The 72,089-nt window shown below is 39.8% G+C and overlaps 2 protein-coding genes, 1 non-coding gene and 1 pseudogene across 3 annotated transcripts; 3 read left to right on the top strand and 1 right to left on the bottom strand.

Annotated features, from left to right (window-relative positions):
* Positions 1–20,916: 20,916 nt before the first annotated feature.
* On the bottom strand, positions 20,917–21,569 carry LOC145060378 (uncharacterized). The gene is made up of 2 exons (XM_079008059.1): positions 21,228–21,569; positions 20,917–21,138 (listed from the first exon to the last, which is right to left on the bottom strand). Exons 1-2 carry the CDS (start codon positions 21,567–21,569, stop codon positions 20,917–20,919), a joined length of 564 nt encoding a protein of 187 aa, XP_078864185.1.
* Positions 21,570–22,482: 913 nt separating this feature from the next.
* LOC145060792 (small nucleolar RNA R71) lies at positions 22,483–22,589 on the top strand. The gene has a single exon (XR_013686975.1). It is a non-coding gene; the product is annotated as a small nucleolar RNA R71 (small nucleolar RNA).
* A 34,260-nt stretch (positions 22,590–56,849) lies between these two features.
* LOC145060379 (uncharacterized) lies at positions 56,850–58,136 on the top strand. Its single transcript, XM_079008060.1, has 3 exons — positions 56,850–57,345; positions 57,457–57,732; positions 57,871–58,136. Exons 1-3 carry the CDS (start codon positions 56,850–56,852, stop codon positions 58,134–58,136), a joined length of 1,038 nt encoding a protein of 345 aa, XP_078864186.1.
* Positions 58,137–61,973: 3,837 nt separating this feature from the next.
* Positions 61,974–64,366, top strand: LOC145057312 (L-type lectin-domain containing receptor kinase S.6 pseudogene; annotated as a pseudogene).
* Positions 64,367–72,089: the final 7,723 nt, after the last annotated feature.

The following is a 72,089-nucleotide window of genomic DNA, read 5'->3' on the forward strand; positions in this document are numbered from 1 at the left end:
TTCTTCAAAACCCGGCATTTGTGATGGAAATTGGAGATATTATCCGGTCATTTAACAAGCAAGTCGACAATACGACCAACAACAACGGGGAAAATGATGATGGGGACGACGATTAGTATATATTGTTTTATATTATCGATGATGTTATTATGGATTTAGATTATGTTAATGTGATATATTTTATGTAATGTTATTTGATGTTTTATGTAATGCAGATTTTTAAATTATAAGTGTTATAATTTTATAAATTTTTTATTTTTATAATATAAAATAATATAAAATAAAAAATTTATCTAAAAAAACAAGCATTGGTGGTGACACCTTTAGGGATGATCTTAAGTTGTCACACCCCCGGACCAGACGGCGGAAACGTCCGGTGGCGGGTGACTTCATTGTGCAGTATCATAACAATTGAATATAAATGAAACAGAGCAATCCAAACATCATACATTGAGATGACAAACTTACATTGTTTACAAATTGTATTTGTTCTTGGAGTTACACAAAAGATACATAAGTAGAAAAGAATCCAAGCTACAACGAAATGGTCTTGCATCAGCGTCCCTTGTTACATGCTTACTAGATCCCTAAGAATACAAGTCGTTTTGAAAAGCATCAACTGATGTGCACAAAAGTGCCCACTAATTTTAATATTTATAACCTAACAAACTTAGACTATCTATGCACTTATAGGCAGTGTACCTAGTCAGATTACAGTATAGCTTAGGTAAGTCGGTGTCGATCACAGGGAACGGTGGATTAATTTAATATATTTGATTATAGGTTACAGGTCACACGAAAAGAATTAAGAAATAGTTTAATAAATCTCAAACTAACAATTAATTAACAACTCTCGATAAACTAACAGGAAAGCACATCTCTTCAGGTACTTTGGTTTAAATAAATTACACCTTAAAAACATAGACAATTGCATACACAAATTCATTTATTCATGTTCACCGATTCCTAAAATGATTAGATTCGCGTTCACTATAACTAATCCTTTAGCAAACAAGTCAATTCAAACAGTGATCAGTTGATTAAACTAACATGCTTCCTAGTGTTCAGTTCGTATCGAGCAAGACTTGTAAATATAGTTAATCAATTTAGACATTTAATTAACCTATTGTTGATCGTCATCAAACAAGGCTCACACATTAACTTTCTTATTCTCAAGTTAATCCTAGTTTCACATTCGTTATTTCTAGTCTTATAATCTCGATGGTCATCAAAAAATCATAAGAGACAAGCAAATCAAGCAGATGTTCAAGCAACTCAATTCACTTAACAATTAACAGAAAATAATCATCATTAACACATGAGGATCTTTAAACAAGCTTGGCAAGATAAATTAAACACAAATAAACTATTTAATATAGCAATTAGTCTAATAATCAAAGCTTCATTCAATCATAAACACAAAGTAAAAGGTTTTTACACCCAAATCAAAAACTAAATACAGAAAAGTACCACAATGGAATGCTAAACATGGTCACGTTAGCAATCCATATGATAACCGACATGTATCCGCTCTCCAATCCTTCCGATCTCCGCTCCCGTTAGCTTAACGGCCTTCCGGCCGCCTTCTAGACCCTCAAAACGGCTTAACAGAAGTTAATTGTCGACTAAATTAGGTTAGAAGTCGAATCCCCCTTCCTGGTTAGCTAAAAATCGACATTTATAGTCTTTGTGGCCGACCTAAGTACGCTGGGCGTACTTAGGATTACGCAGCGCGTACTCAAGATAATCACGCGATCAAGTCTATCCGGTGCAAAGGTGTACGCGGCGCGTACCATTTCATTACGCGGGGCGTACTCGCTTCCTCAGCATTCTTTTCTTTCTTTTAGCTTCTAAGCCCGGTTTCCGCTTCAATCTTTTCTTTTGTGCTTTATCGACAACAAATAGCTGCAAAACATAATTCAAAGTATTATGAGTACTTTTTAGTTCTAAAATAGAATAAATAAGGCCAAAATATTAAGATAAAGTCTATAAATATATATATATATATATATATATATATATATATATATAAATACACATATCAAAATACCCCACACTTAGCCTTTGCTTGTCCCCAAGCAAATTTGCTTTTATTTTACCAATATCGCACTAAACAATCCATTTAAAACTCAGCCATTATGCCAAGACCTCAACGCGTACATTTGTGTCTAATATTTTCCTAAAGTACCCCCCCCCCCATATTTTAAATACTCACAATCTTCATAAACACTCGCCCACTTTTTCCGAACAATGCTCATTTTATGCAACCCTCCGAATCCATCCGCAGAAAACCTCCTAACCTCAAGGTATTTTTAGTTGAGCAACCTAAGCATACATAAACTAGAATTACAATTTTTCGATACCACTATGGAGCTTTATTTGAATTCTTCATTTCTTTGACATTTTGATCTTTGATTTCTTTGAATTCAACACCTTATTTGAATTGATTTCTGGTATCTTCAACTTTTTGGATTTCTTCAGAATTTTGATCTTTTGATCTACACTTTAATTGCTCCAAAATTCTTCAAACTTTTTCGTAATTCTCTTTTTTTTTTTCACATGTAACTCACTTATTTTTTCACTCAAAACCTACATGCTTAAGCAGAGGCGCTCAACCTCAACCTTTATTGGTTAATGATAATAATTTTCCTGGATACATTTCAGGTTTACGCTGCTAAACATATTGCATCCCTCAAACCAAGCGGGGTTGTGTTTTTGTTCCTTGATTTCACTAAAATAAGGGAGGCCACAAATGCACTATAACATGTATTGGCTCAACTAAACATTTGAGTTCTCATCGGATCATTTCATACAATATTAGCAAAATTTAAATTATCACTAGATTTTTCTAAATTAAACTATTATTTCAAGTTTTTTAAAAATTTTAAATTTTCCAAATTCTAGCAATTTCATTTTTTTTCTTAATTTTACTTTTACTTTTACCGACCCCCTACCCCACACTTATTTCATACAATGTCCTCATTGTATGCTAAAACAAATTAAGAACATAAAAAGGGAGAAAAAGGAACAGACTCTCCTGGGTAGTTGTGGCGAGATCGAATGGGGCTGCTACAAGCTGCTCTGAATATCGCCGAAAGACTGAAAACTGGAACTGCTGCTTATGAATTTGCCGAAAATAAAATCAAGACCGCCATCTTCGAAAATGTGGTGCAAAATATTGCAAATAAATGCAAAGCATAGTAACCATGACGTGGGAAAGTGTCGACCACGTCGTCTCGTCAAGAATGACATCCTCTACTCGCGATGAAAAATCCCCCACAACATAGGAAAGTGTCAACCATGTTGTGGCAGCCAGGACGATACTTCTTCCTCGCGGCGAAATAAAACTCTATGGTGTGGGAACTGCTCATCCATATCATAAGAGTCAAAACATCATAACAATGCCAATCTTCAAAACGATCGCTCACGAAATAAATATGCACCCCACACTTATGACAAATCGTGGGTCTCGACTATAATCTTCAACTCTCATACCGCTCTCTCTAGCAACAGTCGGACCTAGCTGCTGAACTTACTGCCAGCTTCCTAAGGGCGAAAATTCTGCAGAAATCTAAACAACCAAAGAGCATCAACATGGAAAACAAAAGTAAAACAAACTAAATCAAAGTTTAATTACATACCAAATAATAAAAACTAAACTAAACTAAAAATAACACAAAACAAATAAAAAAAAAATCACTCGTCATCTCCATCATCATGTGGCTGTGTCCCAGAAGTACCGGCCCCATCAAATCGTGACTGGAATGATGGTGGAAAGGGAACCGAATACTGAAACCCCTGGTGGGCAAAGAATGCGTTCAACGCATTCCCATACCACTGCTGTTGCATGTCCACATGTGCAACATACTCACTAAGACGGTCAATGCCCTGAGCCAGGTAGCGCATATCAATCTCCCGCTCAGGTCCCTGCTGCGCTCCCCGAGGAGTAGGTCGACGCCGCTGGACCCGTCTCGGCTGTGGCTCGGCAGCACCCTCCTCTTCTGCCTCATCATCTGCTCGAACCCTCAAAACACCATCTCCACCCCGCTCTAATACACGCATCGACTCTAATAGTTGAAGACTCATCGGCCTCATGTCGTGAAACACCATCGATCTCGTGATCTCACGTGTCATCAACTGGTATGATCAAGCTAACCGTGTGATAAAATGCCCTCCGCATATCGGGCTATCTCCCCTAAGTCCCCTGGCCCTCCGTCCCAAGTATGCAGCTAAAGCAACTGGAAGGTTCAGGTGCCTCCCTGGAGTAACTAGTGCCCATAGGAAATACAGGTCTGTCGAAGGCACTCTCTCACTATTCTTGTGATGCGTGAGAGACATAGAAATCAACCGGTGCAACATTCGGTAAGTAGTAGACCGAATCATCCCCCCTCGAGCGGTAGATGGTGTATACACTCCTCCCGTAATCTCGGCCCAAAAGGTGTTCTCGTTATAGTCTTCTGGCCGGTCCGTGAGACAGTCAGCAAGGAACGTCAGGAAGTGGACACTCCTCATCTCATCGGCTGTGTAAATACCCACCCGAGTCGCAAGCTCTATCACGCTGCATTCCCGGCTCACTCCTCCCAGTCTGAAAGCAAAGGCTGTCCTGTCATCGAGTGCCTTCCTAGGATCATAGGAAATTGTAGCGTAGAACTCCAGCAAAAACTCCCGATACACAGGCTCCTGGATCCTGAACAAACGCACCCATCCCTGACATACAAACAATTCCACACCACTCGCGTCCGAGTGTGTGTATTGCAAAAATTCCTGGATCAATGCAACAAGTCCAGTCCTGGTAGCCAATTCCCAATCGAATGAGGGTGCAATGTCAATCTCCTTGGTGAGAAGCAAGCTTAAGTTGGTGACATAACGCGCCCGGGTAGCATCGTTCAGCGTTTGCGGAAATTGTAAAAAACGATGATCGGTTACATCCTCGGGTGGGTTGGTTCTTTGTGTCCTTCGAGCCATAATCTGCACATATAAACAAAAACACAAAATCAAACAAAATATGGTAGCATTAATAAATTTTAAACCAACAAAATTGAAGCTGGATAGGGACATTACGCTGGGCGTACGTCCAGCGTACGTTGGGCGTACGTCCAGATGCACGTATCTGTGTTGGTTCCTTTTACTTGTGCAAAAATCATAACCCACATTCAAACAAACACAGCAGGGCATGCAAACTGTTAACATTTCGTGGTCCAAATGCAGTAGGAACAAAAAACGTGACCACCTTTAAAAATCAATCCCCATTATCTGGTGTCTAGTGACAATACTCGACAGGGAATCATGTGTAGCAGTCAAGAACTCGAAGTCAGCAGGTTACGCATGGCGTCGTCCCTGAGGTCAAATCGATGGGTGTGGGACGGGATTAAGACGAAATTAGGTCCGAGGGTTTAGTGTATTAACCGAAACTGGTCCATTCAAGCCCTAATCCACACCTACATTTGCGAAATCGGTCCTAATCCAAGAAACATATAAACCCTAGAATTCAAACAAAGGCTAAATGCAACTTATTCCTTCGATTGAAACACAAATACATGACACTGAGTAATCAAAAAGCTTACTTGTGTGTTGAATTTGACAAGAAAAGAAGCAAAATCGTAGATCTTGGAATGAAATCGCCGTCACAGTTCGTGTTTGAGAGAAGAGTTGTGAACAGAATAAAGAAGAAGTCAATGGGTCAAGAGATATACCTGGTCGCCGTGTTACGCGGGGCGTAACTCAAGGTTACGCGGGGCGTACCTCAACCCCCTGAAATGTTCATCCGCGATCAGATGTTGAATTACGCTGGGCGTAATATAACTTACGCGGGGCGTAAGTTTAATTGAAAATTTCCTTTTTCTTTAATTTAACTTCCTTTTCTTTTTTATTATTTAATCTTGGGACTTAAAACTTATTTATTTTTTCCTTTTTAATTTCTTTAGCTAATGATGACTTCACGATGAGTGATAAAAAATAAAAAAAATATATGAGACGTCATAACCACTTATCTTTGTCGAGATCAAACAACAATGGTTGATCAAAAAAACTTTTGCATGCAAGAATTGGTTTGCGAAAACACCCACTTTCGGGACCCGTTAGAATATTTCCTTTGTTTTCCTTGAACCTTTAACTAAAAGCGGAACAAGAAGTGACCTAACTAGTCAAGAACAGCAAGAGCTCGGTCTTCCACTTAACCACCACAATACGCCTTGCTATACTATGCCTCATGGATTGAGTTGGACAAATCAACAAAGTAGTAGGCTAAGCAGGTCAAGAATTCCCTAATCGCTTTCATTCCCGAAACCCATGCAAAAAGTAACGTCAAGCAATGTGTACAATCCCAAATTCCTGCAAAATAAAAACAAGAACCTTCCCGACAAGTGAAATGATATCATCGAAAATCAAACTAAAAAATAAAAACTAACTAAAAACAAATAACGAATAATCAAATAAAATAAATTAATGACAAGCCGTTCCCCGGCAACGACGCCAAAAACTTGATGTGCACAAAAGTACCCACTAATTTTAATATTTATAACCTAACAAACTTAGACTATCTATGCACTTATAGGCAGTGTACCTAGTCAGATTACAGTATAGCTTAGGTAAGTCGGGTGTCGATCACAGGGAACGGTGGATTAATTTAATATATTTGATTATAGGTTACAGGTCACACGAAAAGAATTAAGAAATAGTTTAATAAATCTCAAACTAACAATTAATTAACAACTCTCGATAAACTAACAGGAAAGCACATCTCTTCAGGTACTTTGGTTTAAATAAATTACACCTTAAAAACATAGACAATTGCATACACAAATTCATTTATTCATGTTCACCGATTCCTAAAATGATTAGATTCGCGTTCACTATAACTAATCCTTTAGCAAACAAGTCAATTCAAACAGTGATCAGTTGATTAAACTAACATGCTTCCTAGTGTTCAGTTCGTATCGAGCAAGACTTGTAAATATAGTTAATCAATTTAGACATTTAATTAACCTCTTGTTGATCGTCATCAAACAAGGCTCACACATTAACTTTCTTATTCTCAAGTTAATCCTAGTTTCACATTCGTTATTTCTAGTCTTATAATCTCGATGGTCATCAAAAAATCATAAGAGACAAGCAAATCAAGCAGATGTTCAAGCAACTCAATTCACTTAACAATTAACAGAAAATAATCATCATTAACACATGAGGATCTTTAAACAAGCTTGGCAAGATAAATTAAACACAAATAAACTATTTAATATAGCAATTAGTCTAATAATCAAAGCTTCATTCAATCATAAACACAAAGTAAAAGGTTTTTACACCCAAATCAAAAACTAAATACAGAAAAGTACCACAATGGAATGCTAAACATGGTCACGTTAGCAATCCATATGATAACCGACATGTATCCGCTCTCCAATCCTTCCGATCTCCGCTCCCGTTAGCTTAACGGCCTTCCGGCCGCCTTCTAGACCCTCAAAACGGCTTAACAGAAGTTAATTGTCGACTAAATTAGGTTAGAAGTCGAATCCCCCTTCCTGGTTAGCTAAAAATCGACATTTATAGTCTTTGTGGCCGACCTAAGTACGCTGGGCGTACTTAGGATTACGCAGCGCGTACTCAAGATAATCACGCGATCAAGTCTATCTGGTGCAAAGGTGTACGCGGGGCGTACTCGCTTCCTCAGCATTCTTTTCTTTCTTTTAGCTTCTAAGCCCGGTTTCCGCTTCAGTCTTTTCTTTTGTGCTTTATCGACAACAAATAACTGCAAAACATAATTCAAAGTATTATGAGTACTTTTTAGTTCTAAAATAGAATAAATAAGGCCAAAATATTAAGATAAAGTGTATAAAAATATATATAAAAATACACATATCATCAACTAAAAAGTTGGTGAGTTCATAAACATTTTTGTATAAAATCGTTTACACTTTATTAGAATCGTTCTCATTGTACTTTCAGAAAATCCGATATTTTCTATGAAATTGTTTGAAGTCATGCCTTGAAAATCATGGACACATGTGTGTATGTCATCACTTTCGTTCATCCTTATAAGGAGTGATTTTGAAAGTAGTGTGATTTGTAAAAGCGAGTTGTGTATAAGAATAGTTCTTTTGAATAGGAATAGTCAACCGTATCAATAAAAATCTCTTATTTTCAAAAGAAAAATATGGTTGAAAATCTTGTTCCTCTTATCGAGTAAATTTGGGTATGCGTTCTAGTTTATCGTTATCGAAATCGTAGAAAAAACCGTTTTCTCCATAAAATCCTATATTTTCTGCTATAAAATATTCGAAATTCTAGTTCCAACTATGTATATGTGTAGGTTAGTTTATCGTTTTCAAAATCGTTTACAAACGTTTCCCGTAGAGTCCTACGCTTTTTAATTTGTAAAATAGCAGTAATTCGACTCTATACTTGTTAGGAGAAAGAATCAACATGGCAATTGTGGACATTCTACGTGATGAAAAGAGACAGTCAACACAACAAATGCGGACCATCACCTATCACGTGTATGACAGTCAACACAACGTGCCAAAAGTTATTTATGAGGTTTCCCTTACATAAATTTCTAGTTAATATAACATATTCTAATGAGTCGTTATAACCATACTAATCTAACGAAGTGCCTGTTTTGGCGTTTCTCAGGCGCCCTCGGTTTGGAAAAGCCATTTGTCACCCAAGACTAGCATGTCTAGTTGTAGCGAACAACGAAGGTGCGAGGTGTCAACCCTGTATAGATCTATACACAAATTCTCACTCTCCCTCCAGGAGACTTTGGCTATAACTCCTTACAGGACTTAGACGTACACTAATATTTTCATATTCAGGTACTTTTGAGATTTGTCTGACTAGAATATTAACAACCTTTTGAGAAATCGTTAGAGTTCCATTATTTGTTAGATAAATAATGAAATTCGTACTCATTGAATAGAAATATTATTCTCGTTCCATATCGTTGATTGTGCTCGTTAACTGGGTGCTCGTCTTCGTTCCTTTTCATTTATTGAAAAATGAGTCATTTTAGTCAAGAGAAAAAGTGTCAAGTTATAATTTGAATAAATTTATAACAGACGGTTATGACAAGCATTTTCTGTTTATGACATATAGAACATTACTTATGTTCTTGGAGGTTTTACGACTCCAGCTTATGACATGCAAATATTTCTGTCATAAAGGCTCTTTTTGTGTATTTTCTTGATGTAAACTTTTATATCAAATATTTATAATATACCCCCTGATAGTTTGCAATTAGTCACAAAGTTTTCATTTTTGAAAATTTCTAGAATTGGTGTCCACATATCATGATCCCTTTTATAACTTTTATCTCTAGACATGAAAGCATAGATAAAGGGTTTAAGTTGGACACACCCAATAGTTGGGAGGCTCTTTTGTACAAAGTATACTCTGTTCTTTATGAAATTGAGAATTCTTACGTTCATGAGTATATTACTAAAATATTAATTTAATAATATTTCACACATACGCACAAACATACGTATATAAGCAATCATTTAAGAATTTAGGCAAGATTTGACTTGTACTCTCCCCCAAAAACATTAAAACGTTGAAAAAGGTGGGGTATGAAGCTCACCTTGAGTTAGTTGAGGAGTTGTTTGGAGTTATGGAGTGAAGATCTCAAGCTTAAACTCTTGGCTGGGATGAGGAACTTCTATGGGGAAAAAATTTTCTTTAAGGTGATTATCACAGATTATTATGAATAAAATAATATGGATTCATCTTGAAATATTATAAAATATTAGATGAGTGCAGAACTTACTTTAAAATTTCCAGGAAGAATTTGAGAATTTTTCTTCCAGGAAGATCCTTATTTTGCTCTTGGGGATAAGCTTTTGAGAGGATATAAGAGGAGTGAGAGGAAATGGATAGCCCAATCTTTCTTCTACTGTCGTCCTTAAGAGTAAGAAAAAGGGAGGGAATCTTTGGTGCATGGGGATTTGTTGGTCCATGCATGGATATTTGGTGGGTAAAGCATGGGATACTGTGATTTGCATGGGAAATGAGGATTTCATCAAATCACAAAGTCAACTTCTTTGTCCTTATCTTGATTTAGGATAAGGTTTTCCTAAATCCCAAACATTTAATTTTATGAAAATATGTTTAAAATAATTAATTATAGCATAAAATAGGGGTTTAGGATAGTAAAAATATGAGTTTGGTGTGATTCCCGGTGTCAAAATGCCTTAAAATGGTGAAAAAGTCCGAAAATGACCAAAATCCGGAGTGGAGGGTTGTTCATGTGAGGGTCCGAACGGTCTAGGAGAAGTTACGGGGTCAGCTTCTAATTTCCGGAGCATTTCTCAAAGTTCCAGAGCCTCTTAGCAAAAATCTGGAGTCAATAGGCGAGGTTCTGAAGCTGCTGGGTGAGTTCCGAAGGCGCTGGACGTGTTCCGAAGGGAGTTCTAAAGTTCCGGATCAGGTGCGAAATTGGCGGGTCCGGACCGAGGATGTGAAGGTTGGCTAGGAAATTCCAAAATCAGGCTTAAGCTAAGCATTCCGGAGCTTTCACCTTCTAGAGTCACACCTTCCGGAGTAATAAGGAGGTCCGAAGTAGGGGTGTTACGAAGGTGAGAACCTTCTTGGTTCCTTAGGAGGTGTCCGAACTAAGAGGATTCAGGAGCAAGAGGGTTCCGAACCAAGAGGGTCCTTTTGGGGTTTCCTCTTCCGGTTTTGAGCTGATTTCGACTGAGGAAGGTGCTTAGAGATATTTGGGAGAGATTTGAGATACATGGAGAGATTTGGGAGAGATTTCACATACTTGGAGAGATTTGGGAGAGATTCACTATACTTGGAGAGATTTAGGAGAGATTCACTATACTTGGAGAGATTTTGCATACTAACACTATATGGCTCCTTAGGAACTCATATTGTACACTTCGGTGTGCTAGCACAAGTCTCACAATAGTCCTTGCTTACTTGAGGATGGAATTTCCATATTCAAAAAGGCTAGTTGTGACATCATACCCCCGTTAGACCGAATTTCATCTCCAAATTATTTCGAAAGATAGGGTTACGAATGCGGAAATAGGTGAGGGTAATTTTGAGTTATTTGGTCTTTGTGTTCCCAGGTGAGTACCGGCTCACGCCTAGCGTTCCCTTGAACCTTCACCATCAGAATGCGGGTTTGTTTGGTGTGCTTAACCTTTCTATCCATAGTTTTCGATAGACTGATCAACAATTAGGAGGTTCTAGTTCACTTAATCTTGTCTAGTGAGACTAGGAGGGTTTTTCCTGACAAACCCTTTCTAGGTTCGACATATGGAACACAGGATGTACGTTACTAAGATTGGAGGGTAATTAGAGTTTGTAGGCTACCGGACCAATCCATGCAAGGATCTCGAATGGTCTGGTGCATCGGGGAGCTAATTTACCTTTGCTTTCAAATCGAGTCATCCTTCCCTGAGGGAAGATCTTTAAGAATACCCTGATCCCTTACTTGGTATTTTGAGGCTTTAACTTGCTATCTGTATAGTTCTATTGTTGACTTATACGATGTTTGGGTCGTGTTCAGGTTTTGACTATCCTTTTTGTGATTTCTCGAATAATCTTGGGTCTAAGGAGTGTGCTATTGAGTGTTTGTCCCCTTGTTAGCTGGGTGTTTCTCAACTCAGTCCATCAGAGGATGATCTACATTTCCGGCCACACGGGGCCTCGAAGGATACAACTCCCATGCTCGGGTGGCGGTTGTTGGTATATGAGTACTCGAGTAGAGGAAAGTGGGTATCCTAACTTTTCAATGCCCATTACACATGTTTCTCTTCGGGGTGCAGATTCTTGTTTACTTCGTTCTTGTCAAGTGGGATTTCTAGAGCTTTGGTGGTCCAAAACTTATGAGTGTTGAATTCATGGAATGTAAAATGTCTAAACTGAGCTCTTGGGTTAATCGGGGACTATGGCTTATCGGACCTTTCTCTGCGAGGCCTTTGGAATGGTCTTCTAGGGATCGGAATCTTGGTGTCCTAGAAGTAGAGTTTTCTGGGCCTTAAGAGTTGGTACTATGGTCACTAAGATTGAGTTTGTGTGATATAGTTGATCTTATGAGCCTTAGGTTATCTTGGGAGTTTTCTCCCTAGGATTTTTTTCCCAAGCTAATGGTAAGTCAGCCTTTGTCAGTTCCATGTTGTGGGTTGATCATGTCTCCGATTCGGGGTAGGGAGTATCGATCCTTGATGATGGGTTTTGTTTGGCTTAGTCGTAGTCGGTGGTACCTATGAAAATTTTATCTTTCTCCCCTTATGAGTTAGACAGGTGCTTCCTGTGGTTAGGGACTAGGTATGATGTTTCCTCTACATAATATGTCGATCTTATGATCAGAAACTATTTGTTCTTATGCCCGTGCTAAGTGGTATCAGGTGGTTGGTCATTGAGGTGTTTCCAGGAGTCGAGGTGATTCTATCTCTGCTTAGCACATGATTGAGGTGTTTTAAGAGATTTTGGGAATCTCTAGAGGAATGTTGGAAGCCTTTTGGATTCCATATGCCCTTTGCTCCTTGATTTTAAATCTTTGATGGGGCTAGGGAAGGGCGTGGTATTCCTTACGCCAGGACTTAGGCGTCTGGTTGATAGGGATTTCGTCGTTATCGACTGAAAGAGTTTTGTTATTCGGTTGAGTAAGACGAAAGTCTATTTGCAGGGCTCGAGGTTTGTAAGTTGAGAATCAAGCCTATCCATGTCAATTGATGACATTAGACTCCTTATTGTTACATCGATTTGAGGAGTATTGGTTGTTAGGAATGACAGGGTGTTTTATGTTCATGCTCCTATTGTTACTAGTTTTGTTTTCGTTGTTACTATTCGGTCTATATCGTTTCTACTTGTTATGTGTTCTAGTGTTCGTGTTCTCTTGCTAGTTTCATTTTCGTTGTCACCATTGGGTCTATCTCGTTTCTGCTTGTTAGGTGTTCTAGTGTTTGTGTTCTTATCGTTACTAGTTTCATTTTCATTGTCACCATTGGGTCTATCTCGTTTCTGCTTGTTAGATGTTCTAGTTTTCGTGTTCTTATCGTTACTAGTTTCGTTTTCGTTGTCACCATTGGGTCTATCTCGTTTCTGCTTGTTAGATTTTCTAGTGTTCGTGTTCTTATCGTTTCTAGTTTAGTTTTCGTTGTCACCATTGGGTCTATCTCGTTTCTGCTTGTTAGATGTTCTAGTGTTCGTATTCTTACTGTTACTAGTTTCGTTTTCGTTGTCACCATTGCGTCTATTTCGTTTCTGCTTGTTAGGTGTTTTAGCGACACAAAGGTGCTGCTATAAGTCAAGGGAATTCATAATCCGACTTCTACCGGGTTTTTCCACTATAGATGGATGTGAACCGACCGCACATACTTAGGATTTTTAAAAGGTAATTGACTTAGGATTCTGTCCTAATCAACATTCAGACCAGGGACAGGAAGATGATGTAGGATCGTACGTTCTTAGTTTCTGGAATCCCAACTATATACGATCCTAACGTTCATAAGGAACCATCATGGTCCATTAGTGAGGATCCCTAGCTTCCCGTGATTTACAGGATTGGCTGTAACATACACGTTTTGAAATCGTGTTTTGTAATGAATGATATTATGAAATATTATGTAAATTTGAATGCAATTATGGTAGAGAGTGGGAACATATATTGTCTGACGTAAAATTCGTCAAAATATCACATAGCTAGCAATATGGTGTCATTTCTAACACCCGAAACACACCCCGAAGTGCCCGTGAAGCCCAAAAAATTTATCTTTTCGGTTCTGAAGCTCTACCTTCGCAGAGCCCGGTTTTCAATAAAGCTCCCGGTTTTCAACGTAAAAAGTCACATTTAAAGCCGAAGTGCTGCCCAAATTACTATTTTGACCCCCGGTTAATTCAAGGTGAGTTCAATATATAGGAACAATTGTATTTTATGTGTTATATGTGCTATGTGCTTTTCAGTGTTATTATTCTGGGTTATTTTCCCATGTTATTTTATTCGCTATTTTTATAGCAAAAGTAATACCTTTGACCATGTGATCAGTGAAAGGACTTATATTCACATTGGTACTGGTACGTAGCCTCTGGCCATGTAGAGCATGTCTCCGTAAGAGAATGACTTCTATTCTATGGCATTGGCAAATGGTTAGACAGGGCCATAATCCTGAAATCTACCAAGATGCGAATCAGAAATCTTATGTCTTATGTGCCATTTGGGTCGAAGCTTTATTGATATATATCAAGTATGGAAATTGTTATGTCTCATTGATTGTATATCTTTGAATCAATTCATTGATTGATATGGAAAGTTTAACACATGATTCACATATGCCTTTTGTTGTTCCTTGTTTCTCTTTGCTTCTGCCATATTGAAGTATATATATGGCATAACGTTATATTGTATCTATTATTGAACTCACTAAGCGTCACCGCTTACCCTATCAATTTTTAACAATTTCCATGTCTTAATCCATAAATTTACTAACTTGGTGACTTGCAATCCACCAAACAAACCTAAACTTAAAAGGTGGCAACAAACTTCCATAACAAAGGCTAGATCTCATGCAATAGCTCACAAGGACCATTAAAATCGAGACTTTACTACTCATGGGACATTTTTAGCTCTAAGGGTGGCAATCATAATCTTGTAGATGATGTTACACCATAAAGGTCCAATCTTTGGACCTAAAAAGATCCCAAAACTTCCTACATCTAGATCTAAGCTTCTATAAGGAAAGTTAGAAGCTTTATACCTTATGGGGCTTGCAAATGGGCTAGAGAACTTGGATCCAAAAGCTCTTCCTCGATCTTTGAGACTTCAAGATGATCCCCCCACTCCAAGAACACTAAGATGCACTCAAAATGACCTTACAATCTTCAAGAACACTCAAGAGGATTAGGCTTTCTGTGGGAGTTGTCCAGGGGTGAAATGGAGGCTGAGGATTGGGGAATAATGTTCCTTATATAGTGGCAACACCTAAAAATAGGGTCTCTGGATACTGGACGTACGTTGGGCGTACATCCTGTACGTTGGGTGTACGCCCCCGCGGACCCACGACTAAGCGACTCATTACGCTGGGCGTAACCCAGCTTATGCTGGGCGTACCCACGCGTCTCATTTGCATGCATGGCTCTACTTGCCAAACTTTTCCCATTAAGGGACCATTTATGTCAATATCTTCAAAGTGCCCTAACTCCTTCATTCTAAGTCTGTTTTCGACGAACTTTATATCCACGAAAAGGTAGCGAGAAGCCCTATGCTTCTAGCAGCATATCTCAGCCCAAAACCTTCTAAAAATAAACTCCTGATGTGCACAAAAGTACCCACTATCTTTAATATTTATAGCCTAACAAACTTAGACTAACTTTGCACGTATAGGCAGTGTACCTAGTCAGATTACAGTATAGCTTGGGTAACTCGGGTGTCGATCACAGGGAACGGTGTTATTAATTAATTTATTTACTACTAAATTAACCTATTTATTAACAAGCTAAAAGGGGTTTTATCTGATTTTTCAAGATCAGACTAACTTAACTCAAATTCAATCAATAATTAAAAACACTCTTGTCTAGTTAGAATCCACTTCGTCCTTATGGCTAGTTAATAATTATGAATTATTAAGTCGGTTATTATTATTATTATATTAGTAATTTAGGTCTAAATTTATCAATAGTTAATTAATTCATGTAAAACTATGTATGGTCACACTCAATTAAACACAGAACCAATTATGTTTATGAATATGCTATGTAAGATTTATCATGCAAACACAATCATGGTCATAATCTATGTTCTCTAGCACAACAAAATTTATTACTTCAATTACTAACTAAGATTTTGGTTGATCCTAGCTCTAGCAATTCAATGTTCACTAAATTACTAGGTTATCAAGTTCATGTAGTTAATGGTCACTAAGCTACACATAACATGAATTTAAGCAACTAAAGCAACAAACATAAACATGCTAGGTAACAATAAATCAAACACAAGCAAATCACCAACTAAATAAATCCATGTAAAATTAAGCTATTCATAAATTAGAAGCTTCATCTAGCTAGACAAGAGTAGCTAGATTCAGCTGCTCATAATAGCAACTAACACATAAACACAACTCAAATAAGAAAACATGTTCATAAGTATCAAACAAGTAAACTAATTATGGACCTTCACTCTTTTGGTGTTGAAAACCCTTTTTCTAGAACCTTACTTTTGCTGTAAATCGCCTCCTGGAACCTCTTCCTTCAGCCAAAAGTCTTTAAAATTGTAATGAGCAAGGGAATTTATAATTTTCTGATTTCCCGAGTTCACGTCGTGAACCATGAGGATTCACGTCGTGAATATGATGTAACCGTGTTCGGCAAGGACTCCTCCAGCCGCATGCATATCCTCTAGAACTCTCCACTCACATCGTGAACCATGAATTGTTCACGTCGTGAGTACATCTTCTGGGTGATTTTCCGTTCCACTTTTCTTCAATCCTCCAAAGTTCTATATTTTGTCAATTTCAGTCCCTATCTTCGAAGATGCTTCTATTTGGCTGCAAAATAACAATTTAAACTCATAAGTACCATTATTCTATGTAAATGACCAAAATATTAATAGAAATGTAAATAAATATTGCCTAAAAATATGTATAAATATGGCAATATCAAAATACCCCACACTTGTTCTTTTCTTGCCCTCAAGCAAATCTAATTATTACATCAAACCCTCATCACCAATATCACATAGAACAATCCAACTCAAGCTCAACCATTATACTAAAACCTCAACGTATGCATTTGTGTCTAAAAATTTTCCTGAGTAACCCCCCTCAATTCTAAATACTCACAATCCTCATAAACATTTGCCCACTTCTTTTGAACAATGCTCATTTTATGCAACCCTCTGAATCCATCCGCAGAAGACTATCTTAACCTTAAGGTATTTTTTGTAAAGCTACCCAAGCATACATAAACTAGAGAATTACAACTTTTTAGAAGATACCACAACTTGGAGCTCTTGAATTCTTCTTTTCTTTGATATTTGATCTTTGACTTCTTTGAATTCACTTCTTTCATGATTTTTAGCATCTTCAACTTTCAGCTTTTAGAATTTTGATCTTTTGATCTTCAAACTTTGATACTTTTATGCTCCAAAATTCTTCAATTTCTTTACTTTTGGCAATTTCTCTCTCTTTTTTTTCTTTTATATGTATAACTCACTTTTTTTTCACTCCAAACCCTACATGCTTAAGCAAGGGCGCTTAACTTCAACATTTATTGGTTAAGAAATAGTTTTCCTAGATACAATTATAGTTTAGGCTGCTAAACATATCGCATTCCTCAAACTAAGTGAAGTTGTGTTTTTGTCCCATTATTTCACTAGAATAAAGGAGGCCACAAATGCACTATAACGTATATCGGCTCAACTAAACATTTGAGCTCTTATCGGATCATCCCATATAACACTAGCAACTTAAGTTTAAATTATTATTACTAGAACTAATTAGTAAAAATTTAAAAAATTTTAAAATTTACCAAATTATCTAGCAATTTACTTTTTCTAACCCCTACCCCACACTTATTACACACAATGCCCTCATTGTATGCATAAAATAAAATTCAAAAGCAATAAAAGGGAGAAAAAGGAACAGACTCTCCTGGGATAGAAGTGGCAAGATCGAACTCCACACGTGTAGTTGACATGTGCATCTTGAATATTGAACTTCATCTAAATAGGAACTTGGACTTATGCTCGCAAAAGATGTAAGTAAGCCAACAAGGAAAAAGCAATGAATCAAAACTTCAATCTCCCATAAGAATGGTGTAAGTCTTCAAAACGTGCATAGTAGAGGAAATAGCTAGAATGCTCATCATAAAATACCGAATTTTATGAAAATGGAAATTTCACAACGTGAAAAAGATAGGCTCACGACGTGAATTCGCAGGAATGCGGATTCAGAAATCCCTGGGAACCCAACTCACGACGTGAATAGTAGAGGCTCACGTTGTGAAAACTAGGCAATTAAAAAATTGAAACTGCCCATTCTTCTTATTACTTTTAGCATCCCACTCCAATATCCAAATTAGTAAAGACACTTTTGAGTGCGAAAGTTGTATGACTCCTTGCTAATTTCATATTCTCTCTCGACTCACCCCACACTTATTTTTAATTGTGGGTCTCGACTCTTAAATCTAGACTTGTAACACTCTTGACTAGACTCTCACAACCCTTGACTTTACTCCCTTCCTAAGACTCCTTAGCAAGCTGTAGTTCAAACAACCAAAAGGAAATAAAACTAACATAATAGTAATCCAAGTGTTTAACAATCCATACAAAGTTTCCAAACCAACAAATCACAACCAAACAAAATAAAAACTAAAAACTAAAATAAATAAGAACAACTAGAGATCAATCATCCTCCTCTTCACCTCGAGCTCCACTAGTTCCTGTCCCATCTCCTCCTTGTCCACGATACTCCGTACACCACGGGCAAATTGGGTAATGATACCCTAAGTGAGGAGGCTGCTCCACATGGAAATGTCGAACCAAATTCTCCATATTCCCTCCAATCCATTTAAGACTTAAAGAGAGCTGATCGAAATACCCAGCCATATCATCCCCAATATGTGATCCTACCATGGGTGCGGGTGGATGCATTGGCTGCCCTCTCTCTCCCCGTCCTCTCACGTTCCTCCGCCTTGGCCTTTGATGTGGTTCGGGTTGGTCACCCTGCTGCTCACCACCCTCATCATCTGACTCCACAATACCCCAATGGGTTCCAAAATTTTGGACCACCCGCATGGTCTCCAAATACCCCATGTTAAAATCATGACCATCCATGCGAGTCATGGAACGAGTGATATCGGAAACCAGCAACCCATACGATCAGGCCAACTGGGTAATGAATTTCCGTCCACAAATAGGGCTCCCGGGGCGAGAACTGACAGCAGAGCCAGCCAAGAAGTGTGCTAAAAGTAGGGAATGTTGGCACACTCCCGGCTGCAAAATGCACCATAAAAAGAAGAGATTCTGCTTTTTTACTTTGTCCCCATGCCTTCTGTGATTAATTGAGAAAGTGATCAGTCGGTGGAGTAGACGGTGAATAGGAGACCGAATGCTGCTCTCGGGGGACACTCCGGAATTGAATATCCCGGAGGCAATATTATGCCAAAAATCATACCCAATAACACCATCAACATACCCTCGAGATGCCTCCCTCAAAAACATGTCACACTTGGGAGTCATTGCCTCTTGGGGATTATAAATCCCAACCCTCCACGAAAACTCAATGAGGCTACATTCCCGGTACTCCCCTCTGAGACGAAAGACCAATGCTAGCTGATAACATTCTCGTGGAATGTCACCGTGGAGAAAAACTCCACACAATCTATTATTCCATCGGGTCAAGACCCCTTGAGAAATTGAAGTTGGGAAAGTATAAAATGGGTGTAAACCTGCCACTCCAATAGGCACCTCCCTTCTAGGACCCATTTCTGCAAAAAAAAAAAAAAAAAAAAAAAAAAAAAAAAAAAAAAAAAAAAAAAACAACAACAACAAACAAACAAACAACACAGCCGAAAGAAACAACCAAACAAACTAGAAACTGAAAAAAAAAAAAAAAAAAAAAAAAAAAAAAAAAAAAAAAAAAAAAAAAAAACATGAATCTGTCCAGTCCGGAATTCACGTCGTGAGTTCCGGACCTGCAAACTGAAACTATCCATTTTCTGTAGAATTCGAGCCAATACAATGTTTGGGGTTTACTACTATGCTAATTCCAACCACAAATCGTCAACATTCTAAAGCTATTACGGGATTTTTAGGGAATACTTTCGACATTTCAACTAAATACAAACCCTAACCCTAAGTTTCAACTATTAAAGAAGAACTAGTCATGCGAATAAAGAAGTATTACCTTAAATCGAAGGATTACATAAGCAAAAACGAAAGTAGAATGTATGTCGGCCAAAATCAGAGCAAGGGGGACCAAATTTCTCGTTCACTTCATGGGAATAAAGAATGAATTGGTCAAAGAGATTCTATGTTCTTTAATCTGTGGTCCTGTGTCTATTACTGTTCACGTCATGAATTTTTAAGAATTCACGTCGTGAGTCCTGTCTGGGCTTAATTTTGGGCCAATCATTCTACATCAATAGTGGATTAGTCTTGGGCCATTTAATTTAATGGGCTGATATGTATCAACGATATATTGTCCGGTTCATTCAGAACTCACATCGTGAATCATACTGATTCACGTCGTGAATACTGCATGCCAATTTTTTTATTAATTCCAAGTTTGTCTATTAACTATATTCTTAATTATTACCACTTCATTTTTTTAGGGACCCCACACTCAATGTTTAATTATGAATAAAGTAAGTTGGATGATATGATCTATGTTTCTATGCAAAAACTAAAAAGAAAAAGAAAAGAAAAAAACGCAAACCAAACTCGGGTTGCCTCCCGATAAGCGCTTCTTTTTTAGGAGTCTTGAGCCGGACTCCGTACCTCCTACGTCGACTCGTCAGAAGAATCCACTACCAGGATCTTTTGCTCCTTGAAACGCCTTTTGTAAGCTTGCACTCGACGAATATACGCCTTTTTAGAATTCTCTTTTTTAGCCTTGACTTCATTTCCATCGAGCTTGCGTTTGATCCCTTGAATCTTCAACTTTTCATCATTTTTAAGCTCCATAGGATCCTTCTCTTCTTTCACCACTGGACTTGTTACTTTTGAAGTAACCTCCTCTTCATCACTCGACATCTCATCATCTTCCTTGCTTACCCAAGAAGTTGGATTCGTGTAGGCAATGACTTCAACTAAAAATGGAACAGATGCTCTCGGTTTTGTTCTTTTAACTTGTTGAATTGTTTTGATTTCTTCTTCCATGAGCTTCTCTAATTCTTCAAGTTCATTCTCTTCATCAATGTTGAAAACCTCTTCTTGAACATCACTCCCTTGGAAACCATCTTCTATTCCAAAATTTACTTCTCATCCCCAACTCTCAAGGTGAGCTTGGACTCGCGTATATCAACCAGGGCTCCAAGAATAATTGGAGCATTGGGAACTTCTTTCATATCCAACACCACAAAATCAACTGGAAAAACGAATTTCCCAATTTTAACTAGGATGTCTTCTACTATCCCTCTTGGGTGGGTCACTGAATGATTTTCCATGTGAATTGTCATTTTAGTACCCTTCATTTTCTGAATATTTTACTTTTGATAAAACGAGAAAGGCATCAAATTAATGCTAGCCCCAGAATCGGCTAAAGCATATGTCTTCAACTTATTACCAAACTCACATGGATAGTGAGGCGTCCAGGATCTCCCATCTTCTTAGGTATCTCTCCCAACACAGCCCTTAAGCTTTGTTCACTTAGAATTACCTTAGAATTCTCCTTTAATTGCTGACGAGTGTCTAACAAGTCTTGTAGGAACTTAGCATATTCTGGAACTTTTGCAAGTGAATCAATAAAAGGAGTATTAATATGAATACCCATCAATTGCTTGACAAACTCCAGATGTTCTCTCTCCAGTGGACTGAGATTAGCTCTAGACGAGAATGGCAAAGGTGGTTTATAAGCTGGAATAGATACGGATTTCTTCTGTTCAGACCGAGCCCACGACGTGAGCATAGCGGGCTCACGATGAACTCTGTATTTCAGCAATATCTTCAATTTCGAGCTTCGGCTTCTTTGGCTTTGAATCGGGCTGCTGTGGCTCCACTTCTAAGGCTTCTAGGAACTCGGAAATCGCCTCTTCTTCAATATATATGGCCATTACGTGAGATTGGGTCTTCTTTTCAGGATTTTTCGGGAACATCTTCTCATTAACCAAAGCGGAAAGTTGACCAAGTTGTACTTCAAGAATATTGATGGAGGCTTGCTGATTTTTTTTATTAATGCATGCTGATCTATCATCTATGCGTGATGATTCTTCATTATAGTTCTTTGTTCTTCCATTGCGGTGTCAGTAGCATCATGCCTTTTTTCTTAAGCTTCCATAAATTTCATCAACAAGGTCTCTGATTTTGATTTCTTCTCAGCTAGTGGTTGCTCTCTTTGGTAGAATCCTCTGCCAATTTGTCTATATTTTTCTTCCTTTTGCTTCTTGTATTCATCATAAGGAATCCACTCTTTCTTTGGTTTCCTCCAGTCTTCATCATACTTGTCCCCACTTGAGTAGCAAACTTGAGCTTTCTTGTTTCCATATTCATCCAAGTTTCAATCTTTTGTCAAATGTGGGCCACTACACCTCTAGCAACCAACTCGAATTGCATGAATTGATTGGTCCATTTGGGTCAATCTCCTATCCATAGTGTTGAGCATTGCCATCACAGCATCCATCTCTTCAGGTTGTGCACCCCCAACTCCTTTCATGCTTTCATTCCTTGGATTGTGGTATTCACGAGAATGTTTTGCAAATTCTTCAACTAATTCCTTGACTTCGCCTAGATTTTTCTTTGTAAGTGGTCCTTGAGAATCAAGGAGTTGTCTTGTCATCGCATTGACCCCATCATAGAATATGGACACTTCTTGTTGAATGTTAAGGTCATGTTGAGGACAATTCCTTAACAAACACTTGTAACGCTCCCATGCTTCTTAAAGTGACTCCCCCGGGTTTTGCTCAAAATTGCCTATTACCTTCTTGAGTTTAGCTATCTTGGATGGTGGACAGAATTGGTCTAGAAACTGCTCACGCATTTGAGCCCAAGTAGTTATTGTACCAGGTGGAAGTGCTTTTAACCAATCCTTTGCAGCTCCTTTAAAAGTAACGGGAAGCATCCTTAGCAAGACGGTATCTTTGTTAACATTCGAGACATTAAAGTAATCAGCAATGTCGTTCACTTCATCTAAGTGCTTGAATGCATCCTCATGATCTTTTCCATAGAATGGGATATCCTTTAGTGCGGAAAGGATATGTCCTTTCAACTCGAATGTGGCAGTGGCAGGAATGGCAGGTTGTACTAAGCCTGGACCAACGTCATCTCGAATTCTTTTTTTGTAAGCTTCCATAGACATTCTTCAATATTTGCCATCTCGTTCCTTGGCTCGTTCTCGGGTTCACTTGTATGTAATTCAAATTCAGGCTCGGTATCGTATTCGGACTCAGTTTGGACAGGTTTTTGATTTAAGTGTTCAAGCTTGCTCTTGTTCTTTGAAGATGAACTTCACTCCCCCGTTTTCTTCCCTGACTTCTTTGAGAACACTGACATGAATTCTTGTAAAGGCGTTTTCTTTGGTGTTTGCTCTTCTTTCACGCTCTTATCCTTCTTTTTGTAAACTGAAGACTCGAATCTTCGAGTGGTGGCACCAAAGGTGTGTTAGAACCTCTGGTCATGAACTCCTGAAATAAAACAAAAAGGATAAAACGTAAAACTGAACTAAGAAAAAAAACGAACTAAAATAAACAAAACTAAGGACTTCAGTTCTCACGTCGTGAATCTTAAAGATTCACGTCGTGAGTTCTGTAATGCAGAAAAAAAAAATTAAAACAAAAAAGTAACTTCTTGCAAGTTTTACCCTACAAAAAGGATCGATTAATTTAAAGCAAACAAACTAATAGTTAACTAAGTCGTTCCCCGGCAACGGCACCAAAAACTTGATGTGAACGGAAGTACCCACTAATTTTAATATTTATAACCAAACAAACTTAGACTAACTACGCACTTATAGACAGTGTACCTAGTCAGATTACAATATAGCTTGGGTAAGTCGGGTGTCGATCACAGGGAACGGTGTTATTAATTAATCTATTTACTACTAAATTCACCTAATTATTAACAAGCTAAAAGGGGTTTTATCTGATTTTGCAAGATCAGACTAACTTAACTCAAATTCAATCAATAATTAAAAACACTCTTATCTAGTTCGAATCCACTTCGTCATTATGGCTAGTTAATAATTATGAATTATTAAGTAGGTTATTATTATTATTATATTAGTAATTTAGGTCTAAATTTACCAATAGTTAATTAATTCATGTAAAACTATGTATGGTCACACACAATTAAATAGAGAACCAAATATGTTTATGAATATGCTATGTAAGATTTATCATGCAAACACAATCATGGTCATAATCTATGTTCTCTAGCACAACAAAATTTATAACTTCAATTACTAACTAAGATTTTGGTTGATCCTAGCTTTAGCAATTTAATGTTCACTAAATTACTAGGTTATCAACTTCATGCAGTTAATGGTCACTAAGCTACACATAACATGAATTTAAGCAACTAAAGCAACAAACATAAACAAGCGAGGTAACAATAAATCAAACACAAGCAAATCGCCAACTAAATAAATCCATATAAAATTAAGCTATTCATAAGTTAGAAGTTTCATCTAGCTAGATAAGAGTAGCTAGATTCAGCTGCTCATAATTGCAACTAACACATAAACACAACTCAAATAAGAAAACACGTTCATAAGTATCAAACAAGTAAACTAATTATGGACCTTCACTCTTTTGGTGTTGAGAACCCTTTTTCCAGAACCTTACTTATGTTGGAAATCGCCTCCTGGAACCTCTTCCTTCAGCCAAAAGTCTTTCAAATCGTAATGGGCAAGGGAATTTATAATTTTCTGATTTCCCGAGTTCACGTCATGAACCATAAGGATTCACGTCGTGAATATGAGGTAACCGTGTTCGGCAAGGACTCCTCCACCCGCATGCATATCCTCTAGAACTCTCCACTCACGTCGTGAACCATGAATTGTTCACGTCGTGAGTACATCTTCTGGGTGATTTTCCGTTCTTCTTTTCTTCAATCCTCCAAAGTTCCATATTCTGTCAATTTCAGTCCCTATCTTCGAAGATGCTTCTATTTGGCTGCAAAATAACAATTTAAACTTATAAGTACCATTATTCTATGCAAATGACCAAAATATTAATAGAAATGTAAATAAATATTGCCTAAAAATATATATAAATATGGCAATATTAACTCCAATCCCATAAATGACCAAAGCGCCCCTAGCTTTGGTTTCTGAAATCCACGAACGAATACTTTTAGAACAGGGCGTTACAACTCTCCCCCACTTAAACTAGACTTCGTCCTCGAAGTCTGCTATGTCCCACTATTCCATACCATACTCGCCACATCCCTAATTGATGCATACGTCACCTGCTGGGTTCGATCCCTGAAGGACCACTTCCCTTGACCTCCCGTCCAGTCATTCCGAAAAAACTAATCCCGAGGACATGGCTCTTACTCATCCGATGATCCTTCCGGTACTCCTCGAGTACCTATGCTGAACATCCTATGGGTTCACCCCCTTTTTCCTTGCGCCTTTACTGGCCTTCCCAAGGAAACGTTCCATAACTAACTACCTCCTCTATCCCTGTGAAGGACATACCCTTCACGGTATCCATTACTCCAGCCACTCCCAGTGTTGGCCACTACTGCCGATACAAACTGAATGCTTCTTACTACCATAACTTAGTGCTAAGCACCCAACCCAGCGAATGGATCAGATAATCCTTCGAGTAAAAGATTCCTCCCTGCAACGGTTAGACTCATACGAGAACTGCGCAACAGGGACAAACCCTTCCCTCTGAGATTATTTACCCTGCTATGAGAGGCGTAGCACTCCTCGGTCAACTAGCTGCCTCATACCATACTTCTCTTTTCATTACCACCACTAACTGAAAACTCTGATGTCCCTTATCCGCCTTCCGGATGAACTAAGACCACCTTGGTCCTAACTAATCTGTCCATATCTGGGTTACTGGACTTCCACCTGTTACTACGCCCAGCACAAATCTCTTAGTCGCTCCTCACGACTTCCGAAGAAACTTCGGCTATCCAAGCTGCTTTATCTACTCTGCCACTTTGGCACTATAATTATTGGGATCCTCGATCCCCTATCTTGACTCTAAGGTCCTTACCAGGTCCCACATGCACTGCTATAACCTCACGGGTCTCACCCGGCCATGCTACTGAGCAATCTTGCTCCTAGGTCTCACATATGCTGCTACTAACATACAGGCCTCGCCCACAGGTCTCACCCAACTGTATCCTAGAGCGGCCTCTCCCAAGGTCTCACCTCTCTAGGACTACGCAGACCAACTCCATACTAATCTCAACAAACTACCCTTTTCTGATCCTTACCTTGCTAACTAGGAGATACGGGCCTCTGCGCACACTCTGCGGACTAGGAGATACGGGCCCCCGCCCACACTCCGCTAACTAAACTGCTAATGAATCTTGCGGCTTACCCGCAGTCTTACATCACTTTCCTTACAAAGTCGCTACTGGGAGATGTTGCGGCTATCCCACAGTCCTACTACGCTCTCCATTCTGTCTCAACCACTGGCTACTAATCCAAAGGCATCCCAAATTGCACTTACTCCCGCTCCTAACTTCTGGAATAGGTCTCCTCCACTTTGATTCGACTAGTCACTACATTCCCAAACTTAAGAAGGATTCCCAAACCTTCTCTCTACCAATAGGGGTCAATCTGCTGACATCCAACACTTGCCACTACTAGAAACAACCGACACCAATACTGTACCACTCTTGAAAACTAATAAGACACTTCCTGAACCCCCCACTCACACCTGCTACTACAACTGCATCTTAAGAACCGGCTAGAAAAGAGGGTACTACTATGAACTACCGACCAAAACCCATGGTATGCAGATGGCATATAATCCGAACACAACAGGAATAAATCATAACATACATTCACTTAACATAATTTCAGCATCATAACCATGTGATCAAGAATAAAACTGACATAAAATCAAATGATACTCACCTACAACGCCCGGTGCTGCTCGCGCCTCCACTATAGACAACTAGAAAGCCCCAATCCCTACCGCAGGTGCCTCTGCTCAGCCCTGACGGTCGTCCGTGATCCTCAAAGTCGCAGGGGTAGGTGCCATCACCTGTCCTGCCAAAAGCAACCTCGGGCACCGGGCCTTCTTGTAGCCCCTCTTACTGCAACGAAAACATATAAAGTCTGATCCCTGAGTGGTGGTAGTAGTATAATCCCTACTGAAATGACCAGTCCGGCCGCACTTGAAGCAGCCTGCATCACCACCACCACCACTCCTACACGCACCCTCGTGCGTCTTGCCACACTTCCCGCATCGGCTGCGGCTCTGATAATCCCTCGGTCTTGAATCTAACCCCTTGGGTCTCTTGCCCGAACTCGTGGCTACCTGAATCTCATATGGCTTCCTCTTCCTGATCTGATCCAGGTCAATCTCCGTCTCTCTAGCCCGTGCAATCATATCCTCCAGCGTTTTGCAGCTGGATCTGCTTACAAACTGCCTGATGTTACTCCTTAGCATCTCGTGATATCGGTATTTCTTCGTCTCCTCGTCCTCCATATACTGTGGAACGAGAAGAGCCCTCTCCCTAAACTTGGCGGTGATTTTCACCACTGTCTCAATAGTCTGCAGGAGGTCCTGAAACTCCCGTGCCATCTGCTGCACCTCAATAACTTGTGCAAACTCCTCCCTGAACCTGGCCGAAAAATCACTCCATTTCATCACGTCCAACGTGGAATTATCCCCCAAGGCATGACCAATCTCCTCCCACCAATCCCACGCTCTGTCATTCAGAAGACAGGAGGCGAGTCTGACCTTGTCCCCCTCGGGACACCGGCTCGTGTGGAAAGCGTTGGCAACATTGGCCAACCACCTGCTGCTAGCAATGGGGTCCCTATCCCCATGATAATATGGGGCTCTACAAGCTCTAAACTCTCGAAATGTCAAGGTACGCGCTCATACCAAAGCCATCATCTTTGAGCGAAAGGCTCCAAGCCACTCATCCAAAATCTCTAGTATACCCTCCTTAACCGTGCCAAAGATCACAGGAGTCTGGTCTAATATACTGCACGTGATCTCAGGTGATACAAACTCTCTCAACCACTCCTCGAGCTGCTCGGTCCCTGAACCCGAGCCTGATCCCTCTCCGGTGCCTGATCCGCCCACTGATCTCTCACGCAATGTTACCATACTGAAAACACATCACAATAACTATCAAAATACTCATCATTGCTGAGGGATCATTCCTACACACACTAAAAGTTTCCTGGTCTCATCTCAACCCTTCTTAAATCGAGTACAGATCCTCTGCTTTCAGTAGTACGGGCTCATACAAGCTTCCACATCTATCCGTACTTTCCTCAAGAACTGCTTCGACTCCACCAGGTCCCTTTTACTACTACTACTGCTCCCAGCACTAAATTCATCCTAGGCTTGCCCTAGGGTGACCTCCAACCCACACAAAGTCCTCAGCTACCGTAGGTATCTTTATAATGCCACTTAGCCACTACCTAAATACCATCACATGTGATGAGGATCAGATAATCCTTCGAGTAAATGACTTGTCCCTACAACGGTTAGACTCAGACAAGAGCTGCGCAATAGGGCCAAATCCAGCACTCTGAGATTATTCAACCCTGATCACATGTGACTTGACGTATTCACCTAGTGGCTAACTCCCATCACCCAGATTCCCACAAAGCACAAAGCAAGTAGCATTCAGACAAAAGGAAAAAATTCTTACCAGAACATACTCAAGCAATTCTATCCACATAATAAGAATCTGTACTAGCATGCAATTCATAAAGCTCATACACATCTAACAGGTACATAAGGCATCCTTCCTAGATCCTCAGTCCTAATCTAGCATGCTGTTATACTAACTAATAATCATAACATAAACTTGTATGGGTATTTTGGGGTACTTACTTGAGCTCGGCTGGTTGCATGCACCACACCTATTTTCTCTTTTCAAGATTCTTTTCCGCTTTTCTAAAACTCTTTCTTTTCCCAAAATCCATCTTTACAAAAATTAATTTTCCTTTTGAGATTTTCTATCCAATTCCTTAGTTTGAGTTCAGACACACCCGAAAGTCTGTCCAAATCCCTCAAACCAAGGCTCTGATACCAACTTGTAACATCCCAAAAATCAGGTCTAAAATTTTCGTTTTAAAATCATTTATCAAAACATAGCTATCAAATCATAACATATTTCATATCATCAAATCAGAGTATCAATCAAAACATATTCTTATTATCAGAGTAAATCATCCCAGGCTGAATAAAACAATGGTGTGTGCCATGCAATCACCCCGAGCTCTTCCCTCCACTATTGGAAGTACCTGAAACCAAAACTAAAAACTGTAAGCACGAAGCTTAGTGAGTTTCCCCCAACCTACCATATACCATACACATAACCACATACTTCAAGTACTGGGCCACGATCGCTAACTTGGGCCCTGCCCGTCTCCAGGCCCCACCTGACTATGAGCCCCGCTCGGTAAATAGATTTGTACCTCTTAGGCCCCGCCTGCCTATGGGCCCGCCCGCCTTTGGGCCCCGCCCACTAACATATACAAACATATAACATATAGCATAACACATAAACTATAACTACTCTACTGCATTCCTGTGCTAAGGCCTCGCCTGTCTTGGGCCTCGCCCATGTCCTGCTAGTGATGAGTGTTGGAACCCCGTCCATACTCCTACTGATAGTGAGATACGGGCCCCCACCCACACTCACTATTATTCTATCTCGGGCCTCGCCCCTGCCATACTACTACTGAGATACGAAACTCCATCTGTACTCTGCTAGTGGTGAGATACGGGACCTCGCCCACACTCACCTCCCTACCAGGCACATCCAAGTATCACACGGACAACAAGTATACTTTTTCATACAAACATTTCTTGGGCACCCACCCGACCTCGGACCTTGGTCGGGAATATCATACTAGCATACAGTTCCTAGGGCTAACCCCTGGGTCTTCCTACTCATAACTATATGGGCCGACATTGTGGCCGTAGACCCATCCATATAAAGGGAAACTCACCTAACACTCTTGTTGTCCTGCTAAAATCCATCGGCTGTTGTCTGACAAATCCCTGGCATGCTGATCCTTCGGCTCTACGAGCTATCCATACCATAATACACTTAGTCAAATCCAATAATCCATCATAGGGTAGAATGACCATTCTACCCCTGGGCCAACCTGGTCCATAACTAAGGCCCAACACTAAACAAACTCCCCAAGTCCATTAGTGACCCAATTTGCTACATTGGGCCCAATCCCTTTACTAGGCCTTATCCTAAGCCCAAACATATTCTTGGCCCTAAATAACCTAACTTTTGCTGACCCACTAAGGCCCAAAGTCCCAAGCACAGCCCATACTGAGGCCCAAAATCACCATAAGCCCACTCTGATGAGTACGCTGGGCGTACTCCCCATGTACGCTAGGCGTACAGGCCAAGTGACGAGTATGCTGGGCGTACCTTCACGTACGCTCAATGTAATTCCCTTTGTTAAGACATTTTTCCATTAAGTGCTTATTACTCCATTTCAGAAGCTACAATCACATATCGTGGTCCATTTCCACGTCTTAATCCATAAAGTCACTAACTTGGTGGCTTGCATTCCACCAAACAAACCTAAACTCAAAAGGTGGCAACAAACTTCCATAACAAAGGCTAGATCTCATGTAATAGCTCACAAGGACCATTAAAATCGAGACTTTACTGCTCATGGGACATTTTTAGCTCTAAGGGTGGCAATCCCAAGCTTGGAGACGAAGTTACTGATGGGTTTTAACCATAAGAACTTTCCTATGTGCGCATGCAAAACCCTAATGCTTGGATCTAGGCTTTCTAATTAAACATGCTTTGAATCCAAGACTTCTAACAACTAATTAGGTATAAAACAATACAAAATCAGATCTAGAAGTATACCTTTGAAACTCTTGTTTGATCTTGTTGTCTTGGAGCTCTAGAGTCACAATTGTCACTCCTCTAATGGCTTACAAACACCAATAAGCAAAGAAGATGATTTGAGAGAGAGAGGAGAGGGAAGATTTGGCCAGGGTTTCTTTCTTCTTAAGAGGTGTCGATTTCCCTATGCCATGGGGTCTATTTATACTTGTAGACTCCTTAAGGGTTTCACCTTAAACCCTAGTTGGATAATCCTTTCCTTAAAGCAATCCAAATCCTTACCATAGATAAGTCATGGAAGATTTTGAGCTATCCAAAGCTCTAGAATCCGTCCAATCCCTATCTCTTAAGGATTTACAGTCTAAAGTGTAACTATCAAACAATTGACAGTTTATACCCTCTTATTTAATTAATCTCTTTAAGTCACCAAATTAATACTAATTAATTTATGACTTATATTAATCAAATAACAATATTATTATTCCTTATATTATTCTCATAATATATTAATAATATTTATTCTCTCTTAATAAATCATCCTATCAAGTTGCTATGGTGAAGGCAACCCAAAAGGACCATGCACAATCGGGTCAAATACATGTCTAATATAGTTGCAGCCTTAGACACTATTCCAACAGTTACACCATAAAGGTCCAATCTTTGGACCTCTAAAAGATCCAAAACTTCCTATATCTAGATCTAAGCTTCTATAAGGAAAGTTAGAAGCATTATACTTTCTGGGGCTTGCAAATGGGCTAGACAACTTGAATCCAAAAGCTCTTCCTCGATCTATGAGACTTCAAGATGATCCATCCACTCCAAGAACACTAAGACGCACTCAAAATGACCTTAAAAACTTCAAGAACACTCAAGATGATTAGGGTTTCTGTGGGAGTTGTCCAGGGGTGAAATGGAGGCTGAGGCTTGGGGCATAATGTTCCTTATATAGTGGCAAACCCTAAAAATAGGGTCTCTGGACACTGGACGTATGTTGGGCGTACGCCCCTGCACAACCGCGACTAAGCGACTCATTACGTTGGGCGTAACCCAGCTTACGTTGGGCGTACCCATGTGTCTCATTTGCATGCATGGCTCTACTTGCCAGTTTTTCCCATTAAGGGACCATTTATGTCAATATCTTCAAAGTGCCCTAATTCCTTCATTTTAGGTCCGTTTTTGACAAACTTTATATCCACGAAAAGGTGGCGAGAAGCCCTACTGTAACACCCCAAGATTTAGGTACATCCCTTTAGCCCTTCTTCTTTTTCAAGTCGTCAAATTTAACCCCAAAAAGAAAAGTATTGCAAGTGAGTACGTTGCGCATACTCATGAGCGTACATTGGACGCAGACTCTACCCGGTACGCTGGGCGTACCTTAGTTTACACTGAGCGTAATGTGTTTAGACTCAAAACCCTAAATGAGGCATGAGCATTATAAAAGGAATGTTATGGCCTTCACCTCAGCCACCATTTTCAGATAGTGAAACCCTAAGAAAGAGCTAACCTTCGTTCTAAGCCTGTATGTGTGCTTTTGAGCTTGAAATTTTCTTTGTGTGTTGGTGAAGAAGAAGAGAGGGCCATTGTGGAAGCTAAAGTTAGAGTGCAAGTTTAGATCTGAGCTTTGTAGAGGTGGGTGCATCACTTGGAGGTAAAAAGCTCAAAACTTTCTTCATCATTTGGATTTGTGCATTAGGGACTCATTTTTTTGGGTTTTGTCCCAAGATGGAGACTTTATGAGTAAATGGTCTCCATAAACCTTGGTCTGCCCCATTTCAGTATAAAATGTGTTGTTGATCCATAAAAATCCAATCTTGATCGTTAATATTGAGCCATGCATGAGTTAAGGTCTTAATGAGGGAATAAGATAAGAGTTTGGAGTGATTGGTGACCTTCACAACCATGCAAAGGCTTAAAGGTTTTGACTTTATGGCTTAAGAGACAGTTGAGTGCCTAGATCTGAGATATGAGCCTATGTATTAACCTATTCAGACCAAAAAGCATGAGAGTATTAAACTGAGACTTATGTTGGGCGTAATCCCAGTACGCGTTGCGTAGGGGTTCGAGTTCCTTGATTCTGGATAGCCGAAGTAAGCCCCACGTACAAGTGTTGGTACGCCCTGCGTACTGCCTTCTGTTGAATTTCATTTACTTTTAGGGTTTTGGTCAACATTAGGACTTTTGGTCTTTGTAGGGGTAAAATGGTCTTTTACCCTTCTGAGGGATTATTAGGAAGGGATTAATCTAGCCTTTGAGAGCCGTTATTAATTAGAGGAAATTGTGTATGTGACTAGGCGGACGCTAGATTAGTATTGCGAGTTCGAGATTATCCTAGTTACCCGCGATGAGTCTTCTCACTATAAATTACCTAGAGTTGTATCTATGTGCAGACCGGAGGGTCTTATGTGTATGTATATGTTTGAGATTTGATCCGGTCGGCAACATACCATAGATCCGAACAAATAATATCACATATGACAACATATAACATTTAGCACATAAAAGAATTTTAGGCAACCTTCCTAAAATAAACTAGTGCTCGTGTCTAAAATATAATAGACAAACATCTCACAATCTTCACTTAGCATTCTAAGGTTAAGTCTAGAAATCCTACAAATTCCTAGTTCGCTTAAACTAATGCTCTGATACCAACTGTGACATCCCCAATTTCACGGCCAGAAAAGACCGATTTGTTTATGCTTTGTTTTTAAAATCAGAGTAATCTTTTACAGAAAACAGTTTCGGAATTTGTTCCCAAAACAAAACATGATAAGAATTTATCAAATCATTTCTTTAAAGAAATGTATTTTCATTATATAACAAAATCTCGGGATGTCATGTTCAATACAGACCAAAAGCATAAACAGAACAACATAGACCTTACACGGTTAATTATAACTACGGGCCTATAATCCTTATCTCTCGTTACATTAGCCAACTTATGCTCTTGTGCCACAACCTTTAATACAAAGAAAACTGAGTGGGTCAGGCTTAGGAGCCTGGTGAGCATATAGGGTTTTCAACCCACAATATTATATATATATATATATATATTCAATCATCAAACAATCATTCCAATAACCCATCCCCATTATCTTCCTTACTCTTAAGGGTCTACCCTAAGAGTCACCTATTCGTTCATTCCGTATTAGGCACTAAGACAATAGCTGCCAGGATTCTTTATTAGGCACTAAAACAATAGCTGTCAGGATTCTTTATTTGGCACTAAGACAATAGCTGCCAAGGTTCTTTCATAAAGCATTAATTCCATGGCTGCTATGGCTCATTCATCGGATACTAAATCCGTATCTACCAGTGTAGGTACTAAGTCCATAGCTAACAACGTTTATCTAACAGGTACTAAGTCCATAGCTATCATCGTCTATCTAACAGTACTAAATTCATAGCTATCATCGTCTATCTATCAGTACTAAATCCATAGCTACCAGCGTTCGTCTATACGGTACTAAATCCATAGCTACCAAGGTTTATCTATACAGTACTAAATCCATAGCTACCGAGGTTTATCTTTACAGTACTAAATCCATAGCTACCAGTGTAGGTACTAAGTCCATAGCTACCAACTTTTGTCTATACGGTACTAAATCCATAGCTACCAACTTTTGTCTATACGGTACTAAATCCATAGCTACCAAGGTTCGTCTTTCGTCTCATCCTCAAACTCATCCGTCATCACACACCAACTAATTCGTCTACCCATATTCTACCCAATATATTTATAGATATAACATACATATACAGTTTAACTCATTTAAAACCTATATAAAACATCCATTCCATGCTTATCTCAAATAAACAACAATATATAAACACATAACACGTATTTCGTAGCAAATATTTAATACTTATATGTTAGAAGAAAGTAACTATACACTCACTAATAACATATATATAATACATTCAACCAATACTTGTACTAAGATCGTGTTTATGAAATCGACTATACACTCACTTGATCAGAAGATGATCAGACAACACTACGGCTCTACGAGTAGTAGCTCTTCGGTGAAACTAGAATATCTTCAAATACCTGGCTTTTCGCACGCAGAGCTTCGAATCGAAAACTCCTTTCTCCTCGAGATCTTCGGGGCTTCGGGACTCGCTTCAGGTCTCAGGATGATATCGAGGCTTCGGGGGGTAAAAATAGGGCTTAGAGAGAGTATCGGAGTGAGAGAGAAGAGACGGAGCAACCAAAATCGGCTGACCCTTGATATCTATTTATAGGGGGAAATTTCTGCACTCACGTCGTGAGCACAGTAGGTCACTGTGTTCGTCACTCGTCCACTTGCTCTGGAGGCTCCAGAAGGCGTCAGAAGTCAGTTCACGTCATGAACACTGTTTTCACGTCGTGAACCCTGACAGTTTTGGGGTTTCACGCCCGAACTTCAGAAATTCATAACTTTCGTATACGAACTCCGTTTTCGACGTTCTTTATATAGACGCGAAGGTGATATTATGATATACAACTCTCGTTTAGACTCTGTTGGCTAATTTTGACTTTAATTTTAATATATTATTAATATATTATTTTTAGTAGGCCGGGACAGGAAAACTTCGTTCGAAATTCATAACTCCTTCATCTAAACTCCGTTTTCGTCTGTCTTTTTATCGTTGGACTACTATTGATGAGATTTTCAATTATCATTTAGAAAGTTTTGGATAAATATTACTCGACCTCAATCTCGAGTTTCGGGTTGCACACTACTAATGCTAAAACTTCGAAAAATCATAACTTACTCATACGAAGTCAGATTTAGACGTTCTTTTTATGCACGCTCTCAGTTTAACGTATTCTAAGACTTTCATTTAGATCGCTAAGGCCAAATATCGCTCTAACGTAAATTCACTATTTACGTCGCGTTGTGTCGTGCCGGTTCTGTCGCAAAACTTCGGCGGGTCATAACTTCTTCGTTATAACTCGGATTTCAACGTTCTTTATATGTACGGAATCCTTGTAAAATATATAACAACTTAGTTAAGATTATTCCTTCAAAATAATATTCCATCAAAAAGTAATTTTTTTACGCTCATTGGCCTTAAATTGACTAGCCCTGATCTACGGGCGTTACAGGAGATCACCGCCAAGTTCAGGGAAAGAGCCCTTCTATTTCCGTAGTATGTGGCGGACGAGGAGATGAAGAAGGCTCGATATCACGAGATGTTGAGGAGAGATATCAGTAATTTTGTGAGTCGGTCCAACTGCAAGACGCTAGAAGATAGGATCGCTCGACCCAGAGAGAGAGATTGATTTAGAGACAGAGAAGAAGAGGAAGTTAGCAGAGGTTCAAGTATCTATAGGTTTGGGTAAGAGGCCCAAGACATCAGATTCTAGATCGAGGGGTCATCAGGACCGGGGCCACTGTGGCAAGTGCGGAAGGACGCACGAGGGTGTGTGAAGGAGCGGCAATGGTGGTGATTCAGGCTGCTGCAAGTGCGGTCGGATTGGTCATTTTAGCAGAGATTTTACCACTACCACCACCCAGGATCAAACCTAATATGTTTCCATTACAGTCAAAGGGGCCACAAGAAGGCCCATCCGAGTTTGCTTTCAGCAGGACAGGTGATGGCACCTGCCCGTGTGACATTGAGGATCATCGACGACCGTCAGGGTCGGGTAGAGGCGCCTGCGGCGAGGAGCAGGTCGTATCAGTTGGTTTCAGAGGAGGCGCGAGCAGCCCCCGATGTGTCAGGTGCGTATCTTTCTTTTTCCCTATCAGCCTTTCTTATGATTTTATTGTTATGGTTCTGCATCGGTATTAGTAAAGGTAATTCAGAATTTTGTGGTCTGCTTGTGATTGAGTTATATGCCATCTGCATACCCTAGATTTTCGAATAGTAGTTAGAGGTCATTCCCTTTTTAGAGTAGGTTACTCAGGATGCAGTAACTGTAGCATGTAGGTGTGAGACTCTGGAGTGTCTCTCTAGTTTTCAAGGGAGACATTGTTTGGGTATTGGTCAGTAGATCACCGACGGTGGTAATAGTGGGCTGACATCTGTATGGCCAGAAGATGATAGGAAGAACCAGGAATTCTTCCAAACTGTGAGTTGTGATGATCTAGTCAACTCGAAGTGGAGGAGAGCCACTTGAGTGGCCAAAGGCAGAAGCAAGTGTGAGACTAGGATGAGTTCGCATTCTTGGTAATGGAGATGCAGCTCAAGTGGCTGCTTGGATTGAGGAGCATGTGAGTTGGGAGTTTCGGAAACTTTCTAACATTGAGTCCGTTTCCCCACAATTAGTTGATGACTGGTTGGGAACCAGGTTGGATATTTCCGGCAAGGCACGAATTTTGGCAGGATATAAGACTGCGGGAGAGTCGCAACACTCCTTAGTAGTGAGTTAGTGAGGAAGCGTTGTAAGACTACGGGTAAGCCAAAACATTCATTAGCAGCTTAATTAGAGGAGTGTGGGTGAGGTCCCGTATCTCCTAGGTAGCATGATAAGATTTAGGAAAGGATAGGGAACTGAGATTCGAGGAGGCGTGGGTCTACGTAGCCCTAGATAGGTGAGACATGTGGTAGAGACCTCTCTGAAGTACAGTTCAGGTGAGACCCATGGGCGGGCCCCGTGTACTTATAGCAACGTAGGTGGGACCTAGTAGAGACTGTAGGGTCGAAGTAGGGGGATCAAGGATCCCAGGGCTTCTAGAGCCAGGATGGCTAGGTAGATAGAGTGGTTCAGATAGTCGAAGTTTTCTTCGGGAGTCGCTGAGAGCGACTGAGAGTTTTTTCTTGTGTTCTGTAACCGGTGGGTGACCGGTATTCTAGCTGATAGCAAATCGGTTGGGACCAGGGTATTCTCGGTTCATCTGTAAGGCGGATAAGAGAAAACAGGATTATCTAATTCACACTAAGTGGAGCTTTCAGCAATAGAGTTTAGTAAGTGAGATCATCCAGTGGGTAATGGTGCGATGGTCGGCGTTGGGAGTAGCTGGGATTGCAGTTTCAGCAGAGGGTTTATTCTTGATTAAAGTAAGAAAGGTTTGTTGTTTATGGAAAGTTGCCTTGGGAAGGCCAGTGAAAGCGCAGGGTGTGACATCCTCATTTTCACGGCCAGAAAAGACTGATTTTTTTGTTTATGCTTTATTAAAATCAGAGTACTTCTTTTAATAAAAATGTTGCGGAATTTGTTCCCATAAAAACATGATAAATACGTTATTAAAACATTTTCGAAGAAACGTATTTATTTCATTTTAAAACGTTTGGGATGTCATCGTTAATATAGAAACATAAGCATAAACAGAACTTACAATTATTTACACTAGTGATCTACATCTCTTTAAATCTCTCAGTGTAACGTCACTTCATATCGTCACCTGTGATATAAATAAACTGAGTGGGTCAGGTTGGGAAACCTGGTGAGTACATAGGGTTTTCAACCCACAATAATATAATTATTATGTTTAATCATCAAACAGTTAACCCAATTACCCATCCCCATTATCTTCTTTATTCTTAAGGATCTACCCTAAGAATCAACTATTTCTTGTTCATTCATTCCTAAGGAGTATCCTAAGGAATAGGTATGAATTCCATCGTTGTAAATGACACATCTGTCAAGCACAATCTGCTAGTTCTGTCACTAGGGCGCAACTACCAAAATTGTGACATTCTCTATGGGGCGCATCTGCCGAAATAGTCCTTTAGGCGCATCTGTCGGGGTTATGAGTTCTTTATTAGGCGCTTCTGCCGGTAGAGTCCTTTAGGTGCTTCTACCGAGTTTTATTAACAGTATCGTTTTCGAGAGTCCACTCGCAATACATATCAATGGGTTTTTATAGTACACCAGTGAACACGTCGTTCACAACACCTACAGGTTGCGAGCCTGCTAGTGTTCCACTGGACTGTCTAGAAGAGTCCATGGTTGTCATCCATACTCTGCTGAATGACGGGGCCATCATTTGGGAAAAAAGCTTCTCACATCGTCCACCTCTCACCCTCACCTCACGGTCTATTTTACCTCTCAACTCGTCATCCAACTCATATTTCATCTATTACATCTACCCATATCTTACCCCAACATTTTCGTAGATATAAATAAATAAATAAATATATATATATATATATATATATATATATATATATATACAGTTTAAATCATTTAAAACATGTATAAAATCGTTCACCGAGCATATAAAGCAAGTAAACAGACAATATGCACACATAGCATGTAGTAAATACTTCATATCTATGTGTAAGTTGAAGGGGACCATACACTCACCTGAAAGGTGATGACTCAGCACTCGGACAACGCTTCGATACTCTCAAAACGATTTTCCTTCGATAAAACCTAGTACCAATACCACTAGGGTTTAGTCTAACTATACCCGCGAAAAATTAATTAGTCTGACTATTATTAAGCGTTAATAACACTCAATATAACTCATAATAATAGCCCAAATAATTATTTTAAGGACCTAATAACATTCCTATAATTATTTGAAAGCTATATTAAAAATTGCGTAAGCGTAGCACACTTATAGCGAATTTTATCGAAAACCGGAACTTAATTAGAGCAGCGTTTCGAAACCGAAAGGCTCTTTTTCTCGGGACTCCGGGAGCCTCGGGGCTTCCCTCGGGAGCTAAAGGGTTTAACTAGGGCTTAGGGGGGTTTATAGCACTTAGAGAGAGAAAGAAACTAGAGAGAGAAAGAGTATTGGTGTGAAAATGTGTGAAAAATTCGGAGACCCTCGCCCCCCTTTTATAGTTGCGTGGCCTCGGACTACGCCGGGTGTAATCCTTGGCTACGCGACGCATACTCCTCGGATAAGGATGCCAGATGGCGAGCTTCGGATAACGCGACGTGGCTACTCTTCGGACCAAGCAGATCGACTACGCGGGGCGTTCCTTCTTCGCATGCAGGGTGTACCTCGTATGCGAGGCGTTCCTCGGTTACGTTGGGCGTAACCCTCGCACCAGGTGTCATCATCCAAAGTGAGGCCTTGGGCAGCAAGCAACGGTTGGGATCGTGCCACGTCAGTAATCTCGCAACAGGTCTCGCAAATTCACCTTCCGACTTCTAAAAATCATAACTTTGGCATACGAGCTCCGTTTTCGACGTTCTTTATATCCACGTGAAGGTGGGAACGTACTCTACAACTTTCGTTTAGACTCTGTCGGCTAATTTTGATTTGATTTTCAAATTTTATATTATTAACAGGCCGGGACAGGATTGGTCCGTTAAATCCTCATAACTTCTTCATCTGACGTCCGTTTTCGCCCATCTTTTTCTGGTTACGCTACACTTAACGAGATCTTCGATTCTCGTTAGTTCATGTCGGCTAAAATCTGTTCGATCTAATATTCGAATTTCGGGTTGTAGACTGCTAGTCCGAAACTTCGAAAAATCATAACTTCTTCATACGAAGTCAGATTTGGGCGTTCTTTTTATCGATGTTCTTAGTTTAACATATTCTACGACTTTCGTTTAGATTGATAAGGCTAAATCTCGCCCTATCGTAAATTTACTATTTATGCTTCCCGGTGCTGTGTCGGTTCCGTCGCGAAACTTCGACGAGTCATAACTTCTTCGTTATAACTCGGATTTCGGCGTTCTTTATATGTACGGAAACCTTGTGACATATTCTACAACTTGGTTAAGATTATTTATTCTAAATAATCTTTTTGTCGAAAAGTCGTTTTCGACCCCTATTGCCTCTAAATTGACTAGCCCGGATCTGCGGGCGTTACAATTATCTCCCCCTTAGGATGATTACGTCCCGGAATCATCAACGAAACAGGGCTCGTATAATGACTCCATACATCATCTCTTCATCCTAGGTAATAATTATAACTTCTATATTCCTTCAAGTTTATCTCTTAGACTCATTGACTGTAAGCAGTACTCGATCGTGCACCTGCTCTCTACCTCAGGCTAGACTCCAAATTATGACCTTCAAGTCACAACCTCGATCCTCACTGGATACGAACTTGAGATAAGTTCTTTTATTACTACTATGGATCGATGTGTTATATTCTAATGACCTATCATCGTATGTTGCAACGCTTAGACTTAGGTCTCTCAGAGTCAAATTCCAGAAAGGAATATGCCTTCCTTCATGGTCTAATGTGATATAATCACATTTTAACATGTAGCATTTCTAGCCACCAACTTCTTTAACAACGAGCGCGATACTTCTATTGATCGCTTCGATTTCAATCGTTTGGTTTAAGTCGGACGTTACATCAAACTTGGTTCTCTGAACCACGTAACCTACTCATCGTAGTCGGACTCAATGTGATATGACCACTAGGGTCGGGATAACAAGAATCTTCTTAGTCATTACCGAAACAATGGTAACGATATTCTTGAATAAAATGAAATCAATTACTATCTTCTTGGTAACCTTGTGACTTTCCCCGATCCAAGTGTGAGTCCTGTGCTTCCGGTAGTATAGGCTTCTACTACCTTTCACACCTACTCATACTCGTCCCAAGTATTGTCCCGTAGTTTTTCCAAGTCACCATACAAGAAAATCACATAACAGCTTAACACATCAAATATCAAAACGAGGGTTTTTATTATTCCTTGAAACTATTACATAGGTGTTCAAGTTCATCCTAGACTATGCCTCTAACAGGCTACATCATATGATCCTATGGCTACTTCATAACTCGACCTTCGGATGTCAAGCCTTCATTCCTGAATCCTTGCATTGTCATCTGCTTCGTCGAGGATCATTTGAAATGCTCTCGCCTTTGGCTTTAGCGGCACATTTGGCTTTGTAGCCCTTTCTCTCTTTGGGCAATCTTGCTTGAAGTTCCCTTCCTCGTTACATTCGTAACACACCCTTTTGTTGAATTTACACTCGTTGGCATAATGCCCATGCTTCCCACACTTGAAACAAGTCACCTCCTCACCGCATCTTCCAGAGTGATTCTTTTTGCACTTCTCGCACCATCTTTCTTCACTCCCTCATCCTCTAAACTTCCTTGTACTGGAATTGCTTCTCTCATCGGGCTTCGCAGACCCCTCAAACTTCCTCTTTTCGCCAACCTCGGTCTTGTTGGCGGCTCTTCCCTTGATCATTTCCTCAACCGACTTGGCAGCCCAGATAGCTGCCTCCAAAGTAGGTGCCCGACGCACTGGCACCACGTACTCCTATGGAAGTCCTTTTGCATACTTGTCAACTTTCTTCAGCTCATCCGGAACAAGATGTAAGGCGAACTCCATCTTCTCTGTGAAGTTTTTGGTGTATATACATGCTTCCTTTCTTCAAGGTAAGGAATTGGTTTTCTAGCTCGAGCAGATTTTGGGCTGAGCAGTACCTACGTTTGAATTGCACCAGAAATTCTGCCCATGTCAGTTGCAGGGGCTCATTGGGGCTCAGAGTCTTCCCCAAGGTATTCCACCAACGTATAGCACCTCCTCGAAACTGACGCACTGCAAATGTGGTCTGTTGTTTTCCCTTGCAACCGCACGTCATGAAAGCTAATTCCATCTCCGAGATCCAATCCATGACCCTGATCGGATCCTCCTTTCCAGTGAAATTCGATGGATTGCAAGTTAGAAAATCCTTGTACTTTCATCTATTCCTCTCAACTTCGTCGTCTTGGTTGTTTTGTCGAACTATTGGTGGGTTGACTTGACCAACAGTCCCACTGTAGTTTCCTTCCTCAGTCTGCCCTTCGTTCAACTCAGGTTGTTCAATCTGAATGGTCGCTTCCTCTCGATTTTGCTGGAGCAAACGTCTGGTTTCCTCCATTTGACGATCCAACATTGCTTGGATCATCGCTTGCACTCCGGCCATCGTTATTGGCTCAGCAGCGGCTACTACAACAGGTATTTGCTCAATCGCTGGGGGTTGATCTTGGTTCCCATTTGCATTCACGTTTCCGCTACGGGTTCTTGCCATCTTGATCTATACACCGAATAAGGTGAATCTAGACCTTTACTTAGGATTGACGTTTAAATCATCCTTATCACTCCGAAACGTTTATATGCTAGTTCTAATATCATATTTAAACTCTTAGGATCCTAAACACATAAGGTTTCCAGATCCGGTCGGCAACAACCCATAGATCCGAACAAATAACAGCATATTAGGCACAAGCATTTAGCACATAAAAGCATTTTAGGCACAATTCCTAAAATAATCTAGTGCTCACACCTCACAATCATCTCTTAGCACTCTAAGTTTAAGTCTAGAAATAAATCCATATTCCTAGTTCGCTTAAACTAATGCTCTGATACCAACTGTGACATCCCAATTTTCACGGCCAGAAAAGACTTATTTTTTGTTTATGCTTTATAAAAATAAGAGTACTTTTAATAAAAATGTTGCGGAATTTGTTCCCATAAAAACATGATAAATATGTTATTAAAACATTTTCGAAGAAACGTATTTATTTCATTTTAAAACGTTTGGGATGTCATCGTTAATATAGAAACATAAGCATAAACAGAACTTACAATTATTTACACTAGTGATCTACATCTCTTTAAATCTCTCAGTGTAATGTCACTTCATATCGTCACCTGTGATATAAATAAACTGAGTGGGTCAGGTTGGGAAACCTGGTGAGTACATAGGGTTTTCAACCCACAATAATATAATTATTATGTTTAATCATCAAACAGTTAACCCAATTACCCATCCTCATTATCTTCTTTATTCTTAAGGATCTACCCTAAGAATCAGCTATTTCTTGTTCATTCATTCCTAAGGAGTATCCTAAGGAATAGGTATGAATTCCATCGTTGTAAATGACACATCTGTCAAGCACAATCTGCTAGTTCTGTCACTAGGGCGCAACTACCAAAATTGTGACATTCTCTATGGGGCGCATATGCCGAAATAGTCCTTTAGGCGCATCTGCCGGGGTTACGAGTTCTCTATTATGCGCTTCTGCAGGTAGAGTCCTTTAGGTGCTTCTGCCGAGTTTTATTAATAGTAACGTTTTCGAGAGTCCACTCGCAATACATATCAATGGGTTTTTAGAGTACACCAGTGAACACGTCGTTCACAACACCTACAGGTTGCGAGCCTGCTAGTGTTCCACTGGACTGTCTAGAAGAGTCCGTGGTTGTCATCCATACTCTGCTGAATGACGGGGCCATCATTTGGGAAAAAAGCTTCTCACATCGTCCACCTCTCACCCTCACCTCACGGTCTATTTTACCTCTCAACTCGTCATCCAACTCAAATTTATCTATTACATCTACCCTTGTCTTACCCCAACATTTTCGTAGATATAAATATATATATATATATATATATATATATATATATACAGTTTAAATCATTTAAAACATGTATAAAATCGTTCACCGAGCATAGACAGCAAGTAAACAGACAATATGCACACATAGCATGTAGTAAATACTTCATATCTATGTGTAAGTTGAAGGGGACCATGCACTCACCTGAAAGGTGATGACTCAGCACTCGGACAGCGCTTCGATACTCTCAAAACGATTTTCCTTCGATAAAACCTAGTACCAATACCACTAGGGTTTAGTCTAACGATAACCGCGAAAAATTAATTAGTCTGACTATTATTAAGCGTTAATAACACTCAATATAACTCATAATAATAGCCCAAATAATTATTTTAAGGACCTAATAACATTCCTATAATTATTTGAAAGCTATATTAAAAATTGCGTAAGCGTAGCACATTTATAGCGAATTTTATCGAAAACCGGAACTTAATTGGAGCAGCGTTTCGAAACCGAAAGGCTCTTTTTCTCGGGACTCCGGGAGCCTCGGGGCTTCCCTCGGGAGCTAAGGGGTTTAACTAGGGCTTAGGGGGTTTATAGCACTTAGAGAGAGAAAGAAACTAGAGAGAGAAAGAGTATTGGTGTGAAAATGTGTGAAAAATTCGGAGACCCTCGCCCCCCTTTTATAGTTGCGTGGCCTCGGACTACGCTGGGTGTAATCCTTGGCTACGCGGCGCATACTCCTCGGATAAGGATGCCAGATGGCGAGCTTCGGATAAGGCGACGTGGCTACTCTTCGGACCAAGCAGATCGACTACGCGGGGCGTTCCTTCTTCGCACGCAGGGCGTACCTCGTATGTGAGGCGTTCCTCGATTACGCTTGGCGTAACCCTCGCACCAGGTGTCATCATCCGAAGCGAGGCCCTTGGCAGCAAGCAACGGTTGGGATCGTGCCACGTCAGCAATCTCGCAACAGGTCTCGCAAATTCACCTTCCGACTTCTAAAAATCATAACTTTTGCATACAAGCTCCGTTTTCCACGTTCTTTATATCCACGCGAAGGTAGGAACGTACTCTACAACTTTCTTTTAGACTCCGTCGGTTAATTTTGACTTGATTTTTAAATTTTATATTATTAACAGGCCGGGACAGGATTGGTCCGTTAAATCCTCATAACTTCTTCATCCGACGTCCGTTTTTGCCCATCTTTTTCTGGTTACGCTACACTTAACGAGATCTTCGATTCTCGTTTAGGTCGTGTCGGCTAAAATCCGCTCGATCTAATATTCGAATTTCGGGTTGTAGACTGCTAGTCCGAAACTTCGAAAAATCATAACTTCTTCATACGAAGTCAGATTTGAGCGTTCTTTTTATCGATGTTCTTAGTTTAACATATTCTACGACTTTCGTTTAGATCACTAAGGCTAAATCTCGCCCTATCGTAAATTTACTATTTATGCTTCCCGGTGTTGTGCCGGTTCTGTCGCGAAACTTCGACGGGTCATAACTTCTTCGTTATAACTCGGATTTCGGCGTTCTTTATATGTACGGAAACCTTGTGACATATTCTACAACTTGGTTAAGATTATTTATTCTAAATAATCTTTTTTTCGAAAAGTCATTTTCGACCCCTATTGCCTCTAAATTGACTAGCCCGGATCTGCGGGCGTTATACAGGGTAAAGGGGTGAACCCCTTGGATGTCAAGTGTAAGTACTTGGGAAGTACTAGAATGATTACCGATTGAGTAAGAGTGTTGTACTTGAGGGTTGTAGTGATTGGATTGGGATCAAGATGATATTTTCAAGGATTAAACCGAGTAGACATAGTATGCAACGTATAGGAATGTCATGAGAGGTTGCGGGGTAGTTGGTCGTAGCAGACTTTGAGGACGAAGTCTAGTTTAAGTGGGGGAGAGTTGTAACACCCAGTTTTGGAAGTACTCGGTTGTGGTCCCAGAGGCCAAAGGTATAAGCGATTCGGTCTTTTATGGGTCTTGGGTTTTATCGGGAGGTTTTAAGACTTGGGGGTGTAGCTTGGAGCTTAGGGCTTCTCACTACCTTTTGTGGATATAAAGTTTGTCGGAAACGGACCTCGGATGAGAAAGATATGAAACTTTGAAGTTACATGCAACATTGGTCCCTAATGGAGAAAAATGACAAGGACCGCGCATGCAAGGTGGTAAACGTGTGTGTACGCCCAACGTAAGCTGGGTTACACCGTGTGTAACAGAGAAAAATGATCGTGGGTGCGGAGAGACGTACGCCTAGCGTACGAGAAGTACGCCCAACGTACGCTCAGAGGCTCAAAAGCCTAACTTTTAGGGTGAGCCACTATATAAAGAACATAACACTCTGGTTATCAGCCTCCCTCTCATCTTCATACAGTTACCGCGGAAACCCTAATCCTCTTGGAACATTCTTGGGGCTTGGAAGGCTTTGTGAGGGTATTTTGGTGTTTTGGATCCACTATTCAAAGAAGAAAAAGTCAAGGCAAGGTATTGGTGCAAAGGAGAAGGTTCAGATCTGGGATTATTGCTTCACTTCATACCTTTTCAAGGTATAAAGTCATGAGCTTGATGATTAATATTTTAGATCTCTTTAGGGTGGGTTTATAGACTCTTTTGGTCCCAAGAATGGACCTTTATGACTCAACTCGTTTTCTAGTTCCAGGGTTGCCACCCTTAGTGTCATATGAGTCCTATAAGTAGTAAAGTTTCAATATTTAGGACTCATTTGTATTCATGCATGAGATCTAGCCCTTTTTATGGAAGATTGTAGTCTTATTTCAAGTTTGGTCTCATTTGGTGGGTTGCAAGCCACCAAGTAGTCGACTTTATGGATTAAGACATTGAAAAGGACTTGGATATGTGATTCTAGCTTCTGGACTAGAGTATTAAGCACTAAATAGGAAAGTGACTTAATAAAGGAGTACGCTTAGCGTACATGGGAGTACGCCCAACGTACTCACCAGAAAAGGTTTACGGTCCCGTGTTTACGGTCAAGGGTTTGCGGTTTAGAATTTGTGGCCATGGGAAAGTGACTTGGCAAGTATGCTTAGCGTACATAGGAGTACGCCTACAGTACTCATCAGTTATGAGCCTTGTGTATTTTGGGCCTTGGTTTGGGCCATGCTTTGGATTTTGGTTCTTTGGGCCTTAGTGGGCCATCAGAAGTGAGATAATGTGGGCCAAGGAGATGTATGGGCTTAGGGAAAGGCCCAATAAAGGGATTGGGCCTAATTTAGCAAATTGGGCGATTAGTGGGCCACTAGTGGGTTGGGAAGCCCATCTAGTGTTTGGCCTTTTATATTATGATTTTGAACCTAGATATGGACCAAGTTGGACTAGGGGTAAAATGGTAATTTTATCCTAAGGAGGATTATTAAATTGGACTAAGTGATATTTTGGTATTGATTGCTCGGGGAGCCAAAGGATCCGCGGTTCGGGGATTTGTCAGCTAGCAGTCAGAGGATTGGTTGCAGGACTTCAGCAGTGCGAGGTGAGTCTCCTTACTGTGTGCATGGGTCTACGGCCACAATGCCGGACCATTATGTTTATGTATAGTAGGAAGACCCGAAGGTTAGCCTTAGGAGCGAACGATTCAGACGCTGGAGGACATGCTTCGAGCGTGTGTGTTAGATTTCGGGGGTAGCTGGGATGCGTATTTACCCTTGGCAGAGTTTTCCTACAACAACAGCCATCATTCGAGCATTGGTATGCCACCCTTTGAGCTGTTGTATGGTAGGAGGTGTCGGACACCCATTTGCTGGGGAGAGGTGGGGCAGAGAGTGATGGGCAGTACAAAGATTGTGCTTCAGACGACAGAGCAGATTCAGCAGGTTAGACAGAGGTTATTGACCGCCCAGAGCCGACAGAAGAGTTATGCAGACAGACGCCGATCCGAGCTTGAGTTTCAAGTCGGCGACTTCGTTCTCCTGAAGGTCTCTCCTTGGAGGGGAGTGATTCGATTCAGGAAGAGGGGCAAGTTGGGACCCCGGTATATTGGGCCATTTCGTGTGATTGCAAGGATAGGCCGGGTAGCCTATCGTTTGGAGTTGCCAGCAGAGTTGGGGCAGATCCACGACACTTTTCATGTGTCGCAATTGAGGAAGTGTATAGCCGACGAGTCGGCAGTGGTTCCATTAGAGGATATTCAGGTGGATGCGAGTCTGAATTATGCCGAGAGACCAGTGGCCATCAGGGATCGGAAGATCAAGATTCTGAGGAATAAGGAGGTACCTCTGGTGTTGGTTCAGTGGCAACACCGGAAGGGATCGGAAATGACTTGGGAGCCGGAGCGTGAGATGCGGGAGCAGCATCCGGAGCTATTTTCAGAGTGAGACTTCGAGGGCGAAGTCTAGTCCTAGTAGGGGAGAGTTGTAACAGCCCGGAATTTCAGGTATTGTTATATTATGATTTTGGGTGTTTTAAGAAGGGACTCGGCGAGTTGGAGCCTAGACTCGCCGAGTAGGATCGCGGATCTGGTCGCGGGTTCGCGACTGGACTCGACGAGTCCGGATATGGACTCGGCGAGTCTGCGCTGTTTAGCGAAAACCCTAACCGTTCAGGTTTGGGACGTATATGAGGGACTTTATGGCCGTCATTGTTCACCCTAGCCCTCTGAGAGAAACCCTAATTCGATTGTGAGCATCTGGAGCAAGGTAGAAGACCATTGTTGATTTTGGAAGTATTGTCTTGCAAGGAAGAGGAGGCTTGGTTAAGGGAACAACAAGAGAAGCCACGTTCTGAGGATTGGGGACACAGAGAGCACGTTATTCAGGTAACATTTCGAGTTGCATTCTTCTATGTTGATGTGTATATGGATTTAGGGTTTATTGAACCCTTTTGTGGCTAGATTGAAAGTTACCTTAGTCCCCCAAACGATTGGAACCCTGTATTGGGATCTATGGAAGTCCAGAATGTCCCATGCCTGAGCATTTCGGAAATCAATGGAGGTTTTGGATTGGAATCCTTATGCCTTAGGTCAAAATGTAAATTATGAGTCATGGGGTGTATTATGAGCATCGAAATGAGGACCTTACGTGATGAATCAGTCTAGGAAGGCCAGACCTATGAATGGTCGGAGCAGTTCTGACCTTAGAAAGCAGTTTGAGCGGTTGCATGGCATGGACTCGCCGAGTCCGATGAACAGACTCGGCGAGTAGCTTGAAGATTAACTGGGACTCGTCGAGTTGTTCTTCAGACTCGGCGAGTTGAGTCGGGGTGGCCCCGCGATTCTTCCAGGAGAAACTCGTCGAGTCAAGGAGGATACTCGACGAGTAGAAAGGGAATCTTAGAGAATTGGTGAGGACGTCTAGACTCGCCGAGTCGCCCTAGCACTCGCCGAGTCAGGTCAAGTTGACCGTTGACCGTTGACCAGAGTTGACCTATGTTTGATCTCTTAGGGATAGCCAAACTTAGAAGATAAAAGTGTTAATAAGAGATGTATGATGTTATAGGGAGATTGTAGCTCGGCGGATCGGGTACGAGTGACTTCGGGATTTGCTAGCTTCGATATTCACGAGGTGAGTCTTCTCACTATACCATACCCGGAAGGGTTTGACTATGTGACCGGAAGGTCGGATATGATATGTGATATATGTGCTATATGTGATAAGTTAATTGTTATGCGTGCTATGTATGTTTATGTGGGCCGGAAGGCAATATGTTATGGGCCGGAAGGCGATTATGTTATGGGCCGGAAGGCGTTGTGTTGTGGACCGTAAGGTTGGCGTGGGTAGGACCGGAAGGTTTACCCAGCAGGGACGGAAGTCCCCTGAGACACATGGACCGGAAGGTCAGGGCCTGGAAAGGCGTATGTGCGTAAGTTGTATTTTGGGGAACTCACTAAGCATTTATGCTTACAGTTGTTATGTATGTGTTTCAGGTACTAGCGAGGACCGTGGGAAGGCGCCGGCGTGATCTGTACACACTGAAAGATGTTTTGTGATCTTGGGATTTAGATGATTTGTATTTTTTTACATGACACTTGAAACGTTTATGCCTTGTTTTGAATGAAAATACTATATTTTGAAATGAAAAAAATTGTTTGAAAATTTACGGTGTTACATCACAATCGTAGTCCTTGACTACATCCAGCCACCTGTGCTGCCTCATGTTCAGGTTCGGCTGATCCATGATATGTCTCAAGCTCTTATGATCCGTGTAAATGGTACAGTGGACCCCATAAAGGTAATGTCTCCATATCTTGAGGGCGAACACCACCGCCCCCAGCTCCAAGTCATGCGTAGGGTATCTTGTCTCATGCGGCTTCAGCTGCCGTGATGTGTAGGCTATAACTCGTCCTCTCTGCATGAGGACTGCCCCTAAACCTGTGATGGATGCATCACAGAACACCACAAAATCCTCAAATCCCTCCGGGAGTATCAAGACTGGTGCCTCACACAAACGCTGACGGAGGGTCTCAAACGCCCTTTGCTGCTCCGGGCCCCACCGGAAATCCACCCATTTCCTCGTCAGACGGGTGAGGGGTAGTGCAATCTTGGAGAAATCCCGTATGAATCTCCGGTAGTATCCTGCCAACCCCAGAAAACTCCTAATATCCGAGGGAGATTTTGGGACCTCCCACTGCATAACTGCCTCGATTTTGGCCGGATCGACCAAAATCCCCTCCTGGTTGACGAGATGTCTGAGGAACTAGACCTCTCGCAACCAAAACTTGCACTTCGAGAACTTGGCGTACAGCCGTTCTCGTCTCAAGACTCCCAATAACTCTCGCAGATGCTCCTCATGCTGCTCTCGGGTCTTGGAATACACCAAGATATCATCTATAAACACTATGACCAAGCGATCAAGCATCGGTCTGCAGACCCGATTCATCAGGTCCATAAACACTGTCGGTGTGTTGGTGAGCCCAAACGGAATCACCGCAAACTCGTAATGTCCATAACGAGTTCGGAATGCTGTCTTCTCCACGTCTTCCTCTCTGACCCTGACCTGATGATACCCAGATCTCAAATCTATCTTGGAAAACCAAGATACGCCCTGCAACTAATCGAAGAGATCATCTATCCTCAGGAGTGGGTTACGATTCTTCACTGTTAGCTTGTTCAACTCCCGGTAATCATTGCACATCCGATGCGAACCGTCCTTCTTCTGAACAAAAAGAATCATCGCTCCCCATGGAGAACTGCTAGGTCGAATGAACTGCTTGCCCAACAATTCCTGCAGCTGCGACGACAGCTCCTGCATCTCTGGTGGCGCCAATTGGTACGGCGCCTTAGCGATAGGGGCCGCACTGGCACCAGGTCGATCCTAAACTCGACCTGCCTCTCCGGAAGTATCCCTGGTAACTCTTTCGGAAACACATCTACAAACTCCCTGACCACTGGTACATCGGAAACCGAGGTCTGGTCCCTGATTCACGTATCTACCACATACACTAGATAACCCATACACACATGCTGAATGTACTGCCAAGCCCTGGCAGCTGAACAAAACCCTGATCCTAATCTGCTGCCCTCACCATATATAGCCAGCTCTCCCCACTTGGGGTTCGAATCACCACTCGCTGGCCCTCGCAATCAATCATAGCACCGAACTGACTGAGCCAATCCATGCCCACAATCACGCACACCTCCCCCATGGGGATTGGAATCAAAACTATCGAAAAAAGACACCCCGAAAATCTCCAAGTCACCTCCTCGATAAACTGAAGAAGTAGAAACCCCGTGTTTGTTGGCAATAGACAATCGCAACGGACACTCTAACTTACCCACTAGCGCACGGAACTCCCTACTAAAAGATTGAGACACGAAGGACCGACTCGCCCCCGAGTCAAATAAGACCAAAGCAGGAAAAGAGTTCACCAAAAACGTACCTAATCACAGGTTCAACAGATAAGCATACAACAAATAAATAAAACGAGATGAGGATAGAAACATACCAACAACCACATCTGGTACTGCTCTGGCCTCCTCCGCCGTGAGTTGGAAAGCACGACCCTGAGCCTTCGGAGGCTCTGCCCTAATTGGTCTCCCATCCATGATCCTCAAAGTAGTCGGCGCTACCACCTGCATCGGCTTGGCGGCAAGTAGTGGACAGTTGGCCCTCATGTGACCAACTTGATCGCAGTGATAACATAACCTCATACCCTGAGTTGGGGCGGCCTGGCGACAATCCTTCGCGTAATGCCCCTCCTTGCCACACTTGTGGCACCCACTACCAACCCGACATACACCAAAATGACCCTTGCCACACTTGCCACAAGTGTGGTCCTGCTGACCCCCGGTCCTAGCATCAGCGGTCTTAGACCGCTTCGGTGTCGGCTGTAGCTGTGCCGGGGCCGACCGCTACTCCCTCAGCTGCAACTCAATCTCCAACTCCTGCCGTCTGCCGGCCTCCTACAACTCTAGAAGAGTATCACATCGTTGGGTAGATACAAACTGTCGGATATCAGTCTTGAGCATACTCAGATAACGAGTCATCTGAGACTGCTTGGATGCAAACTCTGGGCAGAACATCGCCCGCTCAGTAAACATACGGTTGATCTCCGTCACCGACTCTCCATCCTGTCTCAAGCTCAGAAACTCCTATGCCAAACGTTCCCGCTCGACCCTCAGAATGTAACGGGCGCGGAACATATCTCTGAACTGCTCCCAGGTAACAGCAGCTCTCTGATCATCAGTGTAAGCCCCATTCATAAGTCTCCTCCAGTCCTTGGCCCCGGACCTAAGCATGTTCAGAGCACACCTGACCTTCTGGTCAGCAGGACACGAGCAGGTGAAGAAACACCCCTCCACATCTGAAACCCATCTTATAGCCTTGATGGGATCCTGCATCCCATCAAAAGTAAGGGGCTTCGTGTTATCGAAGTCCCTGTACTGAAAACCCCTACCAACTCTTCCCCCTGCCATAGATACAGCTGATGCAGCTGCTACGGCGGCTATCTCTACAAGGGTTGCTTAGCGCTCATCAAAATACTCCACCATGGCAGTCTTAATCGACCCGAACATTATCGGAAACTCGACTCGGAACAATGCAGCAACCTCATCGTGCATGATCGCTCGAATCCTGTCATCCATCTCATCTGGCCTCATCTGGACGATAGTCTCAGGTGTTGTCAGCTCCCTTGTCCGCCCTCTCCTGATCCCGAACCGGATCCAGTCACAAAGCGCCTAGTCATCACCATTCTGAAACATAACACAAGGTATCAGATAACTCATACAAATAACTGGGGACCAACCCCTGACAAAACCCTAGGGGTTGTGACTTCCTTGTTACGTGTATGGGTCCTGTGCTTTCAGTAGTACAGGCCCATACTACCTTCCACACCTACCCATATTCGTCCCAAGTATCATCACAAGGCCCTAACAATACACATAATCATATCGAGCACTCAAGCCTCACTCCTAAAGGAAGGCTAAATGCCTCGAAGTCGGCGGACTCCTCCCAAACAACCAACCCACCCACGAAACTTTCACACCCTGCAGCATTACTGTATGCTAGCCATACATAACACTGGACCCTATAGACTTTCGGATATTCAATCCTACCCTAAGCTCCCAATCAAACAAGAACAGAACATAAGGCTAAATCAAACATTCTCATGCTATAAGATCTTAATTATGTACAACCATGATGCCTACACTAGATAACTACAGTAATGATGTCAAATTCATATAAGGAAAACCCTAGGCTAGCAGGAATCATGTATCACACAATTTTATCATGAAATTCCTGAAGATTCCTAGCCTAGTACTAGCATGTTGTTCTAACATATCACATAATCAAATAATTGTATGGTATTTTAGGGTTTACTTACTGGCTCCGGCTGATCGTACACCCTGCATCCTCCGTTATTTATTTTGAAAAACAATTTCTTAAAACATTTTTGAAAACCTTTCCTTGATTTGAGACTGGATTCACACGAATGTTTCTCCAATTCACTCAAACCAAGGCTCTAATACCAACTTGTAACATCCAAGATTTCAAACCAATTTAAACTTTTTAAAACATGTCAAGTTCATCAAAACATTACAACTTTTTTTTCAAAATATTGATTATTAGAGTTTTTCCCATAAACATAAACATAATAGGAGGAGCTGTACGATCACGCATTGGCCTTGCCTCGATCCCCTGATGTACCTGAAATAATAAACTGAAACTGTAAGCCCGAAAGCTTAGTGAGTTGCCCCCAAAATACCGATACACATACAGTCCACATAGCAATATCAACATTAACATATCATATCAATCAAAACAGAACAGCATGCACTGGGTCCACAACTTTTCAAGATGGACTACCCCCTGGGCCCTCTGTACGAGTCTGGAATGCCTACTGGGCCTCAACTCGTATCTGGAATGCCATCGAGCCCTCAGTACGAGTCTGGAATGCCTACCGGGCCCTCGACTCGTATCTGGAATGCTCCCGAGTCCTCAGTATGAATCTGGAATGCCTACCGGGCCCTCAGCTCATATCTGAAATACTCTAGGGTTTGTTGGCTACCGCACGGAGCACTACAACCTCAACCCATCCCACATAACATGTCGACATGTATCATGACTAATGCACATACAAATAATCATACAGTATCACAGGCAGTCCTACAGATCTACCCGGCTAGCATATCAACTGGCATTCATCACTAACTCAACCCAACATATCAATAACTACTAGGATATCAAATCCAATGGGCCGGCCTTGGTGCCTTAGACCCCTTGGTATAGTGAGGATAACTCACCTCGTAGATGTCAGCTCGATAAATAAATCACAGCTCTCCGATCACTCGTCAAAGACTCCATCACCTTCAATGAGTGCTAACTGAGGCAGATTTTGGATTTCCCACTCCTTCCTTGCTCCTATCCCCTTGTTCTCCAAGTTCTTCCTCCCACAAGCCCTCCTTCCAAGCTTACAATGCACAAGAAAGACACAATACACGGTTATGGTTTTCTATGAGCTCTTACTGACTGCAAGGAGGCCAAATGAGGCTTATGCCTCCTTAAATAGAGTGCAGAACCCCGGGATTTAGGGTTTCATCTGCCAGCTCCTACTCATCGAGTCCCTTTATGGACTCGGCGATTAGGTCACTAAATGTGAGATCCCACCTCGCTGCTACTCGACGAGTAGGGCACACTTAACTCGTCGAGTAGGACTCAAAACCAAAGAGATGCATACCTAAATCCATACCTGAGAATCGGGGCGTTACAAACACATGTGATATAAATAAACTGAGTGGGTCAGGTTAGGAAACCTGGTGAGTACATAGGGTTTTCAACCCACAATAATATAATTATTATGTTTAAACAATCAAGCAATCAACCCAATTACCCATCCCCATTATCTTCTTTACTCTTAAAGATCTACCCTAAGAATCAGCTATTCCTCATTCATTTATTCCTAACGATCATCCTAAGGAATCGACACGAAGTCCATCGTTTCCACGGTTTACACAACGGGCACTAAATCTGCATAGTCACCAGGGTTTAGGCATCAAGTCTGCATGATCACCAGGGTTTAGGCATCAAGTCTGCATGATCGTCAAGGTCTAAGCATCAAGTCTGCATGATCGCCAAGGGTTAGGCATCAAGTCTGCATGATCGTTGGGGTTTAGAGTACACTGGGTGAGCACATCGTTCACAACACCTACAGGTTGTGAGCCTGCTAGTGTTCCACGGAACTGTCTAGAATAGTTTGTGGTTGTCATCCATACTCTGCTAGATGACGGGGCCATCATTTGGGAAAGGCTTCTCACATCGTCCACCTCTCACCCTCACCTCGTGGTCTATAACACCTCTCAACTCATCATCTAACTCATATTCCATCTATTACATATACCCATATTTTACCCCAACATTATCGTAGATATAAAATACATATACAGTTTAAACCATTTAAAACATGTATAAAATCGTTCATCCAGCATCGACAATAAGTACTCAAATAATATGCACACATAGCACGTAATTTCAGGGCCGGCCCATGGGCCTGGGCAAGCTGGGCGACCGCCCCGGGCCCCCAAATGCCATAGGGCCCTCATTTTATATGTCTTATATTAATTGTATAGTATTAGCCCATTAGGTTTAAGCTTATTGGACTCTGATTGCTGAAGCCCAATACAACAATTGTTTCTTATCAACGCCAACCAAAAGTCCAAAAAGAAAGCGGGAGGAATTGCGGAATGGGGAACGACTGGCGTGCTGAGAGCGAGACTGCGAAAGATGCCGACTTCCAAGGCGCAATTAATATTCAACGATCGGCTATGGAATCGAAACGTTTTCTCCGGATTCTAAGTTAAGCAACGCTGCAACGGTCTCAATAATCAGGTTCTTATATTTCTTCTTCGATTTCAATTGAATGATTTGAATCGATCTGTTATTTCTTCCCCAATTCTCCCTTTTCTAATTTCCGATTTGGCGATTCAGTGCATCCTCTCCTTCGCTTCTTTCTTGGTAATCATGATTTCTACCGATCATTGGCCATCTATTTTTGATTTTGAAGTTCAATCTGTGAGACTGTGATAGATTCACAGACCTATGACCACTGAGTCGTGAGTCCTCACAGACGAAGAGACAGAAGAGTAGAACTGTAGAAGACTGAGTCAACGAGTCGTGAGTCGTCACAGTTCAAAGTTTTCAACAGCAATCTCCAAACATTCATGCGGTCATGCCAAAAATCAAGCCCTAATGTTATCACACTTCTAATTTCTAGCATTCAAGTTTCTTATTTATCACATAATTTTATCTGTAAGTTCTAATTTCTAGCATTCAAATTTCTTATTTATCTGTGATTTTCTGATTTTTTATGAATCTAATATTCATAATTTCATGCTATGTAGAATCTGAGGACTAAGAATCAGCAGCTTACCACTTCCAGTTGCTTAGAGGTTATTTAAAAGCTCACAGCATCAACAGTTTACCAATTACCATCAAAGCATCACTGGCAGTCAACAGTAGGTACAAAGAACAAGAACTCTAATCTTTTATTATTTGTTATATGTGTCACTGTGTGCTTGTTGTTTGTTTGCATGATTGCCTCTTATCACTCTATTGAATATGCATCCTAGAAAGTATATGTCTGGAAGTGAAAAACGAAAGAAAAAACAAAAAATTGAACAAGATAATGAAACTCAAAAAGGGTCTATGCACAGGGTTTTTTTTAAAAATAGTTCTGCTGATGTACAAGTAAATGAACAAGATAATCTCACACATGAAACTATTTTTAATGAGCAAGATAATGTCATGAATGAAAATGTTTCTCAAGAAAAAGTTTCAAATGAAAATGTTGATTTTGATGATGAAAAGATTAATAATGAAGATGTTAATGTCAATAATGAAAATGTTAACATTTCAAATGAGAATGAGAATGAAAATGTCATGAATGATAACAATGAACAATTTATTCCACCTTTAGATTTATATGATCCTAGTAATTGGGATAATCTTGATAATAACTTAAGAGATATTTTGATTGAAAAAGGGCCAATAAGAGAATCAAATTTTGTGTATCCTAAAGATAATCTATCTAGACATTTTTCTTATGCTTCTTATACTAGAAAGTTAAGTAATGGTGACACGATAGATCGAAAATGGTTAATTTACTCAAAAAATAGTTGATAAAGTGTTTTGTTTTGTTGTAAATTGTTTAAACCTAATAATTATGTTAATAAAATTTCTTTAGCAAATGATGGATTTAATGATTGGAAACATCTTTTTGATAGACTTAAAGAACATGAAAATAGTTCCCAACATCTTTTTTGTATGGATTCTTGGGATGAACTAATAGCAAGATTTGATAAGAATAAAACAATTGATAAAGATTTGCAAAATAAAGTTTTAACTGAAAAAGAACATTGGAGGCAAGTTTTAAAAAGAATAATTGTTGTCATTAAATATTTGGCAAAATATAATTTAGCTTTTCGAGGTTGTAACGAAAAACTTTTTCAAGAATCTAATGGTAATTTTTTGGGAGCAATTCAAATGATGGCAGAATTTGATGTTATAATGCAAGAACATGTTAGACACATAGAAAATCATCAAACTCGTCTTCATTATTTAGGACACAAAATTCAAAATGAAATCATTTCTATTTTAGCTAATAATGTTAGAAATTCTATAATTACTATTATAAAAGAATCAAAATATTTTTCTGTTATTCTTGATTGCACCCCCGATGTTAGTCATCAAGAACAAATGACTCTTGTTATTCAATGTGTGAACATGTCTAATAATAAAATAAAAGTTGAAGAATTTTTTTTAGAATTTTTAAAGGTAGAAAATACATCGGGTTTAGGACTTTTTAATGAGTTATTAAATGCAATTAAATCTTATGGTCTTAATATTGATGATGTAAGAGGATAAGGTTATGATAATGGTTCTAACATGAAAGGAAAACACAAAGGTGTTCAAAAACGATTACTTGAAATTAATCCAAAAGCATTGTTTATGTCATGTGCTTGTCATAGTCTTAACCTCACTGTTAGTGATATGGCTCATTCTTGTGCCAAAGCGATTTCTTTTTTTGGAGTTTTGCAACGCATTTTTGTATTATTTTCAAGTTCAACCAAAAGATGGTCAATATTACTTGATAAAGTCCCTAACTTAACGGTAAAATCTTTATCTAATACACGTTGGGAGAGTAGAATAAAAAGTGTCAAAGCCATTAGGTTTCAAGCTCCTCATATAAGGGATGTCTTGATAGAATTAAGTTCATCATGTGATGATGCAAAGTCTAAAAGTGAAGCTGAAAGTTTAGTTAATGCTATTGAAAGTTATGACTTTTTACTTGGTATGGTAATTTGGTATGATATTTTATTTGCTATAAATAAAGTTAGTAAAAAAATGCAAACCAAAACTATATGTATTGATGCCACAATTGATCTATTAAAAAATATGATAACATTTTTTAAAAATTATAGAAATGAAGGTTATGCCATTAGTATTGATAATGCTAAGGCCCATTGCATCGGATATGGAAGTTGAACCTATATTCCCAAAAAAAACGCCAAATTACTAGAAAAAAAAAACAATTTGATGAAATTAATTGTGAAGATGAATTACTATCACCCGAAGAATCATTTAGAATTGAGTATTTTATATATATTGTTGATGTGGCAATTGCATCATTAGAGAGTAGATTTGAGCAATTAACAAACTTTGAAAACATTTTTGGATTTTTATATGATTCAAAAAGGTTAAAGTCATTGGATGATATTGAACTTAAAAAAAGTTGTGTTGTTTTTGTAAATAAGTTTACTCATAATAACTTATGTGATGTGGATTTAAATGAATTTTTGACGGAACTTAAAGTATTACAAAAAACTTTGCCAAATGTTGTTATGTCATCGGTTGAAATTTTAGAGTTTGTCAAAGGTAAAGATTGTTATCCAAATGTTTGTATTGCATATAGAATCTTATTAACCATACCAGTTACTATAGCATCAGCAGAAAGAAATTTTTCAAAACTAAATTATTAAAAAATTATTTGAGATCATCAATGTCACAAGAAAGATTAAATGGTTTGGCTATGTTATGCATTGAAAAAGATTTGTTGGATAATATTGAACTTGATTCTATAATTGATGACTTTGCATCTAAAAAAGCTCGTAAATGTAAATTTCTTTAGTTTTTCTTTGATATGTTTATGTATTTTGGTTTAGAGCATGTTTTGGCTTTTTTATTTATTGTTTTGTATTAATAGTTGCTAGGTTGTTTGGCTTACGGGGCCTGTCCCGAAGTCTTTTTTTCCATAGGTGAGGAGTCCCCAGCCTTCAATTGTATTCTTTTTTTTAATTAATAAAATTTTTGGAGGTGCATCCCTCTTTTTTTATAAAAAAAAAAAAAAAAAAAAACATTATGAGGGCCCCAATTTTATTTTGGCCCCGGGCCCCAAATTGTCTAGGACCGGCTCTGCGTAATTTATATAAAATACTTCATATCTATGTGTAAGATGAAAGTAACTATGCACTCACAACATGTAATTTATATTAAATACTTCATATCTATGTGTAAGATGAAAGGGAACATGCACTCACCTGGTAAGGTGGTGACTTGGTACCCGGACAACACTTCGTTACTCTTAAAACAATTTCCTTCGACAAAACCTAGTATCAAAACCACTAGGGTTTAGTCTAACGTTAACCGCGACTAATTAATAGTCTAGCTATTATTATTATATAAGCGCAACACAATACTTTTCACCCACTATATACAGACGAGGCCAAACATGGAACACCGGAGGGCAGGATCATTTTGGCATTAAAGCACTTCTGAAATCCAGCAACCCAAGCGACCCTCCAAACCGGAACCCCCGTACTGCGAGCGGTTAAAACGATATTATAACAACATTATATAACCCATAATAATAGCCCAAATAATTATTTTAAGGTCCTAATATCATTACTATATTAAAACATAAGCTATACTAAAGATAGGTTAGGCGTAGCTTACTTATAGCGGGTTTTCTCGAAAACCGGGCTTCGCTTCGCTGGAGCAACATTCCCGAGCCAAAAGACTCATTTCTCGGGACTCCGGGAGCCTCGGGGCTTCCTTCGAGTGCTAGGGGGTTTACCTAGTCTTAGGGGGTGGGGGCTAGAGAGAGAGCCTAGAGAGAGAAAGTTGAAGGGGGGGTGGGAAATGAGAGAACCCAACACCTCTATTTATAGGGTGAAATCCTGACGGACTCGCCGAGTCAGTTCACGGACTCGCTGAGTCGGTGCCACGTGTCATCACCTGATGGCTTTTCTTGGGGAAAAAGTCTTGGCCCATATTCAGTCACGTCACCCCTTTTGCAGCAGCACCCTGCCGAATTCTAAACCTCGTAACTTTCGCATACGAGCTCTGTTTTCGACGCTCATTTTTTTCACGGTAGGTAAAAACAAGATCTACAACTTTCATTTAGACTCTATCGGCTAATTCTCGACCGATCTTAAATTTAATAGTAGGAGGAGATTAGACTGTTAAATGACCACGAAGAATTCGTAACTCCTTCATACATACTCCGTTTTCGTCTGTATTTTTATGGTTGAGTTCCTATTAATGATATCTTCAACTCTCATTAAGGTTGCGTAAGCCAAAAACCGCTCGAACTAAAATTTGAGTTTCGGGTCGTGCACTGCTATGTCAAATCTTAGAAAAATCATAACTTCCTCATACGAAGTCAGATTTGGGCGTTCTTTTTTTGTATGTTCTCGGTTTAACATATACTACAACTTTTGTTTAGATCACTAAGGCTAAAAAGTCATCTATCGTAAATTCACTACTTACTTCTTCCGGTGTCGTGCCGGTTTTGCCGAAAAACTTCGACGGGCCATAACTTCTTCGTTATAATTCGGATTCCGGCGTTCTTTATATGTACGAAACCCTTGAGACATATTCTACAACTTGGTTAAGATTATTTATTCTAAATAATCTTTTGTCAAAAATTCGTTTTCGACCCCTATTATCTCTAAATTGACTAGCCCGGATCTACAGGCGTTACAGCATGCTAGGTGTAATCAATCAAACACAAGACATTAATCAACAAGAAAAGTCTAAATCAATAGAATAAAACCATAAGTTCCGGCTTCATCTAGCTAACAGAAGCAACTAAATTTAACTACTCATATTAACAAATAAACTAAAACGAGTCATAATCGTAAGCATGTTAAAGTACCAAACTAGAAAGTCAATTATGAACTTCTTCCTCATCCTTGCTATTAAAACGAAATTCCTAGCCTTCTATCCTTCTAAATATTGACTTTTGGAACCCTTTTCTAGCCAGCCAACCTCCATATATATATATATATATATATATATATATATATATACTTGTCATGGAATCGTAAATAGATTCTTGTTTCAGACAATGGTACCCTGGAAAGTAAGTCTGAAATATACAAATATTCTTATTACGGACCAAAGCTACAAAATAATTACCCTAACTCTAAAATACTATATTCCAAAGAAAATGATCATTTTACATAAACAAATTTAAATTGATTATTATTAATTAAATACACGCTTATAAAAATTAGATTACTCATTTTTCCCTACAAACTATATTTAAGAGAAAATGATCATTTTACGGAACAAATTTAATCGGTTATTATTATTAAAATATCCTTTTATAAAAGCTAGATTACTCGATTTTCCTGCAATTTGCGTTATTATTGTAATTAGAGAAAATATTGATGATATATATCTATTTATATTTCTCTTTTCCATTTCCCTCCAAAGTCCAAACTTTTGTTGCAGGTTTCCGCTTCAGCTTTCCCCTTGTTGGTCTTATCCAAAATTGATTTTGGAAAATGAATCCAGAAGTCTCTCTGTTGCGACTCGAATATCATCTTGTTCGACACCCCTTTATTCCTGTTCATATTCCTACAGTTCATACTTTTTGCATCATCGATTATTTCTCCCTCCATAAGCACTCTATCTTCTTCATTCCATTATAATATGATTATTAAGCTCCTATTTCTCTTCATCTTCTTCTTCACCTTCACTTCATCATCACCTCCTACTCCGCCATTAAACTTCACCATGTTCGGCACTACCATTCTCAATCAGACCTCCATCACGCTCACTCATCATCACAATAACTGTATCTCAAATCCACCAGATTCAAACATCGGAAGAATATTCTACAAACACCCAATTCGATTTCTTGATTCTTCATTCAATTCCACCGATTCTTTCTTCACCCGTTTCACGTTCACCGTCATCCCTCCGCCGCCTCCCTGTCTCTCCGGCGAAGGAATTGCGTTCTTGATCACGTCGGATTCAAACTCCTTGTCACGCTCAGTTGGGTCTCTTGGTTTACCTAAACCAATCGATCTGAAAACACTTGATTCTTCGTTCTTGGCTGTGGAATTCGACACCAATTTTGACCAGGGTCTTGACGATATCAACGACAATCATGTTGGGGTTGATTTGGATTCCATTGTTTCTGTAGCTTCGGTGGATTTAATGACAAATGGGATCAATTTGAAGAGTGGGAAACAGATAACAGCTTGGATTGAATACAGAAACCCAGAAAAGATCATCCAGATTTGGGTCGGGTACACCCAGACCAAACCTGAAAACCCCATTCTCGTATCACCTATCGATCTTTCAAAACGATTCAGTGGTTATATGTATGTGGGTTTCTCTGCTGCTAATGGAAGAGGATCTGCAACACATTTGATTGATAGTTGGTATTTCAAGACGTCGGAATCTATGTCTCCGATCATCGACATTGACGCCATTGGACCGGGAAACTGTTTTATATGTTTTCCGGTGGTTCCTCTCAAAGAAGAGTACGAAACGGGTTTACCAAATAATCATCATAAAGACAAAAGGGTGTTTCAATTAGCTGTCGGATTATTAGCTCTCAATCTGATTTTGATTCTTTTAAGTGTGGGTTTTGTAGTGTTTTACATGTGTGTATTAAAGAGAAGAAACCAGATGCAAGATCTCATGGAACAGGGCCAAATCCGTACGTTTCAGGAGAAAAAAATGCCCAGAAGATTGGAACTCTCTGTGATCAGATCAGCCACAAAAGGGTTTAGCCGGAATCAAATTATCAGTCAACGGCCTTCTGCAACTGTGTATGAAGCCAATCTTCCGCCGTATGGTAACGTCGCCGTGAAAAGATTTCGCCAACCCACCAAAACAGGATCATTTGGGAGTCAATTCGCTGCAGAATTCGCAACAATGGTGGGTTCGTTAAGCCATAAAAACCTAATGCAGCTTCAAGGATGGTGTTGTGAGCGAAACGAATTAGTCCTGGTTTACGAATACATGCCCAATGGATCACTCGACAAGATTCTTCACACTCGAATAACTCCCAGTAGATTGAATTTCGGAACGAGATTGAACGTTCTGCTCGGAGTTTCATCGGCGTTGATCTATCTACACGAAGAGTGTGAACGTCCGATCATCCACCGGAATGTAAAAAGCTGTAACATAATGTTGGATGTTGATTTCACTCCAAAATTAGGCGATTTCGGAACGGCGGAGCTTTACGAGCATAGCTCGAGGGCGAGGGAAGCGACGGTTCCGGCGGGCACAATGGGCTACCTTGCTCCTGAATACGTGTACTCCGGCGTCCCGACTGTGAAAACCGACGTGTACAGTTTTGGGGTGTTGGTGCTGGAGGTGGCTTCAGGGCGGCGGCCAGTGGATGAGAACGGGACAATGATGACTGATTGGGTGTGGGATTTGTGGGAGGATAAGGAATTGGTTGCTGCTGCAGATCCTAATTTGATGGGGAGATTTCATCGGATGGATATGGAGATGATGTTAATGGCTGGGTTGATATGTGTTCATCCAAATTACGAGATGAGACCCACCATGAAGGAGGCGATGCGGATGCTGCAAGGTGGGTTACTTCCAGATTTGCCGGCGACGAAGCCGACGGTGATGATTCGGTCGGTTAATTTTGACAGGTCGCCGGAAGCGGTGGTGAGGTGTGGTGTTGACGAAGGTATGACGTCATGGGGAACACCAAAGAGTCATTTTAGTAAACATTAGATAATTCTTGTGGATTTTTTTACTGGATTTTGTAGTCAGTTTGTTTTGTAAATGCTACAATTTGTTTTCTATTGATATCCTTACAATTTTAACTTGATTAATTCATTTCATCTCCATAAACAAAAAAAAATACTATTGTTTTTTATAAATAAATATTGAACATTTATCTCTATGTTATTTGTGAGTTCGAGTCATTGAAGGTCCGCATGTTATTATTTCATTTTAAGTGAGCAGTAGTACACATAACCTGATACCACATAAATGCTATTTTGTATCTAAATAGTAAATACTCTTCAAAAAGCAAATCAAGCTCCATATTTCAATGCTTGCTTTTAGCCCATTAAACACCACCTTCTTAGCCCAACGTAATCTTTAACCCATAATATCTTACCAATTAACTGCAATATGTTATAGGAAAAATATTAAATGAAATAAACATGTATTTAAGACAGTAAAAAATATAGAAAAGATAAGATTGCTTTGGTGTGTATATCAATCTTTAATATTTCCTTCAAACTCATCTTTGAAATGGATCAAACATTTTTAATTTTTAGATAAATTAGAGTGTTGAACCCTAATTTAGTGATTTTGTAAAAATATGCAACTTGTTCGGTTGTTCCTTTGATGCAGTTTCTTTATTTTGACAAATTCATCTAAAACCTTTTCTCTAACCTAATGAACATTATTTTCAATTAGTTTGGTCCTATCTTGAAATACAAAATATATAAGATTTAAGCTCAATTGAATTGTTGAACTGTTATCACCCCAAATTTCAACTAGACATTGAGCTTTAATACTCAAATCCTTTAATAGTTTTATAATCCAAAGTAATTCAAATGTTACCGTAGCCAATGCCCTATACTCGAAGATCTATAGATTCTTATATGTTTTTTGCTTTTCTACGATGCCAAAGATTCTCATAGAAACACACAAAATGCGGAAATGGACATTCATGTGCTTAAACACCTTCCCCTAAGCATCAACATGAGCAATTAAATTCAAATTATCAAAAATTTTAATGTAATTTTTTTTTTTTTGCATATTAAGTTTCAAATATCTAAAAACTCTATTAGCAAGTCTTGAATGAGACTTCCTAGGAGTGTAAATAAATTAACTTAAAGTTTGGATGGCAAGACAGATATAAGATCAAGTATTAGTAATGGATCAAATGAATTTCGGGCAAAGCAGCAAAAGAAAAAATTGTTTCTATTCAAGGTTGACTTTGAAAAAGCTTTTGATTCAATTAACTGGGGATACTTGGACTGTGTAATGGATCAAATGAATTTCGGGTGTAAATGGAGAAAATGGATATCAAGTTGTCTTCTGCAAAAGCTTTTGTCTTGGTAAATGGCTCACCAACCGATGAATTTCAAATATCTAGAGGGATTTGTCAAGGTAATCCTCTGTCACCGTTCCTCTTTATCTTGGGCATGGAGGGACTGAATATCGCTATAAAGAGTGCATGTGAAAAATCACTACTACGTGGAGTCAAATTACCTAGAGGCGGCCCCTCAGTTTCACACCTTTTCTATGTTGATGATGTGATATTCGTTGGGGAATAGCACATTAATTGCATGAAAAACTTATCTCGTATCCTGAAATGTTTTCATATTTCTTCAGGACTAAAAGTTAACTTCTTCAAATCATGTTTATTTGGTGTGGGAGTATCAAAGACAACATTGTCTGATACTACTCAGGTTCTTTGTTGTTTACATGGAGAATTTCCATTTTCTTATCTGGGGGTCCCGGTTGGTGCCAAATGGCTCTGAAGAAGAACCGGAAGCATGTTCTAGATAAAATCTCTTCTAAATTATCAAGTTGGAAGGCCACTTCGTTGTCATTTGGTGGCCTCCTCAACCTCATTAAATCTGTCTTGGACAGCCTCCCTACATATTACATGTCTCTCTTTAAAGCTCCAGTGGGGATTATTGAGCAACTTGATAAGATCAGAAGGAGGTTCTTATGGGGAGGCAGTGAGCTTAAAAAGAAAATTCACTTGGTTGAGTGGTCTATAGTTATTGCGCCAAAATCAGAAGGGGGTTTAGGTGTTGGTTCGTTATTCGCTCAAAACATTACCTTGTTAATCAAATGGTGGTGGAGAATTATGAATGACAAAGGAAGTTTATGGAAAGGTGTTATTGTGAGCATTCATAATTTGTACAACAAATTGGCATCGTACATCGCGAGAAAAACATCAAATGGAGTGTGGTGCAATATTTCCAAGGTTGTTAGAGCTCTTGATAGTCTGCATATTGATTGCAAGGATATTTTTGCCCTTATCCCAGGTTCGGATGTCAACATTTTATTCTAGAAAGATTCTTGGTGTAGTAACATTCCATTTCACCTCAAATTCCCTCACTTATATTCAATCGAAACAGTTAAAAACTGTTTATTGGGAGATAGAATTTCTAGCAATGGCTTTTCATGGATGTGGAGATTTGAACCAACTAGTTCAGAAGAATTAAACGAACTACTACAGCTATATACAGATATTGGTAACTTGAATACCAAGCAAAAATCCAAATTTGGGTTCAGATTTTCCCTTAATCCTAGTGGTGAATATACTGTGAATTCAATGAGAAAATTATTGGAGTCTAAATTAAATCCTTTTAAAGGGGCAACAATTTAGTGGTCAAAGATAATTCCTCTGAAGGTGCGATGTTTCATATGGAGGTCGGTGTTAGGTAGAATACCGGTGGCTGAAACCTTGGTTGTAAGGGGGATAAATACCTCCAGTACCCTGTGCTCTCTCTGTAGCATAGAAACTGAAACGACTGATCATTTGCTCATTACTTGTGGCTTTTCTAGAGTGGTGCAACATTGGATATTCAAATGGTGTGGATTGGAAGACATTATGTTCTCAGGTGTTAGAGAATTCATTGACTTCGCGTCTACTTGGGGAAAGTGTCCTAGGAAAAAGTAGATCTTAACCACGGTGTTCTATTGCCTTGTTTGGAACATTTGGCTATCCAGGAATGACAAGATTTTCAAACATATTGGTGTAAATTCTACAAAAATCGTTGATAATATAATTTCGCTCTCGTACATATGGTGCAAGCATCGAGGTGGCAATAGTTGTGGTAATTGGGTTGAATGGAGCGTTTCGCCTTTCACGCATTTTTCATCTTAATTTTCATGTTTGCTCTTTTGTTCCTGTTTCCTTTTCATGTTTGTACTTGGTCTCCTTGTAGCTTCTTGCTATAAGAGTGCCCATTTTAATGATATTTGCTTTTTCTAAAAAAAATGAACTTTTGATACCTAGTAAAGTTTATTAATAAATAATCATTTTCATCAACTCATTTACTACTAATTACAGTAGATAGATCTGGAGGTGTGTTTGGTTTACACCTGAAGAGACCATACTCATATAACAACTCTAAAGTATATATTCTTTTACTTATACAAATTCCCTTGGAAAACTTAACATCTAAATTCCTACAAAAAACTTTAGAGAGCTCAAATCTTTGATTTTGAATTTTGTTTTCAAAGATGATTTAACATTTTCAATTTCACCATCTGAATTTCCTATGATATTATATCATCAACACATACTAAAAGAGCAATAAAACAGTTTGATCTTTTGTTAATGTAATTAGTGAGTAGTCCATCTTACTTTGACAAAACCTATATTCACGGAAGAAAGAAACTAACCTTTCCTTCCACTTTCTAGGGTGTTGTTTTAGATCATATAAGGATTTTTGTAACTTTCAAACTTTAGAATCAGCCTTTGAAAAATAATCATAACGCAAATTTCAACATATAAAAATGCATTATTTATGTCAAGTGATATAAATTCCATCCATTACAAACAAACAAAAGAAAGTAAACATCTAAGTGTAACAGACTTAGCAAAATGCGAAAAAATCTCATGATAATCAATCTCTTCTTTTTGTGAATAACCTTTAGCAACTAAACGAGTTTTATAACGTTTTACTTCCCCACTAGATTTATATTTAATTTTGAAAACACATTTACAACCAATTGGTTTTATGTTTGGAGGAAGATCAATAATTATCCAGGTTTGATTGCGATAAAGAGTGTCCATCCTTTTATTCATGGCATCAACCCAATTATGATCGTTACAAGATTCATGGAAGTGTTTGGGTTCAATAGTTTTATTAAGGTTATATGCAAAATATTAAGTGTTAAAATCAAGAAAGGAGTAATTAACAATTGTTTTAATCTTATATTTATACTTTCCTTATAGAATAAAATCATCTAACTTATCAAGGATTATAAACACTCTACCAGATTTCCTAAACAACTACTTGGTGTAACACTTACATATTCATATTCAATTAATTGATCCGCTATATTATTTTCAAAATCATAATTAAACTTATCAACACTTTTGTCCCTCAGAGTGCAAGTGTTTTAAATTCTCAGCTGAGAATTCCAAGTCAAAAATTGAGTCTACACTTGAGCCATCAACATCGGACTTTTCAAAATGTAATGTTGTTGTTATACCATGACTACAAAGTTCTAAATTGTCATTTTTAGCAGAAGCATTTGGATCACCTACACAATGATCAATTCCATGACTAAAATTAGAGATTTCATCATCAGGAATTAAAGTGACATTGTTATAAAAAAAAATCTTATTGAATGACTTTGATCATAAATAGTCTCTCTATTAGGTGAATCGGGCAACATGTTGAATGGAAAACTATGTTCGTAAAACTTCACATGCATGGAGAAACAAAGTGTATTAGTTCCCAAAGTTAACAATTTATATCCCTTTTAAAACTAGAAACATACATTTGATTCAAATTTATCATGTACATTTAACTTTATAGCAAAGCAAAACCAAAAACACATAAATGACTCAAATAAGGTATTTTACCATAAATCATATCAAATGGGGTTTTCTCTTTTAAAACAAAAGATAGAGTACAGTTAATAAGATCAGTTACTCAAAGTACAACATCGTCCCAATAGTTAAGAGGAGTCTCAATTTGAAATAATAATAATCGTGCAACATTAACAGTTGTTTATGTTTACTTTTAGTAATACCATTTTGTTGTGGGGTATACACATGTTAGTAAATATATTTTGGGGTACAAGCTTTTTTAATTATTTGTATATCATTGGCTAGAAAAAAAACCATAACTCACATATGCTTCTTCGTGCTCCTCACAATTGTTTGTCCGTCACCTTGTTCTTCTCCTCGGATCTTCATCACATTGTTCTATGCAACATTTAATTCTTATGTGTTTATTATCATTCATCTAATTCATTTCGGATGATGGTGTTCGAAATCTAAAGAGTATTCTTGCATAACCTTGCGTTGTTTCTTTATGCTTCAACGGATTCCACTGTCTTTTTACACCCGTGTGCCTTTCATAATAAGTTCGCCACTACGTGGTTGTCCCTTAGGGGAAGACTTATCTTTTTTTAATCAATAGTTGTTGGGAAATGGCCATAAAGATACCTAAAAATCATCCCAATTCTAATAATATATAAAAACGTTGAAGACAATAATGTATGTGGAAAACTCCAAAATTGGAGAAAACCACCGACCTACAAAGATAAAGATATGTTAAATGATAAATTATAACAATCACATAAACTAATTTCAAGTTGTTAGTGATTAAGGCTTAGGACCAAGCCCTTTAGGGTTTAGTAATTAGGGTTTGAGTATTCTCTATATATTATGTAATTGTTTTTGAATAATCAATAAAGCAATCTATTATTTTTCATCGTATCAGAGCTCCAGGTTAAAACCCTACTGATCGCACCCCCAACTGCCACCCACTACCTACGACGACCTTCTCAAATAGTTATCGGAGGTACCGTAATTATGCTTAAATCCCCCCCCCTCCGCCATTCTCCAATCTCCTGTCCTTTTTATCCTCGTAAAGAAAACCTCTCTCATATAAACAACCATCATAACCTTTGTTGCCTTCTATGATGTCTTTCAATGTCATCTTTGTTGGACCATTAGTTCTTCTCTACCACCTTTGCATAGAGTTCTAAATGCTAAATTCGTCACCACCATCATTGCATCAAGATCTAGTTGTCACCAACATAGTCGTTGTCGCTGCGTGCAGATCCAGTGGTCGTCGTCGCTACTAATGATGTGTCAAGTTCTTGATCTCTGTTGGCCTCCATTTTCTACCTTTTTTTTATCTTCATCTATGTTTTTGTTTTTTTTTTCAGTTTAATTGTCTCCTTCCGATAATGTAACATCTTTATATTGAGGTATTTTCATTGTAAACCCTAAGTATGAAGATTATTTGCATTTTAGCTGTAACGCCCGCAAATCCGGGCTAGTCAATTTAGAGGCAGTAGGGGTCGAAAACAACTTTTCGACAAAAGATTATTTAGAATAAATAATCTTAACCAAGTTGTAGAGTATGTCACAAGGTTTCCGTACATATAAGGAATGCCGAAATCCGAGTTATAACGAAGAAGTTATGGCCCGTCGAAGTTTTACGGCAAAACCGGCACGACACCGGGAAGAGTAAATAGTGAATTTATGATAGAGCGAGATTTAGCCTTAGCGATCTAAACGAAAGTCGTAGAATATGTTAAACTAAGAACATCGATAAAAATAACGCCCAAATCTGACTTCGTATGAAGAAGTTATGATTTTTCGAAGTTTCGGAATAGCAGTGTACAGCCCGAAATTCGAATATTAGATCGAGCGGTTTTTAGCCGACACGACCTAAATGAGAATCGAAAATCTCGTTGAGAGTAGCGTAACGAGAAAAAGATGGGCGAAAACGGATGTCGGATGAAGAAGTTATGAGGATTTAACGAACCAATCGTGTCCCGACCCGTTAATAATATAAATTTAAAATCGAGCCAAAATTAGCCGACAAAGTCTAAACGAAAGTTGTAGATTACGTTCCCACCTTCGCGTGGATATAAAGAACGTCGAAAACGGAGCTCGTATGTGAAAGTTATGATTTTTAGAAGTCGGGAGTGGAAATTGCGAAATCTGATGCGAGATGGATGACGTGGCTGCATCTGGGCCGTCGCTTGTTGATCAAGGCTTCGCTTCGGATTGTGACACGCCATCCTCGCAGTACGCCCCGCGTCCGAAGAGGTTACGCCCTGCGTAGGTCCGATCTGATCCATCCGATGGGTGCGAGACAGCTGGGTCCGAGCTGGTGATCTTATCCGAGGAGTACGCCCAGCGTACCCTCGGTACGCCCAGCGTAATTCCGAGCTTCGGTCCCTATAAATACCATGCGAATTCTTCCGGATTTTTCACACATTTTCACTTCTCTCTCTAAACTACTTTCTCTCTCTAACCCTTTTGGAGCCCCCTAAGCCCTAGTTAAACCCTTAGCACCCTAGGGAAGCCCCGAGGCTCCCGGAGTCCCGAGAAAAAAGGAGTTTTTCGGTTTCGAAACGCTGCTCCAATTAAGTTCCGGTTTTCGATAAAATTCGCTGTAAGTGTGCTATGCTTACGCAATTTTTAATATAGCTTTCAAATAATTATAGGAATGTTATTAGGTCCTTAAAATAATTATTTGAGCTATTATTATGAGTTATATCGAGTATTATTAACGCTTAATAATACTCGGACTAATTAATTTGTCGCGGTTATCGTTAAACTAAACCCTAGTGGTATCGATACTAGGTTTTATCGAAGGAATATCGTTTTGAGAGTATCGAAGCGCTGTCCGAGTGCTGAGTCACCACCTACTCAGGTGAGTGCATAGTCCCTTTCATCTTACACATAGATATGAAGTATTTTAATATAAATTACGTGCTATGTGTGCATATTGTTTGAATACTTGTTGTCTATGCTGGATGAATGATTTATACATGTTTTAAATGATTTAAACTGTATATTTATTTTATATCTACAAA

The sequence above is a fragment of the Lactuca serriola genome, chromosome 6 (genome assembly GCF_051521515.1).
Source record: "Lactuca serriola cultivar US96UC23 chromosome 6, Lser_US96UC23_V15, whole genome shotgun sequence".
Classification (NCBI taxonomy): Eukaryota; Viridiplantae; Streptophyta; class Magnoliopsida; order Asterales; family Asteraceae; genus Lactuca; species Lactuca serriola.

What these genes read in the sequence shown, in the direction of transcription:
- LOC145060379 (XM_079008060.1), top strand. Translation starts at nt 56,850, where the DNA reads ATGTCTGGAAGTGAAAAACGAAAGAAAAAACAAAAAATTGAACAAGAT. An exon ending in TACTAGAAAGTTAAGTAATG is followed by an intron (nt 57,346 to 57,456) that starts GTGACACGATAG and finishes AAATTTCTTTAG; the next exon opens with CAAATGATGGATTTAATGAT. An exon ending in ACTTTTTCAAGAATCTAATG is followed by an intron (nt 57,733 to 57,870) that starts GTAATTTTTTGG and finishes TTTCTATTTTAG; the next exon opens with CTAATAATGTTAGAAATTCT.
- LOC145060378 (XM_079008059.1), bottom strand. Translation starts at nt 21,569, where the DNA reads ATGCTCACGTCGTGGGCTCGGTCTGAACAGAAGAAATCCGTATCTATT. An exon ending in TCACTATCCATGTGAGTTTG is followed by an intron (nt 21,139 to 21,227) that starts GTAATAAGTTGA and finishes TAAAATATTCAG; the next exon opens with AAAATGAAGGGTACTAAAAT.